The following is a 72,089-nucleotide window of genomic DNA, read 5'->3' on the forward strand; positions in this document are numbered from 1 at the left end:
ACACACACACACACACACAACCTCTACAATATACCTGATTTTGTTTTTCTCATAGTTGCTTCACCCTCAGGCATGCTATGTGATTATTTCTTTTTAAAACAGCTTTATTGAGTTGTAATTAATATTTAAAGGACCACATGGAGTTGATGTGCATAATTCAGTGAGGGGGCACAGTTGCCAATACATGTGATATGTGATTAGCACCAAAATGCAATAGACTGTGATTTGCCTCTGTGTGGATGTGCTCTGTCCATCATTGGGATGTAGGAGCTTTGGTTGTGGAGGCATGGACAGTTTCTGCCACGTGGCCAGAACTCTGCAGGTGCTCTTCCATGGTAAGAAGTAATTTCTTATTAAAAGTGTACAATGCATGAACTACGGATAAACGCTTAGAGTTAGACAGAAATTCCTACTCAGTAATGGCACTAGGGATGCTCTAGGATGACCAGACCATGAAATAAAACATAAATGAATTTCTTGGAAAGTATAAATTCCTCCATTTCTGGTTTTGTTTTTGTTTTTAGGTACTGGGATTTGAGCCCAAGGATACTTTACCACTGTGCCAGTGCAGTCCTTTTATTTTGAGACAGGATCTTGCTAAGTTGCTTAGGGCCTTGATAAATTGGTGAGGCTGGCCTTGAGCTTGCAATCCTTCTGCTTCAGCCTCTGGAGCCCATGAGATTATAGGTATTTTCCATCATGTGTGGATAAATTGTCCCATTCAACCAAATCAGTTGTATCTATATGTGTAAAAAGAAGTCATGTTATTTGTTTTTTTTCTTGGTAGTTATATCTGCCACATGGAACCAGGGACTTATACAAGAATATCAGAATTTCATTTGCTGGAATTTTCAGAGGACCCAGAACTTCAGCCCCTCATCTTTGGCCTTTTCCTTTCCATGTACCTGGTCACTGTGCTGGGGAACCTGCTCATCATCCTGGCCACCATCTCAGACTCCCACCCGCACATGCCCATGTACTTCTTCCTCTCCAACCTGTGCTTTGTGGACATTTGCTTCATCTCCACCTCCATCCCCAAGATGCTGGTGAAAATCCAGACACAGAGCAAGGCCTTACCTATGCATGCTGCATCACCCAGATGTGCTTTTTTTTCATTTTTGTAGAGTTGTACAACTTCCTACTGGCTGTGATGGCCTATGATAGGTATGTGGCCATCTGCCACCCGCTGCACTACACTGTCATGAATTCCAGGCTTTGTGGTTTGCTGGTTCTAGTGTGCTGGATCCTGAGTGTCCTGCATGCCCTGTTACAAAGCTTAATGGTCTTGAGATGGTCTTTCTGCAGAAACATAGAAATCCCCCACTTTTTCTGTGAACTTAACCAGGTGGTTCAACTTGCCTACTCTGACACATTTCTTAATGATTTGGTGAGATATCTTATAACTGTGCTGCCGGAAGGTGGTCCCTTGGCTGGCATCCTGTACTCCTACTCCAAGATCCTGTCCTCCATCCATGCAATCTCATCAGCTAAGGGCAGCCTTCTCCACCTGTGCGTGTCACCTCTCCATGGTCTCCTTATTTCATGGCACAAGCTTTGGTGTGTACCTCAGTTCCGCTGCAGCTCAGAGCTTACCCTCCAGTGCAACAGCCTCTGTGATGTACACAGGAATTATGCATATGGTCACCCCCATGCTGAACCCCTTCATCTATAGTCTGAAGAATAATATGTCAAGGGAGCCCTGTTAAGGCTCTCTGGAGGGAAATTATGAAAGACTCTTGTCCTGGGGTTCAGGAGCACATGCCTAGGACTGCAGGCAGCAAAGCCTCAGAGCCAGAGTTGCAGATCTTTGATCTGATTGTGAATGTGACACCCTTTCATTCAGTTTACCTCCTGGAGCTCTCATGATTCTGGTTTTGACCTCTGTGCAATGTAACCATCTCTCTTTACCCAGCTTCGTGCTTTCTCTGACAGGCAACAGGTTTTGCACTTTGTCCTCTCACCTTTTCTTCCAAACAGGAAACATTAATGTCACAGAGAGCCAAGGTTTCTTACAAATAATTTCTTCCCACCTGACATATCTTGTATTGATTTAGGTTCCTTTCTGTTTCATTGATAAAATCCTCATGTCTTTTACTACATTCATGGAAACAGCAGCACTGGGAAACTGAGAAAATTTTTGAAATTTGTACTTGAGTGAAATCTGAGGCCACAGTTTCTCTGTTTTGCATTATTGTTCCTGTGTGTGTCAGCATTTTAACTACTTTTCTTGAACATTTGTCTTTAGTAATTTAATGTATTTTGTTACAAGTTATTAAGGTTTTAAAAATTCAACAGTAAATGGATAAAGAAAATATGGTATATACATATAATGGAGTTTTACTCAGTCATAAAGAGAAATTAAATCATGGACTTAGCTGGTAAGTGGATGGACCTGGAGAACATGGTTCTAAATGAAACAAGCCAGGCTCAGAGCATCAAGGGTCAAACGTTCTCTCTCCCATGTGGAAGCTAGAGAGAAATGAGGAATAGAAAGGGAATCTGTTGAAACTAGAAGGGAGAACAGTGGTGTCAAGGAAGGAGCTGGAGGTGGAGGGAGGAGGGATGGGGAAAGGGGGGACTGCAGAGTGAGATAGACCCCAGTGTGTCATGTACACACATGGACACACTGCAGCGAGTTCCAGCTTCATGTTTATGTATAAGGTGCCAACTAAAAACATGATAAATAAATGGGTAAAGACCAGTGGGGTACAGGAAGGGGGATAGGGGAGGGAGGAGAGCAGGGAAAGGGGAAGTCCTGGGGACGGAGATGGAGCATATTATATTCTGTGTAGATGTGCATGTCAAAATGAGCACCACTGTAATATATATCACTCTAATGTACTAATAATACATCATTAAAAAGGGGAAAGAATTTTGAATGCAACATATTCAAAGTTTCTTTTTATTAGTTTCTGGACATCGTTAAGAGATCATTGTTCTGCCTACTAAAATGTCTTTTTCAGAATCACATTAGTTGTCACTTAAGAGCCCTTGTATGGGATTATTGTCTGGCAATTGTGGTGCATGACATTAATCTTTGTGACTTGGAGACTGAGGCTGGGCAAGTTAGGGAGATCATGGCTCAAAATAAACAAAGAAACAAATAAAAGGTCCAGTCGTGTAGCCCCCTGGTAGGTCACTTCTGGCTTCACTCCCCACTAATACGAAAGAATATATAATAATAACAGAACAAAGGGATCATTACAGTCTGTAGAGTGAGTGAATACACTTCAATTCAGAATCACATTCAAAGACAATTTGGGAGGAGAAGATGTAAAACTACCTACACCAGACTCCACAGAGCATCTCAGTCCTACTATTCAAAATCAGGTCCATGGACCAGGACCTTCAGAACCAGGACCACTCTGGACCTTGTTAGAATAGAGAGTTTCAGGAGACCTATGACTTCAAAATTTGCACTGGGATTCATATCCCTGGTAATTCTCATACATAGTGAGTTGGTCTTGAGTTGGTTTTGAGCAACTCCTCACTGCTGACACGTGGGGGCAGGGTGATTATTTGTGTTGGGAGCTATCCTGGGTGTTTACTACCACCTTGCAGTCATTGCCAAATAACCCCAGGGGAAACATATATGTAGTTGAAATCTAGAGGCCCATATTTTGAGAAGCAGAAGCATCATGACAGAATTCAAATGAAGGTCCCATGTCTCCTTAATGTAGTCACATTTTTTTCAGCCCAGTTTCTGCAGTGAAGATGGAGTTCACAGTGGTGTCACTGCACAAAATAGACTTCATGGAATAGACTTCACTAAATGTGAGATGCACAATCCTTATCAGATGCTCATCTCAGATTATGGAGCACAGTAAAAACTTAGTGCATCTGTTCTTAATAAATATTTCAAAACGAGGCACTGAATGGGAGCCTTTAACATGTGTTAAAACTATCAATTTCATATTCTTGTCATTGTACATGATGTGGAGTTACCCTGGTTTTGTATTCAAATACAAGGACAGGAAAGCTTTGTTTTATTATTTCTACTGTCCTTCTTATTTCCTTCTCATTCCTTCCCTTCCTTCCTTTTTTTTTAATCCAATGGACTTCTTTCTTCCCCTCTTCAGCACCAGCCACAAGAATAGGATCCTAATTAGAATAAGTTATACTGCATGCATGGATTATATGCCAAAATACATTCTACTGTCACATATATCTAAAAAGAACCAATACAATAAGATTTTAAAGAACTATGAATTTCCTGATAGTTTGGGAAAGGACCATGAAGGCAAGAAGTATAGTGACCAAGGCTTTATACCACAGGAACAGAATGCTTACCCTTGTTAAAGAGGGCACGACCATTTTCTGGTGCTTTTTTTTTCCTGTCACTGGTTCATGCTTTTAAGAAAAATCAGCACCAGTCAAGATGAGCTCATCAGTGTAAGGCTTAGAAAATACCTTGGGTTACAGGAGGATGATGTGCCTGGAGGCTGGGCCTTTGGAAGGCAGTTGATTCCATGGAGAAACAATAAAAACTAGGTTCGCCTGCTTATAAACTGAACTCTTGGGAACAGAGAATCAGCAGGAAGAATTTCCTGTCTTTCCAGGCCAGTGTCCCCCAGGGGAACAAGAGGGAAATGAGCCTAGTGAGCACATATAAAGAGCCGTCGCTCTCTGCTCAGATGTGGTCCCTCAGTGCACAGCCCTGTGCTGGACAGGACATGGAGGTGTCTTTGAGGTCTTCAGTCTGCCCAGCACTCGACTCCTTCCTGTTGTGTTTTCTGGGGACAGAGCTTAAGTCACCATCAAGCCCACCCAGGAAGGAGCTTTCACTTCCACAGGGAGACCTTCCTCCCAGAGCTGGTCTCCAGGTGAGTCTGGGAGCTCAGTGGGCACTGCAGGAGAGCAGCAGAGAGAATGGAGCACAAGACTCTATAGCTGAAGTCAGTGGAGAGCCAGGCTGACCTGGAGCTGGCTGCTGTGGCTGCCTGCTGTCCTGATGGATGATTTATTCACAGGCTGCATTGATTCAAAACACTTAGCTGAGGAGTGAACATTGCACTGGTTAATGCAGGGTTCACTGCTGACCATGAAATGGAGGTCACAGAAGTTGAAGAGATGATGAGGGAGGCGTCCAGAGCTCCCAGAGAAAGAACAGAGGCCCAAGGATCTTTGCAATTAAGGGAGTAGAGGAATAGGCTTTAATTGTGAAGGGACAAGAAATTGGGTTAAGACATTTTTGAAATGTGTGTGTGCATAAGATTAGAAATATTTGATTATGTTTGTGTATCCATATTAAGGATCCATATTAAGGATCTTGCAAGTATCATCTTAAAACAGAAGTTCACAAACTCACTGGTGAAAGTATTATTTCCCCCTTTGATGTTCACATGGAAAGGCATATGTCACAGCTGAGTAAAGGTATACCTAAGAGCCTTACTTTTCAATCATTCAAATATCTGTGAGGCTGAACATGTGTGTGGGTTGGTAGCCAGTTACCTCTGTATTGCAAACTGTCTCCCTGGAGACACTTGGGTAGACACTGCAGGGGCATTTTCCCCATTTTTCAGTGTGTTCTTACAAAGTATTGGAGTGCCCTCACCCCACACTCCCTGTTTGCCTTTTAGTTTGTTTCATGTGTGTATAGAGGTATTTCTGGGGAATGTGTGAAAATTTACGAACTTTGCGTAGTCCAGTCTTTCAGTTGGATTATGTTCCCTCTTTATTTCTGAAAGATCCCAGCCATTGGTATTCTTTACTTGTGAGTTCTTGCTTCAAAGTTCTTGTGCATCTCTGGTGCTGGTGGGTCGTGTTTTATGTGTATTTTCCAACTTGTTTTCACATTTCTGTTGTTGCTTATTGTGACCCTTCGCTTTTTGTGATCAGGTACATTTCTCAGAGAGGTGTTGTCTTCAGCCCTCCCTGGGAAGGCATCGAGCTTCCTTCTCATTTCATTAAAGCTCGTCCTATCTATATCATGTGCATTAGGATACACTTGCCTTTATATAAAACCAATTCAGACTTTCAACATTGTTACCACTGTGCAATGTAGAGGATTTCCTTCATATTTTAATATTTATGAGTTTTTGGCAGTTTATTCCTGAGTTAGGAACCCGGGTTGATATTATTAAATCATTAATATTTCATAATTTTTCTCTTAGATGTCTTAGATTTCCATTCAGTTTTATTTCAATCAGTGTGAGCTCTATGCTGGTATTGAAAAGTCACATGAGTCCCATTAATATGCACAATGAATATACACAAATAAAAATGAGAAAACTAAAAAAAAATTAAATAGTGAAAAGTAGAATGTGTGCTCAGTAGAGGGGAGGAAGTGTGGAGGAGAGTCAGGAGGAGGTTGTTGGTGGGCACCAACACACACTTACATAAGAGCCATAAATCTTGATGTTTACAGGACAATGACTGCAGCTCATCTTATTCAGTATTTTTATAGCCATAATTTTATATTCATAGGAAAAACATAAAATTACTTCAAAACAGTAGATCAGCTTTTAATTATGTCTTCTATTTTTTTTGAGGGGGGAGCGGGTACCGGGGATTGAATTCAGGGCCACTCGCCCACTGAGCCACATCCCAGCTCTATTTTGTATTTTATTTAGAGACAGGATCTCACCGAGTTGCTTAGCGCCTCGGTTTCGCTGAGCCTGACTTTGAACTCCCAAATCCTCCTACCTCAGCCTCTCAAGCTGCTGGGATTACAGGTGTGTGCCATCGTGCCCGGATTAATTTCATATTCTCACAAAGAATGTAAAAGAAGAAATCAGAGGATACCCAACACTGAAAATTGATAAGTATTTAAGGAGTAGGAAATGCTCACTATCCTGATTTGCGCGTTGCCGATTGAATACGTACAATGAATGCTCACACTGAACCCCTCTTAACACGCACAGGTCTTATGTATCAATTTAGAAAACCCAGCTGAGGTTGCAGCTCCATTGTGGAGAGCTTGTCTAGCATACACAAGGCCTTGGACTTGAGAGTCAGCCTTGCCAAAGAAAACAAAAAAAACAAAACCTAATGAATACATTGATGTGGGGATATTAAATAAACCTTTAAGACAAAAAAAAATAAATCCACAAACTCATGCCTTAAGGAGAAAAGCACTATATTCAATGCTGTTATTTTCTTCTGTAAGTTCTCAGTCTATTTTAAAGTTTTTCTTGCTATATTATGTATACACACATGCTCGTATACTTTTATGCAAATGAGTGAGTACAATCCCATGCACATCATAAATGCTCTCTGCATTTAGTGCAGTTTTCTTTTGTAGCTTGTCCCCCCTTGTGTTCTCACTCTATAATTCCTGTGGACTTCCTGCAGATGATTAACTGAATGCATTGTATGCATTTCAAAGGATGCACAATATTTCATAATGGGGCTGTGCTACTCATACTTTCAAATTTGTTCTCATTGATTCAGTATTATTTCAATGTTGCAAAAAAATATGGAGCTATTAAGTTCAAACAAGTGCTTTGCAACCAGAAGCAATCTTCTCCCTCCCCATGCCCCAGGGGACACTGAGCAAGTTTTGCAGACATTTTTGGCTGTCACGCGGGGGTGGAGTCATGATACTGCTCACCATCCCACAATGCACAAGACAGACTCCACCTCAAAGAATCCCTTGTCCCAGAATGTCTACAATGGGGAGATGGAGAGACCTTGAATTACAGAATATCTGACCTTTTGGTGTTTGAAGCTGTCTTCAGATTTCTGTTTGAAAATTCTAACCACAACCAATGGAACAGCTCTTCAGGGGCTTTTCTAAGGCTGGGTGTTGTGGAAGAAAAATATTTCTTGATGTTTTCTTAAACTATTACTGACATTGAGCATATGTTTGTATATTTCATTGCTATTTTGACTTCCCCTTATAGTTATCTGAAGTATTAGTATTAGTATTGTGAGTGATCTTTACAAATTATTGTTTCTCCATTAGCTTCTTGGGGAATACTTTTGACCATAAAAATCATTTAAATTTTTTTAGTGGTAAATATCTGTCTTCTTACATCTGAGTTTCTTGCTTTACTAGGTTCTTGCTCACTGTAGATTGTTAATATAATTTCTAGCTGTTCATCTAAAATCAATTGTGTGTTTTTAAACTCAGGTCTTTACCTGTTTGGTGATTGTTAACATGTGAGGTAGGGGCCAACTTCATTTTCCTCCAGACAGACATTAATGTGATGATTGAACAGAATCCTAAATTGAACAGAATACTAAATCTACTAAATTGAAACGAAACTTTATCATATATGAAATGTTGACATACACTCAGACTCAATTCTTTATTCATTCAACAAGTGATATCAAAGAATTTACCGTCAGAATATTATAGAAACATTACATCTTATTTTCTGATATGCCAAATCTTTTGTCAATTTAATTATTAATTGATGTTGATATCTTGGACTTGTTCCTGCTTTATGTCTTGTTTTGGTTAGTTTTGCTTTTGCATTGTGAGGGATGGAACTGGACCCTTGATCATACTGGCAAGGGCTCTACCACTGAGCCACACTGCCACCTCATTTCTGCTAGCTCTTGAGGCTCCATTCAATTTGTTGAACACAGCTGTTTGAAAGCAGTTCTCTGGAGCCTAGTTGCATTCTCCTTGCATTTTTTGAATTTCCTAACTTCTACTTTCTTATATTTTTCTCTAGTAATTGCAGATAGACTTCATTACTTTTGTGAAAATACAAAGGTGAGCAGAGCAGCTGAAGTCTCTGCTCACCCGTATCTGGTTTTATCAGGTCATAGACTGAGAACAGAGAGATAAATGTGTTATAACACAATGCCCCCAGCCATGGGAAGAGAGCAAAAGGACAGGAGGGTCATGACATGTGAATGGGTTTGTGGAGAACGGCTGGGGAGACCTCTGCTGCTTGGCTGAAGGCCAGAACCAGGGCTAGAGTGCACCTGTGGGCTTTGTTAAAAAAATTTAAAATCCATGCCCCCCAAAAGAAACAACAACAAAAAAGGTGTCACATGAGAAAAATGAGGAAGAGAACAGCTCAGCCACCAGGTCAAAACCAACTGGTCAAGGAGACCTGGAAGAGGCACAGGAAAAACAAGGGGTCCTCTTTCATATAAAACCATGACAAGATTCTGTTGTACTGTTATGGAACCTTTTGTGAATTGTTAATTTATTCCCCTTCATCCTTTTATCTTTGGATCATTTCTATATCACTTTGAAACCATAAAGTTTGACTTTGGATGTGTTTATTTCTGCTCCTTTCTTATTTTGCTGGGCACCCAGGAGACAGACCCTGGGCTGGAATGCTGCTGGAACCAAGGGAGCGGTTTCCTCATGTTGGTCTCTCGGGGACCCTGAGCTGATTACCTCACCCCTCCACCCCATGTCCATTTCATCCTACTACTTTCCTGTCTATTGACATCTTTCCCCATATGTGTGTTTCTTTAAATGCAGGGTGTAATCTAGCAAAATTTAACAGTATTTTCCCTGTGTTTATTTGTCCATAAGAAGCTTAAAAAAATGGATGTTCTTTCTGCCATTTCTACTTTAGGGGAAAGGTGATTTGATCTTGAATTGTATACATGAGGAGCCTAACAGTGTGGTGTGAAGGTCAGAGGCCACAGGGGTGATAGAGTGGTGTGTATGCATGTGTGCCAGCCTTAGGGAAGGGCACTGGGGCTCAGGGTGATGGTCATAGAACGTAGTTCAACTCGACAGTAAAGGGTAGCAAGTAGCATGTCCATTTCAACTCAAAAAGATGTCTAGGGAAGGAATTTAATAATATGCAAGAGGGTACAGTGTGGAGGAAGAGCTCCCTGTGTCATGCAGATTCAGCTCCATCAGGGAGGCCCCCTCCTTCTTCAGCATCTTCTGACACTATCTCTGAGCAGTCTTCCACTTTCTCATTTACCTCTTCACCCTGGCCCCTAGATGCCCTTGGACACCCAAAACACAACTCCTCCCTCAGGCCTTTGCACTGGTAATTCCTTCTGCCAGGTAAAATTGCCTGCTGGCCTGCTGGCTCCTGCCCTATCCCCTGAGGACTCTGTTCAATCATCACGTTCTCTATTGAGCTTCTGGTCACCTACAAAAAGTAGCAGTCCTAGGAGTTGGGGATGTGAGTTAGTGCTAGAGCCCTAGAGCTCCTGCTTAACACAGGCCACCCCCTTGGTAAAACACCAAGCAACACACACTTACTTAAATGCAACACTTAAATACAACGTCTTATCTGCTGTCTCCATTTTATCTGCCTTTGTTTTTATCATATCTGCTTCATCATCAGGCATGTAATGTGATTATTTCTTTTTAAAGCAACTTTATTAAGTTACAATTGATATTCAGAGGGCCATATGTGTTTGATGTGCACACTTCAGTGAGTGGGCACACATGCCTATATATGGTATATATCAAGAGCTCAAAAATGCAATAGACTGTCATTTGCCTATGTGCGTACATTCTTTGCCTATTATTGGGATAAGGAAATTTTGTTGTGGATGCCTGGACAGTGCCTGGAACATGGCCAGCACTCTGCATGTGCTCCTCCATGGTAAGAAGTAATTTCTCATTAAAACTGTAAAATGCATGAACTCCTGGGGAGAGGCTTAGAGTGAGACAGGAATTCATAACAATATTGGCGCTAGGGTTGCCCTAGAATGACCAGATTCATGATACAACAGAAATTAATTTACTTACTAGAAAATACAAATTGTAACATTTCAGCCATATCAGTAGTGATAATATGTGTGATGAGGAGTGACATTATTCTTCTCTTTTTGGTAGTCACATCCACCAGATGGAACCAGGAAACAATACAAGAGTATCAGAATTCCTTCTGCTGGGATTTTCAGAGGACCCAGAGCTGCAGCCCTTCATCTTTGGGCTGTTCCTGTCCATGTACCTGGTCACTGTGCTGGGGAACCTGCTCATCATCCTGGCCACCATCTCAGACTCCCACCTGCACACGCCCATGTACTTTTTCCTCTCCAACCTGTCCTTTGTGGACATCTGCTTCACCTCCACCACCATCCCCAAGATGCTGGTGAACATCCAGACACAGAGCAAGGCCATTACCTATGCAGGCTGCATCATCCAGATGTACTTTTTTTTGGTTTTTGTAGAGTTGGATAACTTCCTCCTGGCTGTGATGGCCTATGACAGGTTTGTAGCCATATGTCACCCCCTGCACTACACTACCATCATGAATTCCAGGCTCTGTGGTTTGCTGGTTCTGGCGTGCTGGATCCTGAGTGTCCTGCATGCCTTGTTGCAAAGCTTAATGGTCTTGAGACTGTCCTTCTGCAGAGACATAGAAATCCCCCACTTTTTCTGTGAACTTAACCAGGTGGTTCAACTTGCCTGTTTTGACAACCTTCTTAATGACATAGTGATGAATTTTGCACTTGTGCTCTTGGCTACTTGTCCCCTCGCTGGCATTCTTTACTCCTACTCCAAGATAGTCTCCTCCATCCATGCAATCTCTTCAGCTCAGGGCAAGTACAAAGCCTTCTCCACCTGTGTGTCTCACCTCTCCGTGGTCTCCTTATTTTACTGCACAGGCCTGGGTGTGTACCTCAGTTCTGCTGTATCCCACAGCTCACGCTCCAGTGCAACAGCCTCAGTGATGTACACGGTGGTCACCCCCATGCTGAACCCCTTCATCTACAGTCTGAGGAATAAAGATGTAAAGAGGGCCCTGTTAAGGCTCTTTGGAGGGAAAGTGTAAAAGATCCATTGTCCTAGGGCTTCAGAAGCACGTGCTCATGACTGCAGGCAGCAAAGCCTAGAGCCAGATGTTGTTGTTCTTTGATGAGATTGTGGATGTGCAACTTTCTCCTTCCATTTGATTCCTGGAGTTCTCATAACTTCATTTCCACCTGTCTATACTTCCAAATGTCTTTATTAAGCTTTGTGTTCTGAAATCCATCAGGTTTTGTTTTTTTTTTTTGTTCTGATTCTCCATAATTATTCCAAATATTGGAGCAGAAGAATTTGTAAATTTCCACTTATGTCACAGACCAAGAAGGATCTTTTAAGAATAAGCAATTCTTCCATGGCATAGTTTATTGAATAATATTTCTTTCATTTTACTGTTAAAATAGTCATGAGTTTTACTGTGCCCAGAGAAGAAAGGTAGAGTTGACTAAGGACGCAATTAATGCAATTTGTCATCGAGGTAAATCAAAGGTCAGTTTTTCTCTTTTGTATCTCTCATTCCTTTGGATATCATGACCTGGATTCCTCTGCTTGATAATGTAGACTTTAGCATAGTAGTGTTTTGAAGAACTGGTCACTGTGGTTTACAAGAGTAATTTATTTAATTTTTCAATTGACACAATATTTCTACATACTTATGAGCTGTATATTTGTGCATTATAATTTTTAGTGCATTACAGTTATATATAACATCAGGGATCATTTTAGCATAATCATACAAATATAAAATATAATTTGCTCAACTTTGGCCCCCAATCTTTCTCGTTTCATCCGCAGTTCTCTTTTATTTATTGATAGGTGTTTTAAAAATTAGCTTAATATAATATGAAATTGACCAAACTATACTATGTGCATGTATGAACCCACTAAAGTGAATCTCATTTTATGTGTATCTATAGTGTATTTTGTTTTGATTCATGTGTACATGAGGGAAGGGTCAACTCTAGATAGTTAGTATATTCATCACTTTAAACAACAATCATTTCTTTATAGTGAATACATTAAAATCCTCTCTTCTAAGAATTTTGAGATATATTATGCATTATTGTTAGCCGTATTTACCCCACTGTGCCATAGAATAAAAAAAACACATCCTTCCACTGCCTGGCTCTGACATTGCTCTCATAGGCAGGGTCCTGCTTCTATGTCAGCTTGGTGTTCATGACACCTACCAAAGTGTTGGGCTAGAAAGGCCCCCAGAGACATAGGCACAGTGTACAAGAATGATAACACTCATTATTGGTGTTATCAATGGTGAGTAGTTGTCTACTCACCATTTGTTCTGGGTGGTTATTTTTATACTCTAGATAGCATCTTTGAAGTGATAACAATATACAAAGGTTAAATAGATAGCGATTCTTAGGTTTCATGCACCAGGAAAGGAGGATTGGACATGCCTATTAAAGGGTGATAGTAGGGATCTTGGGTGATGGAACAATTCTGTATTTTGATGTTATCAGTGTTGATATCATGGGTGTGATAAAGTCCTCTAGTTTTGTGGGGAACTGAACGGTGCATGGATCTCTCTGTGTCATTTCTTGCACATGCATGATCATCTACGATTGATCACAAACGAAATGTAATTAAAACCTATAAATGAGAAAAGTTAACAATACAGGAATAAACTTTTCTCCAGGAGTGGGGAACCCTGACATCTTTCCTTTTTCTCCTTGAGTTTGTCTTTCTTTCCTACTTCCTCCACATATTTTTTCACAATCTCATGCTTTGTAAGGTGTGTCAAACTTAAAAATCACCTTAGTAAATGTTTTTGATAAAAACTATCAATTAGAAATGAGTGTTATCATTCTTGTATGTGGTATCTGTATTGTTGTGGGACTGGGTGGGTGTGCAGGATTCTGTGATGAAGACTTGTTTTCACATAGTGTAAAATTGTTGGAGAAGGAAAAGAACACCAACACCAGACTAAGAATTTTTGGCACCTGATGCTCCACTATCATTGCCTCGCCTGCTTCGGGGGTGAGGGGCAATGCAGTGCAGACAGAAACTGTAGTGGGGCTTCAGAGAAAGGGAACTTCCCCAACTCCTCCCATCCCTGACCACCCACTCGCTCTCCCCATACCTCAGCTCAGATGAGTCTTCTCTGGAAATTATCTACTTTTCCTCTCTATCAAGACTAAATCTTAGCCCCAGTTGAGTTATTTTATGACGCTGGATACTTTTATTTCCATTTGATGGCCATGCAGTGCTTTCATTAAAATTTTATTTTAAAAGTTTTATAGATATATTTTATGTTTTTAGAAGTACATTATAGTTAAACATCATATTGGGGTCCATTTTGATACAATTATACAAGAAAAAAACTATCCTTTGCTCCACTTCAGTCCCCAGCATTTCCCCTTTACCATCCTGAATTCTTCCTTCCATTTCCCCTTCCTCTATTCTACTGGATGGAGATATAAAATGGGGTTTTGACAGCAATCCTTACCATTGGCACATCATCTTCTCTCCTAAGATTTATCAAGTCATTTTCTGATATCAATTTGATGACATTATGATGGACCATAGGAATTCCTAAGGGCAAGTCACTCACACATGCATGGGCACAAGTGTGCGTGTGTACACCCACACACATACATACACAGTACCATTTAAACTGTAGGTCTCTGTATCTGCCAGTCTTGTGATGGATCAATAACATTCAGTTGTTCCTCTCTGGACTGAGAACTTCAGGGAGATGGTCTAACACTCTAACTGTGCTAACTGTGGAAGTAAAGCATCCGCACAGACCAGACATAGAGGCTAGCCAGTGCAATACCACCATGAGTAAGTCAGAATGGAAGAATTGCTAAGGACTGTCACATTCCTCTGCAGATCTAGCTTCAGACAGGCCCTTGAAACACCTGGCTAGGGTCAGTCATTCCTCATTCTTACAGACATTGAGTGGGAAGTGCATTAGCCAGCCATTGGATGGTGCAGAAGGGATGATTGATTTAGGGTTCAAGCAAGCACTACATAGTGGTCCTCAAAACTTGTGCATGCATCAGGACCCTGGAGAGCTTTGAAAGCACAGATTACTGGCACCCTTGCAGAGCACTTGACTCAGGGGGTTTGAAAATATGCGTTTCTATTATGTTCCCAGGTGATGCTGATGTTGCTATACCAGGGAATCTTGTTTGAGAACCAGTAGGACCTAGAGACAATTTTTCTTGATTGTGGTGGTGATCACAGCTTGCTAGAAAAGAGATTATTACCCAAGGTGAACGAGTTCATGAGCTCCCTGTGCTTGGAGGAAGGATGGAATTTATATTACAGCAAGGAAAGAATATTTGGATTAAATTGTAGGTTTCTTCCTCCTTCTGGGCAAACCCAGCAGTCTCATGGAAATGGGAAGCCATGTAGGAATGAGAAACTTTCTCTTTCTGGGATTTGCCAAGGAGCCAGTCAAACAGTTCCTCTGTTGTGTGCCCTCTCTGCCCAGGTACCTGTAACTATGCACTGGGAACTGTTTATCATCCTGGCCACTGGCTGGAACTCCCTGCTCCACAAACCCAGTGGGAGATGATCTGTGCAATTCCAGATGTTGAGCAGCATCCCTAGTCTCACCAACTGGGGGCCAGGTGCACCTTCCTAGATGTGTCAATCTAAATTTCTAAAGATACTTCCAAATGGGTTTTGAAGCAATATCATCTCTGATTGAGGACTACAGGCCTACTCTCATAAGAACTATAAAAATCTCATGGGGTTCCACTTAAAACCCATCCATACTCAGTTTGTAGATTTGGGCAGGTCGTTTAAACCTTGAGTCCCATTTCTGAAAATTTAGAATCAGGTTCCTAATAGTACTGACAATGAGAATGGGCTTTTACAAACATTAAGTAAGAGACCCCCTATGTTTTAGCCAGCTTATTCACCACTGTGACCAAAAGACTGGACAAGAAAAAATTGGGAGGAAAATTTATTTTGGGGATTGTGGGTGACCATCCTTGCACGTGACTGAGTTTGCTCCCCAGCTGTGTGTGAGGCACTCAGTCACTTTTAATGTGGCAGAGCTTTCCCCACCCTTCTTGGTTTCCAGAGCTTGTCCATGTCTCACTACTGCCCCAAAGATCCAATCATCACACCTGACCTTGCCAGACTGACCCCTTGACTTTCATTGGATGGGATTTTCCCCAGAATTCTTTGTTCCCCAATAAAAGCCATCTACCTAGTGTGCTTGCTCTCTCTAGCTGGCCTCTTCAGTAAAATTTCACTATCCCCTGGGGAGCTTGGGACTGAGGGTTCTAGGAGCCTTCCCAAAGCTGGTTTAAAGGTAAAATTGTGTCTGTGTCTTTAACTTAAACTCCCTGAGGATTTTCCCTCATGATAAACTGTTCATACCATCTGTGCTGGCTTCAGACTAAATGTGGCTCCCTTGAATGTGGGGCACGTAGGTTAAATCCTAGGTTGAGTGGAGAAACGTGCTATATAACTTTAGTGGATAGTGACAATTGTTGTAGAGTCAAGGAGGTATCAGTTTGAAGCCAAGGACATTAAAGATTAATATTGGGAAATTCAGCTTCAACAGATAAGGACATGTTATTAACTATTTTGGAGACTGTAATTAATCAAAAGGGAAAACAGGTCAAAAGGACCCAGCTAGCACAATTCTTAAACACGGTTGGTGAGTTTTGTCCATGGTTTTGCAATCAAGATTTACGGGATTTGTACTTGGGAGAGATTAGGAAGAAAAATACATAGAAAGAAAGAAATAATTTCAGAATTTATTTGTTTGTGTTCAGATATTGGACCAACTCAATTACAAGATTTTACCCTTGCAGTTGCCTTAAAACAAACATTTCAACTGCAGCTGGTATGCCAATCCCGTAGGCGGTGTTTTAATTGTGGGAGAAATGCATGAGTGAGACTGCGACACCCTGCAACATAAGGCCAGGGTTCTTCCTGCTTCACATCAGCGCTATTATAGGGCGAAAGGCCACGTGACAGGCTCCATCTGGGTCTTCGCGTCCGCTTAATAGGGAGTCAAAAAACTTCCCATCAGCCCCTCCCCCAGGCCGATAAAACAGGGGAAATGAGAGAGGTTGCAGGGCCTGATGTCATCACAGCTGGCCATGGACAGCCGCCATATTTACTGGTGCAACCAGCCCAGAGAATCCTTCTGTGACCAGCCATGGTGACTGATTTAACACCTGAAAAGGGTCCGCAACAAATTCCTACTGGAGATTTTGGGCCACTTCCTACAGGAAATATAGGGTTGATTTGGGGATGTAGCAATTTAAAACAGGCAATTGAGGTACTACCAGGAATTGTGGATACTTATTTTAGGGTTGAGTAACAGTTACTGTAAAATCAGATTATGCCATCCGGCTTTCTATTGAGAATACAATAGCTAAATTGATTCTTTTGCCCTGTAAATCTGCCAATTGTCTGGATAAAACCTCAGCTCCCAAACCAGCAGACAGTGTACTGGGCTCAATTAGTGCATCAGGAGGGCCCCCTACTGGAACTGAAAATTAATCATACAAAAATTCAAAAGGAGTGACTGACACTGATGCCAACAGATCAGCCCTGTGTCCCCAATTCTGGCCAAGGAACTGGCCTTTACATACAGCACCAGCCAATTTAGAAGGAATCAGACAGATTTCACAGCCTGCTCAAAGTGCCCCATATCTTCACTGGAAAGACCAAGATGGAAATAGTGAAGTTTTTAAGCCATATGTGTTTACTTTACCAGTAAATTTATGGGGAAAGGATGTACTAAGCAAATTGGGGTTATTATTGATAACTCCAAATGCTATAAGGTCATTTGAGGAATTTAATCAAGGGTTTATTCCTAGGAATAGTGAAAGAAATCTACAGAATGAATATCTGTTTAAAACCAGACTCTTTGACAGAGATTAATAAATGCTCCAAATCAAAATTTTTATTAGGGGCCCTGAGTGTCTCCCTGATCCAAGAGACAGCAGAAAAGATCACCTGGATCACAGAAGAGCCTATATGGATTTCTCAGTGGCCTTCATATGTTGGTTGAGGAACAACTTCAAGCTAGGCATACAGAATCAACGCTTAGTCCTTGGAACACCCCCACTTTTGTTATTAAGAAAAAAAATCAGGTTGTTGGAGGTTATTACAGGATTTAAGGGCAATAAATCATGCAATTCAGCCTATGGGATCATTACAGTCTGGACTTCCTTCCCCCACAGCAATTCCTTTGGATTATAGATTAATTTTAATAGACCTGAAAGATTGCTTCTTTTCAATAAAATTACATCCTGAGGATTGTGAAAAATTTGCTTTCAGTGTCCCAGCAATTAATTTTAAAGAGCCAGTTAAGAGATATTGCTGGAAGGTTTTTCCTCAGGGAATGCATGATAGTCCAACTTTATGTCAAAAATTTGTGGTTCAGGCAAAAACACCTGTAAGAAATAATTTTCCTGATGCATATATTATTCATTTCATGTATGACATATTATTAGCTCATGGTAATCCAGAAGTACTTTCAGAATTTTTACCCAATTAGAGACTTTACTTACAGCAATGGGTTTGTGCATTGTGCCTCAAAAGATGCAAAAGATGTCTCCTTTTCAATATTTGGGCCATGTAATTGAAGGACGTACAATTCATCCTTAAAACTTACAGATAAGGAGTTACATACCCTCAATGATTCTCAAAAATTATTAGGAGATATTGGCTAAGACCATCTTTAAAGATAACTACTTCTGATTTAAGTCCTTTATTCCAGATATTACAAGGAGATACTTCTCCAACTTATCATCAGCTAACAATAGAGGCTAGAGCAGCTTAGAGAAAAGTGGAAATTGCAATTAAGAATGCAGAGCTTACTAGAATTAATACTCAAGAGCTGGTATATTTATTAATATTCTCAACTGCTCATGCCCCCACAGGAGCTATATGGCAAATATTGGGAGTTGTTGAGTGAATTCATTTAGCCCACTCTCTGCAGAAGACATTAAATCCTTTTCATGACTCTATTGCTCAATTAGTAATAAAAGGCAGACCAAGACTTTTACAACTAGTTGATCAAAACCTGATATTATAATCATTCCATTTTCTGTTCAACAGGATAATTGGCTTTTTCAAGCTTCTAATTTGTGGCAAATAGCTTTTTATGATTTCCTGGTCAGATAGAAAGCCATTATCCTCATAATAAAATTATTCAATTTGCATTAATAATGCCATTTATTTTTCCAAAGATTGTACGTGCACAACCTATAGATGGTTCACTTATGATTCAAGTTCAGATAAAGCAGGTTTTTATAGTCATATTCATACAGAGGTGATGCAAACCTCATATACTTCTGCCTAAAGAGCAGAGCTACAAGCTCTCATTTGTGCCTTAGATTACTTTACAGATGAGCCTATTAACATTTATTCTGACAGCTTATATGTAGTCAGAGTTACTAAAAATATTGAAATTTCAGTTATTGGGTATACATCATCACAAGAGTTATTTAAATAAATTATTTCATAACTTACAAAGGGCAGTGCAAATGTGAAAGCACCCATGTTTTATAGGCCACATATGGGCTCATACTAATCTTCCAGGACCTCTGACTTCAGGTAATGACATAATTGATAAATTGGTAGCTGTTTGTCATCAAATGTCTCCATGTGATTGTGCAAAAGCCTCACATTCTTTACATCATCAAAATGACTCTAGTTTACATAAAAAAAATTAATATTACCAGAGAACAAGCTCATCAAATTGTAAGTTACTGCCCCAAGTGTGTTATACACACTCCATCTCTGCCATCAGGGGTAAATCCAAATCTATTATGGCAAATGAATGTAACTCACATCCCTCAATTTGGTAAACAGTGTTATGTCCATGGAATAGTAGACACATATTCCAGATTTATTTTTTCTACAGCCCATGCAAATTAAAATGCTCAGCATATCATTTCTCATTGCTTAGCTGCCTTCACAGTATTAGGATGTCCTTTAGAGATTAAAACAGATAATGCACTGGTTTATGTAAGCACCTCTTTTCAACAATTTTTCCAAGAGTATTGGGATTGACCATAAAACAGCTATTCCTTATAACCCCCAAGGTCAAGCCATTGTGGAATGAGCTCATTTATTAAGCTGCAATTGTGGAAATTAAAAGGGGAAAGAAATGATTATGACTCCTCAAAATAACCTCAGTCACACTCTGTTTGTTTTAATTTTTTAAAATTATGATGCAGGAGGTCACATTGCAGCTGAGAGACATATGTCTTCCACAGCAATAGGCCCTTTAGGCCGAGTTTGGGGGAAGGACTTACAGACTGGTCAATGGAAAGGTCCAGATACAGTGATTATGTGGGGCCGAGGTCATGCTTGTATTTTTCCAGAAGGTGCTTTTCATCCTATTTGGGTGCCTGAACATGCAATCACACATGGAGGAAATAGAACCAAGATTCAAACAACTGAAAATTGACCCAGAGAAGCCTTCCCTCAAAAGGAAGATATTTTGAAGAAGGAAGAAGATGGCCCAGAAAGACCCAGCAGAAAAGCTGATCTCGTGGGAAGACCTGAAGAAGCTGACAACACACACTTCATGAATGATTCAGCTCCTAGGAATAAATAAGACTCCAATGATGATGATTGCTGCAGTAATAGCCTTACTGGGCTGTCAGGTAAAAGGGAGTCAAGCAGACACTTATGGGGCCTATTTTCCAGATCCACCTTTAGTACACCCAGTCGTGTGGACTGGAGAATCCATCCCAGTATTTACTAATGATTCATATATGAGGGGAGGATTTACAGACACTCATGTTACTCCCAATCATGTGACTAGATTTAATTATTCTGGCTACGATGCCCAATTACCTTTGTGTTGGTCCCATGGTAAACATGCTGGCTGTCTCAGAGTATCACTTGAGAAAAACACAGCAATTGGGAAACCTAGACTAATTAATCATACTATTAATGGAGACTTAAAACCTTATACTAGATCAGTTATTAAAATGGGACTTTCCCATAACAAACCAGTCATTTTTGCAGAACCTCCACGAAAACCTCCTTGTCCTAATGGTTCTGCAACAGAAATTGGCACCTTTCCTAGATGGATACATTGTGTAAATACCTTTCCAGTACAAAATAAGGTGTCTAAAGATAGTGGGTATATTTTAGATTGGACTCCAAAAAATTGATAAAAGACAATTACAAAAAAGTTCTGTTATGACACCTGCAGGATTTATTAACAATATTTTGACCTACAGTGAGGGTGGTTTTCAGAAGGATGTTTGGTGCTTAATTACTCCCTCAGAATTTTTACATTTTACAGACAAGCCTTTACCAGAATTTGTTGGCAAAAGCTGCAAGGAAGGTTCTTGCTATGGCTTACAAGCCTGTGTTCAATCTCCTTATGTTTTAATTATTGGAAATGTAAAAGTTAAATGGGTATAGATGATAGATATATTGTAACATATAACAAATGTAATCTAACTAATTGTAAAACCAGATATAATAGAGGAAAAGCAGTGCTGATATTTCATCAGCCCTCTTTTGTCTTATTGCCAGCTAATATTTCAGAGCCATGGTACGCTGATGCTGGTTTTCAAGTTTTACAACAAATACATGCCTAGCTAGTGAGACCTAAACGTGCCATTGGAATTATAATAGTGGGAGTTGTTGCCTTGGTTTCCTTTATTGCCTCAACAGTCACAGCTTCAGTGGCTTTATCTCAAAATATTTAACATGCAAATTTTCTTAATAATTTGGCTCAGAATACTTCCAAGGCTCTTCACAATCAAATAAATACTGATGAAAGAATTTAGACTAAGTTAAAAGCCTTAGAGGCAACTGTCATAAATATAGGTAATGAGCTTTTGGCTTTAAAGTTTAAAGAAAGACTTAATTGCCTTGCAAGTTATAAATATGTGTGTTACAGCCGCCAAGTACAATACCTCCCTGTGGGGTTGGGAGAAGGTTAAAAACCGTTTATTGGGTATTTTGCAAAATACTAAGAACAGCTTGGATCTTTTGGAGCTCCATCATCATATTCAAGATAGTCAAATAATAGGGCTGATTTTTTGGATCCTTCTTCCTTAGCTAATCAAATATTAAAAGAATTAAATGGCTTTAACCCCAGAAACATTCTTAAACACTCTGCCTGGCATATTTTTGCATTATTCTCTTTGCTATTAATTCTCTTTTGTGCTGTAATTATAGCATGTGAGTCTTCAAAGCAAAATTCAGGGGCAAGAGAGAGTAAATCATCACCTGCTTTTCAAAGAAAGAAGAGGGACTATGTGGGAGACTATCCTTGCATGTGACTGAGGTTCCTCCCTGGCTGGGTGTGAGGCACTCAGTCACATTTAATGTAGAAGAGCTTTCCCCACCCATCTTGGGTTTGAGATCTTGTCCGTATGGAGGCGTGACTTATCACTGCCCCAAAGACCAATCATCGCACCTGACCTTGCCACACTGTCCCCCTTGACTTTCATTGGATGGGATTTTCCCCAGAATTCTTTGTTCCCCAATAAAAGCCCTCTTCCTAGCATGCTCTCTCTCTATCTCTCACTAGCCTCTTCAGTAAAAACTCACTGCCACTCCCCCTGGGGAGCTTGAGGCTGAGGGTTCGAGAAGCCATCCTGGAGCTGGTTTAAAGGTAAAATGGTGTCTGTATCTTTAATTTAAACTCCCTAAGGATTTTCCCGTGTGACCAAACCATTCACACCATCTGCTCTGACCGAGGATTAAAGGGTCTCACAGTTTTAAAGATCTATATGGATGGCCAACTTCACCCTTTGGGTCCCCAGGTGAGGCAGAACATCATGATGGGTTAGTGTAATGTAGAAAGTGTGATGTAGAAAGTGGCTCTGGGCAGGATGATTGGAAGGAGAGAGAGAGAGAGAGAGAGAGAGAGAGAGAGAGAGAGAGAGAGAGAGAGAGAGCGCTCCACTCAATAAAGATGAAATATATATCCCAAAGGTGCACTTCCAAGGCCCCACCTCCTCCAATCACTCCCACTCTCACCACCTGCAGTCATCTCCCAGATAGTCCCTATCAGGGTATTAATCACTGATTGGATTAGTGCTCTTAGAACCCTATCATTTCACCTCTAAAACCTCTTGCTTTGTCTTATACATGAGCTTTTGGGAATAACTTATATCTGAGTCGTAACACCTTATAAGTCATTAATCTCTACAAGGTGCATAAAAAGATCCAAATATAACTCTCATAATACCAAATACTTTATAAGTGAAGAACTAAATGGCAGCCCTGACTTTATCTTAGTTTTACAAGCAATAACCTCTTAGGTTTTTGTCAAAAGCACCACAAAGCCAAGGAATGTCATACATACAGTCTCATATCACAGGAACGTAGTTCTCCCGTGTTGAAGAGAAAAATCACAATTTTTTGAGGATATCAGGGGCTGTGTCCCTTAAATTGAATCACTGCTTTGGTGGTTTAAAGGCATAGTGAAGATGGTTTCTTTCATTTTACGCTTTGGAGAAAATGTCAACTCAGGGTTGGGAAAAGGTGTTAGGAGATCAGATCTCTGGAAACCAAGAGTTCATTAAGGAGCAATGAAGGCTGGATTCACCTGGTCTCTTGAGGACAGAATCTGCAAAAAAAAAATTTTCTTCTGTGCAGAGTAGTGTCCCCCAGGGACATGATGTGCTCAGGGATTGAATAACAAGAGGGGGACATGAGGGGAATATACGTAAGGGAGAAGCTCTCAGGAGCTATGAATATCTCCTCCACTACTGTACTTTAGCATGTACCATCTTCTGTTGAACAAGACAGGTTTTCATTTTGGAGACCTGTCTGGCTCTGGGACTGATGCTTCACTCCTTCCTGTTGTCCTGCTTTGGAACTGAGTTTCAGTCTCCATCATTAACCATTTTAACCATTCAGGGGAGAATCTGTGTTTCCACACAGAGACCTTCTTTCCAGAAATCTCATCAAGGTGAGTCCAGGAGCTCAGTCAGTGCTGCAGGAAGGGTCCAGAGACCTAAAAAGCTGAAAAAGTTTCCCTGAGAGCAATTCAGCATGGCCCAGAGTGGAGAAAATGCAGGCAAGGCTTGCTTGTTTGTGAGTTTGCTTACTTATGATGCTGAAAAGAGTAATAACAGCTGAACTCAGCAATGCAGGGGTGATCATGGACATTTAAGTGATGGTGACAAAATCCAAATTAAAGGAGGGAATGGTTGGCATAAAATGGTTCCCATACAAGTAGAATGTAAATACAAAGATTTTTCTGAAATTGTGGGTAGTATTAGCTGTGGAGGAATACACACTGAGGAGAGGGTAAGTCTTTTTTTAAGATGGGGTGTACTTAAATATATCTCCATATCCATAAGAAAAGACCAGACCAGTTAATTGCTTGCAAATACTTCCTTACAATAGTTGTTCATGAGGCATATGTTTTGCAATTTCTCCCTTCATGCAAGGTAATCAGATGAAAAAATATTATAAGGTGAAAAAGGCATATCAGTAAGCTTCCCTTGCATTCATTTTCTTACTGCTGAGTGTGGATATACTTGTGGTCTCATTAGCCATTTATTTTATTGTGAATTGTGCAACTTCTTTGAGTATATTGGGGTTGGAGGGTTTTATTTTCATTTTTTTGTTGTATTTCAAATATAAAAATTTGAATTTTTCATCACCTTTGCTGTTTAGATCTTTTATGTATGTATAGGAGTGTTGGGGGCAATTATGAAATTATAAGTATTTTGTGGGATCAAGTCTGTGGTTATATTGTGTTTGCCTCATTGAACAAAGTTCATATGTATGATGTTATTGATTAGCCTTTCATGCATATTTCCAACTTGTCTTCACATATCTGTTATTCTTCATTATGTTTTGGTCTTTTTTGATAGATCTATTTCCTCAAGTCACCTTCATTCTGGACATCATTTGGAAGTCATTATCACTTGATTAGATAACCTCTACCATATATATATATATATATATATATATATATATATATATATATATATATAATTTATATACATGGGGATTGAAAGCAGGGCACTGCACATGATAGGCAAGTGCTACACCACTGAGTACATTCCCATCCCTTCATACATTTTGATATGAGATAAAATTATAAAATTAGATAGTTACAATTTTATTATATTCTCTTACATCTAGGTCTTTGAAAATTAAATTATTAATCCTTCTTGAAATCACTTAAATTGCTGCCATGGTCCTTTTGATTTTGTTGTTTGGAAACCACTCAATTTGGCTTGGTTTTATACCCTTGCCATTCTAACTTTTTATTTTCCTTAAGTTTGTTTCTATATAACGTATGTGTTTTCACACTTTTGTGAAAACATGAAGATGAGCAAAGCAGTTGAATTCTCTGCCTTTGGATTTTAAACTATGGTGGTGAAGACGGAGAATGATGAAACGTGGATGATACAATGCCCTCAGGGATTAATTATAGGAAGGATGTTTTCAGCTAAACAGAGAATTGTCATGGTGTCCTGGCATGGAATTTTATAGAGTCTTATTGACCATGATAAGACTGAAGGCTAGAATATACCCATGGGACTCAAAAGTAAAGTAAAATATCCAAGCTTCAGACCTACAAATAATGAAGAGAAGGTGTCACCTGAGAAAAGAGAAAGAGGCTCTGGCTGCCCATGGTCAGACCACATGAAAACCAGTGGGTCAAACAGATACGGACCAGGCACCGGAGGAGCAAACCTTTCATTGTCTCATATAAAATGTTTCAGTTCACTCTTTCTGCATCTCTTCCCTCCTTTGAATTGTTGATTTCTTCCCTTTGATTCTTTCTCTGTTGGGGTGTTCAATCTGCAAGTGTCTTGACACTGAAAAGATATCATGTCTTTTGTCTTATCTGTAAATTTATTTTTGCTGTTTATTATTTTTAAGGAGTGTCAAGGGCATAGAGCAGCAGTTGGGCTGTACCTGTAATTAAGAAAATTATTATATATTTTTTTCTATTCTCTCAGGAACAACCAGAGTTCATTAGATCTTTTCTTTCTTTTGTATCCCCATGGGTTTGCTTAATTCTTCTCTCTGTGTTCACTTAGAAGATGTTTCATAGTTTAAAACAAGTTTCTTTAAGGCCACCCAGTACTTCTCTTACTTTAAAAAAATGTGTTCTAATTAGTTACACATGACAGTAGTACCCAGTGCTTCTTGACTGATTAATTGACTGTCACTCTGGGGATAAACTCAGGTCTTGCACATGTTAGGCAAGCACTCTGCCACTGAGCTATGCGCCTGGCCATTCGGCTTTTACATTTGAGACAGTTCCATAAAGTTGCCCATGCTGGCCTCAGACTCGCAATCCTCATGCCTCAGCCTCCTGAGTAGCTGGCATCATGGTTATGGGCCACCAAGACAGGCTCATTCATCACCCTCCAACACCATTTCTCATCATTCACCCATTGTTCACTCTGCTCACAACACTGGTTTCCTTGTTAGCCTTGAATAATTGAAACATGCATCTTCCTCGGGGACTTTGCCTTGGCTGTTCCTCCTTCCAGGTGCACATGGTCCGAGATACCTCCTGGCTCCCATCTTGTATTCCTTAAGGTCCCTGTTCAAACGTCACTTTGTCTGCTAGTCTTCCTGAACACCCAGTAAAATAATACCCCATCCACTCTCTCCTTTTTATTTATTTTTTATTGCACTTGAAATATAGTTGAATGTATAGGATCTTGACTATCCCCAAATGCCCATGTGTTAAAGATTTGGTCCTCAGAGAGGTACTTTCAGAGGTGGTGATACCTTCAAGAAGTGGGGCTTAGTGAGATTCCTTAGGTTGATGGGGGTGTGGCCTCCTCCTTGCTTTCTTTTGCTTCCTGGTCATAGAGGAATGCACTTCTTCCACACAGTCTTCCTTCCATGATATTCTGCCTCACCACAGGCCCAAAGCTGCTGGGTCAGCTGGAAATTTCAAAACTGAGAGCCAGAATAAAACTTGATTTTCTCAAGTATTTGTTACAGTGATGGGAAGGTGACTAACATGGTTTTCCTTCTTCACATGGTGTATGGATTTTGGTTTTTTTCACACATTATATCAACAGTGCCTCATTATATTTCTATTTCTCAAATGCATAGAAGAATTTCTCACCAAAAATAAATGAGACTGGAGAACATCATTCTACATGAAATAATCCAGACTCAGAAAGTCAAGGGCAAATGTTCTCTCATATGTAGAAGCAAGACCAAAGTAGGGGGGGGGGGCGAGAGGGTAGTCCCATGAAAACAGAATAGAGATCATTGGAGTAGAGAAGGAGGTGGAGCGGGAGGCAGGTGGGATGGGAAAAGGGAGAAATGGTGGAATGAGATTGACCAAATTTTGCCACATACATGTATGAGTACACCACAGTGAATTACACCTTTGTGTATATCTATAAAGTACTAGTTTAAAAACTATAAATAAATTGAAGGAAGACCAATAGAACAAAGAAAAGGAAACAAGGAGGGAGAAGGGGAGGAAATGGGAAAGTAGTGGGATTGAATTGGAGGAATTGTATTTCATGCATATATGATTAGGTCAGAATTAACCACAATATTATGTATGACTATAATGAACTTATTTAATAAAAAACATTAAACATTTTTTGAATACATGATCTTTGGTAGATGCTGAACATGAGGCAGAAATTTCTAATCAGAGATAACACAATTAATACTATGAAGGGGACAAGTTTCATACACCAATGTAGAAGTTAATTGCTTTACTGTAGAAGATTGTGGATGATTCTACCCAATGGTAGAATGCTTGCCTAACAGTGAGTTTTATGCCCAGCATGTGCACACACACACATACACACACACACTCTCACACACACACACACACACACACACACACAAACACATAAAACAGGCAGCATTGTGATGGGTGAGTAATGCATTCTTGTGTCCTGTTCTTGTTCTCTCTCCTTTTTTTATTTTGGTAGTCATATCAATCACATGGAACCAGAAAATGATACACAAATTTCGGAATTCCTTCTTCTGGGATTTTCAGAGGAAGCAGAAATACAGTTTCTTATCTTTTGGCTGTTCCTCTCCATGTACCTGGTCACTGTGCTGGGGAACCTGCTCATCATCCTGGCCATCATCTCAGACTCCCACCTGCACACGCCCATGTACTTCTTCCTCTCCAACCTGTCCTTTGTGGACATCTGCTTCACCTCCACCACCATCCCCAAGATGCTGGTGAACATCCAGACACAGAGCAAGGCCATTACCTATGCAGGATGCATCACCCAAATGTACTTCTTATTGCTTTGTTCAGGATTGGACATTTTTCTGCTGACTGTGATGGCTTATGACAGATATGTGGCCATCTGTCATCCCCTGCACTACATGATCGTCATGAACCACCGCCTCTGCAGACTGTTGGTTCTGGCATGCTGGATCATGAGTTTCCTGAATTCCTTGTTGCATAGCTTCATGGTATTGAGACTGTCCTTCTGCACAGACTTGGAAATCCCCCACTTTTTTTGTGAACTTAACCAGGTGGTCCACCATGCCTGTTCTGACACCTTTCTTAATGACATGGTGATATATATCACAGCTGTGTTTCTGGCTGTTGGCCCCCTCACCGGCATCCTTTACTCTTACTCTAAGATAGTGTCCTCCATCCGTGCAATCTCATCAGTTCAGGGGAAGTACAAAGCCTTCTCCACCTGTGTGTCTCACCTCTCTGTGGTCTCCTTATTTTATTGCACACTGCTGGGAGTATATCTTAGTTCTGCTATGACCCAAAACTCACACTCCACTGCAACAGCCTCTTTGATGTACACTGTGGTCACCCCCATGCTGAACCCCTTCATCTACAGTCTGAGGAATAAGGACATTAAGAGTGCTCTGAGAAGGCTCCTTGGGAGGACACCTGGAAGAGAACCAATTCATCCACCTCAGTAGACTTGCCTGTGCTTGCAAGGCTCAAAGTTATTGAGTCAGAAACCATAATTCTTTGATCAGATTGTAGAATGAAAACTTGCTCCTTTTATTTACCATGGTTTCCATTTCTTTGACATCAGCTTTCCTACACAATGAACAGAACTAGCTTGACTAGGCTTTCTGTTATTTCTAGTCTCTAATAAAATGTCTGCCTTTGTCATTTCCCACTTTCCCAAACCCATTCCCACCTTTGTGTCAGAAGTATTTGGAAATTCTCACTCATACCATGGGACAACATGGACTTCTTAAGAATAATTTGCTCTTCAATAACAAATATTTTCTTGAGTTTTGCTAACATAATAGTCATGAGGTTTACTATTCCTGAGGAAAAGAATACACATGGAAGCCAAGGCAATTAAAATTGTAATATACAAAAATCTGAAATAGGTTTTCCATATGTGATTCTGTGATTTCTTCTTTTCACCTTTCCTTTCCTTCTCCTTCCTTCCTTCCTCCCTCTCTCCCTCCCTAACTCACTCCCTCTCTTCTTTTCTTTTTTTCTTAAGCTAGGGATGGAACCTAGGTCCTCGTGCAGGCTTGCTCTACTGCTGAGTTGCACCCCAGCTCCTATCATTATTCTCTACACCATGATGTTAACTGCTCCTCCTGGTAATGCACATTTTAACACTCTGGTGTATTTTGTAACTTATCATTGCATTTTATTCTCTCATATGATCATGTTCTCTTATTCAATTCAGTGCACACTGAGTACCAAAGTTATTGCCAAAAATTGATTATCAAGTGTGTGTCTCTAAGGGGAGTCTAAGTGGAAAGATGAATTTGAATAAAGGTTTGAACAGTCAGGGATGACCTTAAATATGACCAACCAAACTTTTTTTTTTAAGAGAGAGAGGAGAGAGACAGAGAGAAAGAGAGAAACAGAGAATCTTTTTTATAGATGGACACAACACAATGCCTTTATTTATTTATGTATTTATGTATTTATTTATTTATTTTTAATGTGGTGCTGAGAATCGAACCCAGGTCCTGCCTGTGCTAGTCAAGCACTCAACCACTGAGCCACAATCCCAGCCAAAACCAAACTTCTAAAACAGGAGATTGTACTGCTATAGAAAATATTTTCTTTTCATATTCTGTTTCTAATCACTGAAGTGTGGAAGGTGATTGTCGCCCATGTGAGAGGGTTTATTCATTGGCTTCAGGAATTGTTGATGGGCTTTATGTCAAAATTTCATTGAAATCTTCCTGTTGCTGCTTGGATATGTCTAGCACTGTCTGTAAACATGACTCTATTGCTCCAAATATATAGTCTCTCCATCTTCTACAGTTTATCATAATCGCCACAGTGGCTGTGAATGACCGTTATGATCATTGGATGAAGCACAGGAGAGCCTGAACTCCAGCCCAGTCACATGATTCAGAGTCAACCGTATTCCTACTTAAAGGTGCATGTCCTCCCACATCTCCTGGTCGGCTGTAACCTCACTGGAGTCAATTTTTGATACATTTGTGTGAAACCAACTTGAACAGCAGAGTAATTATGAATGCTATCATAAAATGTCAGAAAAAAATGTCAAAATTTGAAGTAACAGATTATTGTAATTTCACTCAGTTCTTTTCCCCTTTGATTGTTGTATCATTAGCTATTGGTGGGTATAAAGCCATCCTAAAATCAAATGGTTGAATGTAGTATTGTTATCAAGTGGAAGTGGTTTCATGAGTCTGTACTCAGCTGTGAGCATCTGCAATGTGTTTCCAAGGCTCACTTGTGGTGTGGAGGGCAGAGACAGTGAAGTTCTGTCTGGAAATTACTTATGGTCAGTTTACTCCATTTTTAAATCAAGGTTGACCTTCTAGTTTACAAGAATGAACTACCTTAAGGTAAGGCCACTGTTCCTATATCTATATGTGACCCTTTGCTTCCCTCCCAGGTAAAAAAGACATTTCCACCCTTGTTAAGTGTGACCAGCCTTATGTGCCCTGTATTGTACCCTGAGACACACACCACTTGATTTTCCTTTTAATTAATTTATTAGATAATAATAACTCTCAGCAACCCACACAGATTTAAAGTGCACAATCTGTTGAATTACAAGAGCCCCACAACAATGAAAAGCATGCACTATAGGATTCCATTTGTGTGCAATTCAAGAAAGTGCTCAGTAAGTTTTAACAGCTTGATATATAATTGTTTAAAATTGGCATCCTTGATCCATGCTATGAAGGAAACTGGAGGTCACTGTGTGAAGGGCAATAAGCCAGGGACAGAAAAACAAGTACTGCAGGATCTCACTCACATGTAGACTCTGTGAAAGTTGTTCTCGTAGGAGCACAGAGTAGAATGCTGGTTACCAGAGGCTGGGCTGGGTAAGGGGGCAGGAGGGACCGAAGGAGGTTGGCCCCAGGAACCAAGTTACACTCAGGTAGGAGACAGCAGTTCTGATGTTTTGTCTCAAAGTAGGGTCATAATAAGGTCCTGCATGTTTAAAAAATAAATGGAAGCAAATATCTTTTTTTAAATTAGTCCATTATAACTATACTTAATATTGGGGTTCATTTTGACATAATCATACAAGCATAGAATACAATTTGCTCCAATCCAGTACTTCCCCTTCCCCTGCCCCTTCCCTTTTACCCTTTCCTTTCTTTCTACCAGTCTTGAGTGTTTTCACCACAAAGAAATGATAAATCTTTTTTTTTAAATATTTTTAGTTGTAGATGGACACAATATCTTTATTTAATTTATTTATTTTTATGTGGTCCTGAGGATTGAACCAAGTGATTCACATGTGCTAGGCAACTGCTTCACCATTGAGCCACAACACCAGCCCAAAGAAAGAGAAATCTTGTGGAGGTAAATGTGCTTACCGTGCTCTGGACATTCCCTGATGTATGCAATGTGGTAACATCACATGGTACCTGCTGAGAGCCATTGCCAAGTAGGAATGACACATCAAAATTTCCTTGCCATGTTGCTTAGAGGAAGGACTCATGGAAATGGACTTGCCTTGGACATTCGCTGTGACATTGCATGTATGCTTTAGTAAGGTGACCCTGCTCAAGGACCAGGGTGGATCCGGGTTTAGAGCTGATCAGGTTTTAGGGAGTATCCCGTCCTTGGGTTTAGGGCAGTTCCAGGTTTAAGGTGTACCCTGCCGGGAATAGGGCATATCCTGCTGCTTCAGGCACGCCCGATCCTTGAGTTCCCGTTGAGTTTTCATGGGATTGAGAAAGTATTTGGGATTCTAAGCCTGGTGGAGTACGTGAATTTTGCGGCAGAACGTGTTTGTAGGGGGCCGGTGTGAGTTTGGGAATAAAGAGTTGCTGTTTGAATCTACAAGGCTGTGAGTGGCTCGTGATTCTGTGCCCAGCCAGACTGCGGCAGGTACCATAGTAATATGTGACACTTACATGACTCCATTAAAAATTTAATATCAATAAATTTAACCCCAACTAGTGTTCTTTTTTCTGAAGGTAATCTGGGGAAATAAGCATAAATTCAAAACAATGTTGTGAGGAATAAATTAAATGTGAGGGAATACTTTGTTGAGTCCACAGAAAGTGGTCACAGGTACAGTGTGTAAATAAGATCATGTGTGTCTATGGATTTGTAATATGTTTTTCTTAAATGTTGAGTTGTCCAACCACATGGATCTACATGTACATACAAAATCACATTTGATTCTGTCTTTATTATTGAAACTTCAGAGAATAAGTATGAAAAGAGCCAACTTTGAATGAGCATGAAATGAGAAGAGAGCTCAGGTCATGGTGCCTGAAGAGACCTTTTTCATCTCTTCAAACTCATACTCACATCCTAAGGTAAGAGCTATTACTTGGTCCCTCACTATAAACGTGTGTGTTCATTACCAGCATGAAATTCCTGATACTGTTGGCAAAGTGTGATGAGTCCAGAAGATTCCATCTTATTCACATTTCAAGCAAACACAGCTCACTCCTCTGTTAAAGAGGGACAGAGAAAACTTCTGGAGACACCAGAGACTGTGTCTCCAGTGTGAGTCAGTGTTTTGAGGACACAAAATACCTAACCAGGGAAGGTTTCTTACTTTTAGACGTTGAAGAAAGCTATACCTCACAGAAAGGATATAGTGGGGGGCTGGAAATTTGGGAAGGTGAGGCTCATAGATGGTAGTAATAAGGGGAGGATTCACCTGAATCCACTCTGATCTCTGGGGAATCTATGTGAACTTTTCTTCTCCTGTCTATACCCAAGTATTGCGGGGAAATCAGGTGCTTAGAGGTTGGAGTATAAAGAAGGACATGTGCTTAATGAGCAGATAGAGAAAGCTGTAGGCTGTGATTGCTCCTGCCCTCCTGAGTGCACGCCCTTGGGACTTACTTCATTTTCCAGGATCTTTAAATCTTACTTGAGGACCAAAGCTGGACCCATTCCTGTTCTCTTGTCTGGGGTCAGAGTCTCACTCTGTGCCTTTAGCATCCAGAGAAGAACTGATGCATGTTCATGAAGACCCTCCCACCAGAGATGCCACCCAGGTGAGTCTGAGGACCCAGCAGACTCTACAGGATATTACTGAAGAGAATGAAGGCAGGAGCTTTCACCTGAGGTTCCCTAAGAGGCCAACTAGCCTGGCCTGCAGCCCAGAAATAGTGGTGTCTGTTGCTAGCTTAATTAGTTTATTAATGGATTTATAAGATACTAAGAGAAGAAGTGATCCAGAAACCAGCAACACGGGGTCATTGTTGACCATCAACTTACGGTAACAGAAGCTCATTAGAAGAGGGATGGGAGGTATGAAGTGGTTCAAATCAAAGTAAAATTTAAGTCTGATGATCTTCGAGATGAAGGGGAATGGATAAATTCAGTATTAACTATGGAGGGATATGCACTGGAGGGAGCTCATTAAATATATATATATTTCAGCATGTTTTCATATTCGTGAGAAAGATCCACATTTAAGACTTTCTTGTAAGTAAATTCCTGCAACAGAAACTCTTGATACAGCTATATCACAATATCTTCTTCCACTCTGGGTATCCACATGAAAAATGAATTTTCTTCCTGAATGAAAATGGGTATTATAAAGAGTTTAAATTTGCAATTATTTCATAGCCTGTGAAGATGAAACTAATGGGATGGCCGACAACTTCGCTTTTTCAAATTGTTAAGACCCTTTGCTTGGGCTGGGGCTGGGGCTCAGTGGCAGAGCATTTCCTTGCATGTGTGAGGCACTGTGTTCAATCCTCAGCACCTCATGAAAAAATAAATAAAAATAAAGGCATGCTGTCTGTCTACAAATAAAAAAAAAATAAAAAAGACCCTTTGCTTGGGCTTATAGAATATTTATTCCCATTCTTTAAAAAAATTTCAAAAATTCTTTCAACGGGTTTTCCACTGATTTTTGATATTGTCCCTTGGTTCATTTACATAAGCACAGCACCTAGGTGGAGATGTATCTGTGGGGAGTGTCTGAAAGTCTACAGATTTTAATGTCTTCTAATAGATGAGTGTTTGTTATTGGGTTTAGGAGGAGAGGAGGGAAAAGAGAGGTAATAGGTACTGAAGTGGAGCAAATTATATTCCATATTTTTTAATGTGTGATTATGTCAAGTGACCCCAACCTTATGCATCACTGCAATATAATAATAAAACATTAAAAATGTAGATTAAGAAAAAATATCACTACTTTGATCTTTTAGAAAACATACTTTTATTGTTTATGGTTTTTGCTGGGCACCCAGCAAGGGTCACTGGGTTTGGAGTGCTGCCAGGACCAAGGCAGCCTTTTCCTCCTGGAGAAGGGACACCTGGGCTTGTAAGGTCCTGTTCCCCTGGGTCCATGTCAGCTGGCTCTCTGCCCTCACCTCTTCATGTTCCTCCCACTCCTTTGCCTTCTCTCTCCTTTTCTCTCACTTCCCCATCCTTCTCTATTTCTCTTCCTCCCTCTGTTGACTGCACAGCTTTTCATGCTCCTTTTTAAACACAAGGAAAACGAGCAGCATTCTTAAGTGGGTCTGCTCATTTGTTCATGGAAAGTGTGTCGAATGGACTCTCCAGGTACCCTGTTCACATTCTGTAGGGAACTGATCATCTCAGCTTGTGGTGTCGACACAGCATTGTGAGGGTGTCTGGGGCTGAGAGCCATGGCAGAAATAAGACCAGAGCCCAGGGTGTGTTGTGTGTTCTTATTGTGTGTGTGTGTGTGTGTGTGTGTGTGTGTGTGTGTGTGCATTTATGTGCCTCATGGTGTGTTCAGAGAAGGGGTATCTGAGGTTATATATTGCAGGGTGACTCTTAGCAGCTAGAGGTCAGAACTTAACCCTCAGGTGGTAGCAAGGAGGGAATCCTCTGCAGTTCACAGAATGTCTTTGCAGCACTTTTAAGAGGTACAAGGTGTGGACGAATGATTCCCTGTATCTGTAGCTGCAGAGAGCAATGAGGCCAGCTTATTCCTCAACATTCTCTGACAACTTTCTCATCACTCTCCCTCTGTTTTTTTCTTTTCACCAACAACATTCCTTTAAGCCTTTATTTTCTGAAAAAAAAAACCACATAAATTTCTGGGGACCTTGCACTGGCTATTCCCCCAGTAAAGGTCACACTGCTAAGGATAACTTGTTTCCTGCCCTGTTTTCCTGCATTGCTATTGAAAGTACAGTAACTCTCTACTCCTTCTTTTTCTTCATAGTTCCCATCACCATGTGTCACATTATGTGATTTAAAAAAATTTTGCTTAGTACTTTCCCTCTCATTGGATTATGAGGACTTTTGTACCTTATACGTATTACTGATAAATTACCTGGAATATAGTTGATATTCAATAATGAGTTATTGCTTTATTTTTATTAACATAATTATAGAACTTTATAGTAATAACTTTATGTTTCTGTATGTGTATAAATGGTGCAATAATTGCATAAGGTAATTAGTTTAATTATCTGAAACATTTATCATTTCTCTGTGGTGACACACTCAGAACTGTCCCCTTTAGTTATTTTAAAATATGTAATATATTATGGTTAATTATAATTACCTGACTGTGCAATACAACACCAGAAGTTATTCCTTTTCTAAGCTTGTAACTTTGTCCCCCTAAGAAGTTCCTCTCCATCCCTTTTTACCCACAATGCTCCTCAGCTTCTTGGGACCATCATGCTCTGCTGAGCTTCTATGAGAGCAGCTTTTGAAGAATCTGCAGATGGATGATGTCATGCAGCTTTGGTGTTCCTGTACCTGGCTTATTTCACTTCACATAATATCCCCCAGATTCCCCTATGTTGTCCCCAATGACAGGACTCAATCTTCTGTTAATAACTGAATATTATTCCACTCTGTATCTGTACCCAACACAAATGGCCAATAGCCATATGAAAAATGATTGAAATTGCCAATTATTAGGGAAATCCTAACCAAGATTGCAGTAGAATATCACCTCACTCCAGTTAGAAGGGCTATGATCAAAAAGACCAAAGATATCAAGGGTCAGCGAGAATGTGGAGAAAAAAGGGAATCCTTTCCCCGATTTGGTAGGTATGTAAACGAATGAAAACATTATAGAAAGCAATACAGAGATTCCACAAAAATTAAAATAGAGTTATCACATGATGCAGCAATCCTAGTACTGGGTGTGTAGCCAAAGAAATAAAATGGGTATTTTGAAGATATCTTCCCTTCCATGTTTACTGATGCACAAATCATAACAGCCAGGTACAAAAAAAATCAAAGTGTTCATCAGGAGTGTTTCATTTCTATTTCTCAAATGCATGGAAAACTTTTTTTTTAGAATTACAAAATGCATGACTTCTTAGGGAAATCTTGAGAGTGAAACAGGAATTCATCATCAGAGATGGCACAGTGTTCCTTGTAGTACAAGAACCACTCATATTCTATAGAAGGTGATTTATCTTCTTTTCCTTGATTTTTCTTTGTCCTTTTGTAGATAAGGATGGAACCTAGGTACTTGCACAAAATATTAATTTTGTATTGTTTCACTTCAATGATGTAAGTAATATCTGTCTATAGGAAAATTCGTTATGCTCTTTTTCTCATTTCTGTAGTCACATGCACATGGAACCAGGGAATGATACTCAACTTTTAGAATTTCTTCTTCTGGGACTTGCAGAGGACCCAGAACTGCAGCCTCTCATCTGTGGCATTTTCCTGTCCATGTACCTGGTCACTGTGCTGGGGAACCTGCTCATCATCCTGGCCACCATCTCAGACTCCCACCTGCACACGCCCATGTATTTCTTCCTCTCCAACCTGTCCTTTGTGGACATCTGCTTCACCTCCACCACCATCCCCAAGATGCTGGTGAACATCCAGACACAGAGCAAGGTCATCACCTATTCAGGTTGCATCACCCAGATTCACTTTTTTGTACTCTTTGCAGGATTGGACAATTTTCTGTTGACTGTGATGGCCTATGACCGGTTTGTGGCCATTTGTCACCCCTTGCATTACATGGTCATCATGAACTACAGAATCTGTGGATTGCTAGTTCTGGTGTCCTGGGTTGTTAGTGTCTTATATGCATTGTTGCAAAGCTTAATGATATTGCGGCTATCCTTCTGCACAGACTTGGAAATCCCACATTTTTTCTGTGAACTTAACCAGGTGGTTCAGCGTGCCTGCTCTGACACCTTTCTTAATGAAGTGGTGATATATTTTGCTGCTCTCTTGCTGGGAGGTGGCCCTCTCACTGGCATCCTTTACTCTTACTGCAAGATAGTGTCCTCCATCTGTGTAATCTCATCAGCTCAGGGCAAGTACAAAGCCTTCTCCACCTGTGCATCTCACCTCTCTGTGGTCTCCTTATTTTATGGCACAAGCCTGGGAGTGTACCTCAGTTCTTCTGTGACCCAAAACTCACACTCTACTGCAACAGCCTCAGTGATGTACACTGTGGTCACCCCCATGCTGAACCCCTTCATCTACAGTCTGAGGAACAAGGACATCAAGAGCGCTCTGAGAAGACTCTGTGACACAGGAAGTTAAAAGCGTCAATTCTTCAGAGACTGAATAAGTGCCCCTGATTGCAGGGCTCTGAGACTCCGAGTCAGAATCTGGGATTCTTTTTTAGAAGGAAGCATAACTTGGTCCTTCTATGTTAATGCAGAGTTTCCATTTCTTTGATTTTGGGTTCTGCATTCAATTCCACTCATCATTCACATTGCTACACTTTCTGACCTCTGTGACATCCAATGCCCTTCATTTGTCATTTTCTAACTTTCCAAAATCATACCCATCTTTTGATTAGAAATACTTGAAAATGCTTATTGATCCCACAAGATATATTTTTAGAAAAAAAATCAATCTCAAATGATATATGCCATGCTAAGTAATTTTTTATGTTGGTAAAATAGTCATAGTTTGTATGCTCATGTGAAAGAACTGTACATAACAACTAAGGTTATTTTTATAATTTTATTGAGGATGAAAATCTGAGGAAAAAAAAAACTTCTTTCGTACCATGGATTGGACCTATTGGTGCTTGACAACTGAGCCACATCCCCATCCTTTCTGTTTCTTGTTTGAGACAGGGTCTTGCTTAGAACCTCACTAATTTGCTGAGGCTGGCTTTGAACTTGCAATGCTCCTGCCTCAGCCTCCTGAATTCCTGGTGTTATAAATGTACACCACCATGCTCAGGTGAGAATAGGTTTTCAATTGTGTGTGTTCGTGATTTTCTTCCTATATTACTTCCATAAATCCATCTTTGATGATGTAGCCTTTAACAAACCAAGGTGTTGGCTGGTCATTAGGGTTTATTCTCATCTTTGGATCCTCTTATTATTTCAACATTGTGTCCACACTGCCTAACATAGGATTGGCAAAACAGGTCTCCAGAGGTATCAACTAAAACATTTTTCCAGGCATGTATTTTTATGTGCTAGATAACATTTTTGAAAAGATAGCAATATGTAAAATGGTGAATAGATTGATGGTTCTAAGGATCCAGGTACTGGGCAGGAGGGAGGTGGATGGGGCTCTAACAGGGCAAAACTTGGGATCCTTGACTGATGGGAACTGTTAATTGTAAACATTAAGGAGGTTCAGCCTGATATTTCCACACATGACCACAGTGTGCACTCATCAAATTCAACCTCCCTTTCTCCACCCTCTCCAACCCCTTCCTGACCTCTAGTAATCTCTATTCTGCATTCAGATTACCCTTTTTATCTTCTTCATTTGTGAGAGAACATGAAGTACTTTTCTTCTGGTATCTGTCTTATTAACTTAGCACTATGTGCCCTGGTTCCACCCACGTTTCCCCAAAGGAAAGGATTTCATCCTTACATAGATAAAGGGTGTTCCGTGTTGAATGTATGCCACATTTTTCCCCTTCACTCTTCTGGTCATGGGCACTTAGATTGACTCCGTATCTGAGCCTGTGTGAATGATGTTGTAAGACATGGGCAGGGGGCTTCTCTTTGCTCTGGATTTCATTTCCATATTATCAGTACTAATATGCTGGCTGTGATATTTTGCTCTGTGTTACCATGGTGGAAACTGACTAAAGGGCCCTTGGATCTCTCGCTGTCTTTCTTACTACAGCAAGTTAATCCATAATTGTCTCCAAAGGAAAAGGTCCATTAAGAATTATAAATATAAAAAAGTGAAAGTTGGCAGGACAAGTGTTTATAAACAGTTTAAATGTTGATGTGTTTCTCCTTTTTCTCTCGAACTCATGATTGCTGTTCTCTTTCTCCCATGTAACTGTAAGCTGTCCTTGCTGTCATGGTTATAATTACCATGCTTAAAATTACCCTGTGTACATTCTTCTAAAGAGAGTAGGCAAATGAAGAGAAGACTGTCTTCTTGGTAATGCGCTATGGTTTTATGTCAATCCAGACATAAAATGTACAGAAGATTGTGGAGAAGGAGAAGTTTGCTTTCAAGATAACTGTAAAATGTTGGATATTGAAATAAACATATTTGGAACAATAAGAAATGTTAGTATTTGACATTTCATTGTTCTCGCTCTCTGCTGCATAGACCCTAAGAGACAATACTGAAGAATCTTTGATTTTCACTGTGTTTTTTTTTCTTAATAGAACATCTTCTACTGACACCCTTCTGCACAAACATGGGAACCCCACACTGTTCTGTGATCTACCAGTGTCCCAAGTTCCCCTATTCAGGAAACCTCATCAATAACATAGCAGTGTACTTAGCTTCTAATTATTGTAGAATTTTGACAGTCAGTAACCAGTTCAAAGACTTTGCTGCATGTGGGTCTAAACTATGGGTAATGTCTTTGCATCATGCACTTTCTCTGCGAGTCAGAATTATATTACTATAACACAACACCTGAGATAATCAATAGATAAGGAGAGAACATTTATTTTGGATCTCAGTTTTCAAGATTCCAATCTGTAATGGATTGGCCCCATGGCTCGGCCCTATTGCAATGAGCCCAAGAAGAGGGGTGGCAAGAATGTGGGAGAGGAAAGGGGCTGACCTCATGTCCTGGACGTGGAAAAGATAAAGGAATACATTGGGGCCCTACAATCCCTTTCATTCCCAAATGAACTTAGACCTTACGCATAGCATTTCCTCCACCTTCCAATAACACCAAGCTGGGGACCAAGCTTTAACACATGGCCTTTGGGTGACACTTAAGATTGAGACTGCAGCACTGGCCTTGAGGTCTCCCTCAGTTCTGGAGGCACTTTGTTGTCTAGTTGACCTTGATGTGGCCTTGGTGTCACCCACATGTTGAGCCTCTTTGTCTTCAGTCTGAGGAGCAGGGAGTTGGAGGGGTCAGGTGGATGGTGTCCCAGTGAAGGCCATGGCAGGACTCCCCTGAGCAGCAGTGGGCACAACATCAAGGGCCCGAGAGCCTGGCCTCCTCCATCCAGCCCTTTGACGACTTCAGCTTTCACAGGTTTTAAAGCCACTCTTCCCTGGGGTCTCACTTCAGGACCTCCCTGTCCCCAGGACTGTTCCTGAGGTTCCACATTGGATCAGCCTTTTAACGTTCACCAGGAAATCTCAGTTGTGTGAACAGAACAGGGCACTTTCCCAGTTATCTACAATAAGGGATTGTCTTCAATTTTAACAAAACAAATCTTATACCTTTAACAAGTGACCTCACAAGTGATGCTCGGGGTGCCTTGTTGCCCTGGAAACTCACTTGCAGAGATGTGTTCTGAGGTGATGCAAATGAGACCAACTCTGAAGATTTCCTGCCTTTTTGTTGGATCCTCTTTCCTTCCCATCATCCTCAACTTACTGAAGTTTTCCACTCACTCACTATGAATTCCTACAAATTATGAACCCTATCTCATCTGTGCCTGCAACCGTGATGTCTAATACAGTTCCTGGTAAGGAGTTTGTCCTCTGTGAATTTTAGTTGAATAGAATAAAAATTAGGAGATGGTTGAAGAGAAAGAAGAGAGAGTCTGACCCACAAAACTACGCATGAGCAGATTAACTAAGAGGCATTGAGGCAGAAAAAAATATAAATCCAGACTCATGGAGGTAGACCTTGATAATAACAAAATAGAGGGATTGAAATTAGCTTCCAACGATGTACATGATGTACCTGTACTTCCCAATGTTCCTGGGGCAGTCTTCACAGTAGTCACATGTGGTATATTTATAACTGAGTGCTCTTCAGCCTTCAAGAAGAATGAAATCCTGTAATTTACAAGAGAATAAAGGGGACAGGCCCTTGTGTCCCATGAAAGAAGCCAGACAGAAGCAAACACTGTATGTCCTCCTATGTGGAGGCCAAAGGAGCCTCAATCTACATACAGAATAGTGGCCCTAGAGGCTGGGAAGGAGGCAGGAGGAGGAGGAGGAGGGAGGCTGGATAACAGGTACAGGAACACAGGTGAATAGGAAGACCCAGTCCTGGTGTTGCACAGTGAGTGGGGGTGGGTGGGGGCTGCAGTGCCCAGATCTTGTCATGAGTTTTATGAAGATCTGAAGAGAGGAGCACAGACCTGGAATCATAAGGTAATGATGTGGGGAGGGAAAGTTCCCTTAAGCTGTTTCATTCAGCACACATTGTGTACATGAGCTAAAGACATCACGTTCACCCTATGGATATGTACAATCACTTGTCCATAAATATTACATTAAGATTTTAAAACTCCACGCAGCTTTTGCCACTTTGTTGGGCCATCTGATACACACTGTCTCTGGAGGTTCCTGGTCAGTCCTTCATGAGGCAGCAGGATCTTATGGTCACCAGACAATGAGCTTGAGGTCACAGAGGGCAGGCCATGGTCCCAGGCCTCATGTTAAGATGGCTCTAGAGAAGCTTTACTAAAGTATAAATTAAGCTCAGAGGAAATGAGAGCTTCTGATACAGACTCCTGCTTCTGGGATTCTCCCCAACAAAGAATTGCTCTGTCTCTGGGTGTTGCAGATTTAGGACTACAGCAAACACCAAGGCAAAGTATTCAAAGTCCCCTTGATGATTTTAATATAATTTTCTCTGTGTACTCATGAAATTGAGCACATTTTCATGTTCCTAAGCCATTTGTCTTTATTCTTTTAGATCACTGACTCAGGCACATTAACCATTTTTTCTTACATTTTAAAAATTGTAATTGTTTTGAATTAATGTGTATAAGTTTACTTTGACTTTTTGGATTTTGTTTAGTTTACATTTAATTTATTTTTAGGGTACATCTTATTGTTCATATTTGAGATTTGCAACCTGATATTATAGGGTAAATATAGTGAGGAAAATATCCATAGTATACAAATAAGTTTTTTTCCTAGTTTTAAAACATTTCTTATCAATTCTTTAAATTTATTTTTAAAAATTTGGTCCAATTTGTTATACATGTCAGTAGACTGCATTTTGACATATTATACATAAATGGAGTATGACTTCTCATTCATTGGGTTTACATGATGTAGAGTAGTAACATAGGTATCATAGTAACATATGGTAATAATCTCTGATTTATTCTATTATTTTATAATTTTAGACATGCATAATTTAAAATATTTTATTCAATAATTATTTTCTTAATTTAAAAAATAGGGCATGGCATTAATTCAATTCATGTATATAGTGTATACTGATTTTTGTAAGGATAGTAAATTCTATTTTCTTAAGCAATTTCAGAAAGACATAACTAATATGTAATAATTGCATGTAGATGTGAGTACAATCTAATACTCTAATACTTGTGCACAGTAAGTATTGATAAAATGAAGATAATTTATGCTCCTAAGGACCTCTGCTCTGGAGGCTTTGAACTCCTCTTTCCTAGTTATTCATAAAAAGATATAAAACATTACTATGAACAGTTCCCCTCATGTGCTCAATTGAAGAAAGTGTTCAATAAGGTTTAACTGTTTTATATATAATTGTTATAAAATTGGCATCCTCAATCCTATGGAGAGAACTAGAGGTCACTGTGTGAAGCCAGGCACAGAGAGACAAGTATGGCAGGACTTCACTCACATGTAGAAGGGAAAGAAGTTGCTCTCACAGGAGCGCAGAGCAGAATTCTGTTTCCCAGAGGCTGGAAAGGGTAAGGGAGCAGGAGGGACAGAAGAAGGTTGGCCCCAGGGTCCTAAGTTGTAGTCAGGTAAAAGGAAGGGGTTCTGCTGTTCTATTGCACAGTATGGTCATGATAAGGTCCTGCATTTTCAAAAATGATGGAATCCAATATCCTTTGCAATTAGTGCTTCATAATTATACATAATATTGGGATTCATTTTGCCATAATCATAAAGCATGGAATACAATTGGCTCCAACTTAACCCCAGTACCACTCCTTTCCCTTTGCTCTCCTTGCCCTATTTCATTTTCCTTTTCTCTACCAGTCTGGAGTGTTCACCACAAAGAAATGATAAATCTTGAGGAGGTAAATATGCTTACTTTGATCTGCTCATTACCCAGTGTATACCAGTATGGAAACACCACATGGTGCCCTAAAAATATGTGACACTAAAATGGCACCATTAAAAATTTAATATCAAGAAATTTAACATCCCCCAGTGCCTTTTATTCTGAAGTTAATCTGGGGAAACAAGCGTAACGTTAGAAAAATGTTGTGAGGAATAAATGAAGTGTGTGGAAATACTTTGTGGGTCCATAGAATGTGGTCATGGTACCAGGTGTGAATATGACATGTGTGCCTGTGGATCTATAATTTTCTTAAGAGTTGAGTAATCCGCCCACACATATCTGCAAGTACATACAAAATCACGTTTCATTTTGAAATATGAGAGAAGAGATATGAAAAGAGCCCCCTTTGAATGAGCAAGAAATGAGAGGGGAGCTCAAGTCTTGGCACCTGAAGATTCTTATCTCTTCAAACTCATACTCACATCCTAAGGTAAGAGCCATCATTTGGTCCCTCATTAGAAACAAGTGAGTTTATCAGATGCATGAAATTGTGGGTATTGTTGGCAAAGTGTAATGAATACAGGAGATGTTGTCTTATGGATTTACATTTTATACAAAAAAGAGCTCACTCCTCTGTTAAATAGGGATAGAAAAAATTTCTGTAGACACCAGAGACTGTGTCTCCAACATGAGTCAGTGTTTTGAGGACACAAGGTAACTACCTTGGGCAGGTTTATTAGTTTCACAAGTGGAAGAAAACTATAACTCACAGGAGGGATATGGTGACGGGAGGTTTGGACTTTGGGAAGATGGGGCCTGTAGATTGGTGGTAATATGGGCTGATGCACCTGACTCCACTCTGCTCCCTGAGGAATCCATGGGAACTGTTCCTTTCCTGTCTAGACCAGAGTCCTGCAGGGAAACCAGGTGCTTAGAGGTTGGAGTATAAAGAAGGACTTGTGCCTAGTGAGAAGATAGAGAAAGGTGTAGGCTGTGATTGCTCCTGCTCTCCCTGAGTGCATGCCCTTGGGACTTAATTCCTTATTCAGGATCTTCAAATCTGACCTCAGGACCAAAGCTGGACCCATTTCTGTTCTCTTGTCTGGGGTCAGAGCCTCACTCTGCACCTTCAACATCCAGGGAAGAACTGATGCATGTTTATGAAGACCCTCGAACCAGAGACACGACCCAGGTGAGTCTGAGAACTCAGCAGACACTACAGGAGAGAACGGAAGAGAAGGAATCAAAGCTTTCACCTGAGTTTCCCTGAGAGCACAACTAGCCTGGCCTGCAGCCCAGAGATGGTGGTGTCTGTTGCTGGCTTAATTAGTTTATTAATGGATTTATAAGATACTAAAAATGTCCCAGAAATCAGCAACACAGGTCATTGTTGACCATCAGCTTACAGTAGCATAAGCTCATTTAGAAGATGGATGGGAGGTATGAAGGTTGGAATCACAGTGAATGTAAGTCTGAGTACCTTGCAAGGAAGGGGAATGGAAAATCCAGAGTGAACAGCAGAGAGATGTACACTGGTGGGTATCAAAACATCACAAAATACACAATAAATCTATACAGTTATTATGTATCTAACAAAATATTACTTATCAGAAAATAGAAAAAAATACAATATCAACCAGGAATTGATGTCACATACAAAAAATAATGGAATCAATGAAATGGTCAGTAATAAAGAGATTCAAAGCTCCTTATCCTGATTTGATCATTGCCCAGCACACACATATATTGGATTGTCACCTATAGACTCAGTGAACAGGCACAATCGTGCTGTGGGAATTTTAAGACAGGGAGAGAGACCTGCCGTATCTGCTGCGAATCTAGGGAAAAGTCAATCATCAGGTGAAAGGAACAGCCACGGGGAAGACAGATCTGCTGTTTCCTATTAAAAGTTCCCCACTTTGCTGTAGGTACTTTGGATATCTCCTGTTGTCAATTGTTGATTTTTGACCTTTGGTCATTTTTTCTAATGTGTATGGACTGTCAGACACCTTGACATGAGGAAGAGGAAGAGTGGGAGGGAGGAGGGGAAGGAGGGAAAGTACTAGGGACTGAAGGGGAGCAAAACAGATTCCCTGCATGTGAGATTGTATCAAAATGTCCCCAACAGGGCTGGGGCTGGGGCTCAGGGGTAGTTCGCTTGCCTAGCCTGTGTGAGGCACTGGGTTGGATCCTCAGCACCACACAAAAAATAAGTAAATAGAATACAGGTATTCTGTCCACCTACAAATAAAAATACTTTCAAAAAATAGCCCCAACCTTATGTATCACTGCAATACAATAATAAAAACATTTAAAAACTAGGTTAATAAAAACAATGTCACTACATTGGTCTTTTAGCAAACATACTTTTATTGTTTATGGTTTTAGCTGAGCACCCAGCGAGGGTCACTGGATTTGGAATGCTGCCAGGACCAAGGCAGCCTTTCCCTCCTGGAGAAGAAACACCTGGGCTTGCAAGGTCCTGTTTCCCTGGGTCTATGTCAGCTCACTCTCTGCCCTCACCTCTTCATGTTCTGTCCACCGCTTTGCCTTCTGTGTCCTTTTCTCTCACTCCCCATCCTTCTCTATTTCTCTTTCTCCTTGTGTTGACTGCACAGATTTTCATGCTCCTTTTTAAACACAGGGAAGAAGTGTGTTCCTTCTTTTTTTTGAATGTGTGTGTGTGTGTGTGTGTGTGTGTGTGTGTGTGTGTGTGTGTTATGTGCCTCATGGAAGTCTCAGAGAAGTGGTACCTGAGCTTATATATTGCAGGGTGACTCTTAGCAGCTAGAGGTCAGAACTTAACCCTCAGGTGGTAATAAGGAGGAAATTCTTTCGAATTCACAGAATGTGTTTGCAGGAAATTTAAGGGGATGAGAGGTTTAGGATCTGGATGAAGGGCTCCCTGTACCTTGTAGCCTCAGAGAGCAATGAGGCCAGATCATTCCTCAACATTCTCTGACACCATTTCTCATCACTCTCCTACTTGATCCTTCTCTGGCCAAGGGCTTTCTTTTAAGCCTTGGTTTTCCAAAACAATCATGTTCCTCAGGAATGACTGTCCGCCTGTGAAGACCACACCACTGAGGGTGCCTTATGGTTCTTCCCTGCCTTCCTTGTGGTCTCTGTTTGGATGCCTCTCTTCCTGCTGGTTTTCCCTGCATTGCAGTAAAAGTACAACTACCTCTCTACTCTTTAATTTTCCTCTTTGTACCCATCACCATGGGACATATTTAGTGATTTTCACCATTTTTGCTTATGTTCTTTCCCTCTCTTTGGATAATGCTGACTTTTTTTTTTAAACTCATACAGATTACTGATACAATTCCTGGAATGTAGTTGGTACTTAATATTTAGTTATTGCTTTGTATTTAATAACATGTAATTATACAGCTTTATTAGTATAACTTTATATTTCCAAGCATTTATAAATTGTGTGACTATTGCACAAGGGTAATTAGTTAATCATCTGAAACATTTATCATTTCTCTGTGGTGGAACATTCTGAATCCTCTGCTCTAGCTATTTTAAAATATGTAACACATTATTGTTAATTATAATTCCCTACAATGCAGTACAAACCCAGAAGTCATTCCTCTCCTCTAATTGTATGTTTGCTCGCCTTGAGAAGCTTCTCAAAATCTCTTTGTCACCACCACGCTCCTCAGCTTCTGGTGACCATCTTTCTCTGCTGCACTTCTGACATCAGCTTTTACAGAATCTGCCTATGGATGATGTCATGCAGCTTTAGTGTTTCTGTACCTGGCTTTTTTCAGTTCACATAATGTCCCCCAGTTTCATCCAGGTTGTCCCCAGTGACAGGATTCAATCTTTTATCAACAGCTGAGTATTGTTCCACTGTGTACTAGATACATACAAATGGCCTATAGCCATATGAAAAATGCTCAATTTCCAATTATCAGGGAAATGCTAATCAAGTTGTCATAGAATAATATCTTATTTCAGTTAGAAGGTCTATTGTAAAAATTTCAAAGATAATAAGGGCCAGTGAGTATGTAGAGGAAAATAAACAACTTATCCAGAGTTATTTGGAATACAAATTAATGAAGCCATTATGAAAAACAATTTGGAGGTTCTATAAAAATTAAAATGCAGTTATCACATGATGCAGTAATCACAGTATTGGGAATATAGTCAGAGGAAATGAACTGTGTGTAGTTGGATATATCTGTCCTTCCATGTTTACTGATGCACTATTAACTGTAGCCAAATTACAGGAACCACCAGAGTGCACATCGGGGGTGCTCCTTTTATGCTTCTAAAGGTGCTATTAATGTTCCCTTTAGAATTCTGAAATACATGACTTCCTAGTAAAACCCTGAGAGTGAAAGAAGAATTCATTATCAGAGATGGCACAGCATCCCTTAGGGGAACACAATACATGCACGTTCTATAGAAGTTAATTAATTTCCATTCCATTGTTTTTTTCTTTTTGTTTATTGTGGGGCTAATGATGGAATCTTGGGCCTTGCACATGTTAGACAAGCACTCCTCCACTGAACTACACACCCATTCCTAAAATTAATTTTTTTAGAGCAAAATATGTTTTGTCTCTCTATAATGACGTAATACCTGTCTATGGGAAAATTCTTTATGCTCTTTTTTTCATTTCTGGTAGTCACATGCATATGGAACCAGGGAATGATAGTCAACGTTTAGAATTTCTTATTCTGGGAATTGCAGAGGACCCAGAACTGCAGCCCCTCATCTTTGGATTTTTCCTGTCCATGTACCTGATCACTGTGCTGGGGAACCTGCTCATCATCCTGGCCACCATCTCAGACTCCCACCTGCACACGCCCATGTACTTCTTCCTCTCCAACCTGTCCTTTGTGGACATCTGCTTCACCTCCACCACCATCCCCAAGATGCTGGTGAATATCCAGACACAGAGCAAGGCCATTTCCTATGCAGGATGCATCACCCAGATTCACTTTTTTGTACTCTTTGGTGGGTTGGATGACTTCCTTTTGACTGTGATGGCCTATGACCGGTATGTGGCTATCTGTCACCCACTGCACTACATGGTCATCATGAACCACAGGCTCTGTGGATTGCTAGTTCTGGTGTCCTGGGTTGTGTGTTTTTTACATGCAATTTTGCAAAGCTTAATGATCTTTAGGCTGTCCTACTGCACAGACTTGGAAATCCCACACTTTTTCTGTGAACTTAACCAGGTAATTCAGCGTGCCTGCTCTGACACCTTTCTTAATGACCTGGTGATATATATTGCTTCTTTCTTGCTGGGAGGTGGCCCCATCGCTGGCATCCTTTATTCTTACTGCAAGATCGTGTCCTCCATCCGTGCAATCTCATCAGCTCAGGGCAAGTACAAAGCCTTCTCCACCTGTGCATCTCACCTCTCAGTGGTCTCCTTATTCTATTGTACAAGCCTAGGTGTGTACCTCAGTTCTGCTGTGACCCAAAACTCACACTCCACTGCAACAGCGTCAGTGATGTACACTGTGGTCACCCCCATGCTGAACCCCTTCATCTACAGTCTGAGGAACAAGGACATCAAGAGGTCTCTGAGAAGACTCTGTGAGAAAGATTAAATTTCAATTTTTTTGATACTGAATAAGTGACCCTGATTGCAAGGCTCAGAGCCTCCGAGTCAGAATCTGGGATTCTTTATCAAATGCTGGAAGCAGAACTTGCTCCTTCTCCTTTTTTCCTGCATTTCCATTTCTTTGATTTTGACTTCTGAGTACAATTCCACTGAATCATTATTTTTTTGCACATTATGATCTCTATGATCTTCATTCCTGTTCATTTGTCATTTTTGAACTTTCTCAAAATTTTCACATCTTTGGATGAGAAATTCTTGTGAATTCTCATTTGTTCCATGAGATATAATTTTAGAAATAAGTTAATCTCAAATGACATATGTCATAATATTTATTTATTTTGCTAAAAATAGTCATAATTTATATTCAAATGTGAAAATATTTATCAACTAACTAAGGCTGTTTTCATAATTTTATTGTACAGGCAAATCTGAGAAAAAAATATTTTTAGTACTATGGATTGAAACCAAGGTTGCTTAACCACTGAGCCATATCCATGGACATTTTTGGTTTTTGTTTGAGATAGTAATTTGCTAAGTTATTTAGGGCCTCACTAAATTTTGAGGCTGACTTTCATCTTTGATCCTCCTGACTCAGCCTCCTGAGTCACTGGAATTAGAAGCATGCACTACCATGTCCGACAGAAAATAGATCTTGAATGGTGTGTTCATGATTTATTTCCTGTATGACTTCCAGAATTTCCAATCTTCATAAGGTAGCCTTTAACATACCATGGTGTTAGCTGGTCATTAAGTTTTATTCTCAGCTTTTTGGATCCTGTTTCTTTTTCATCATGGTGTCCACAGTGCCTAACATAGTCATGGGCAAAAGAGGTCCCCAGAGGTACCTACTTCGCTATTTCCCAGGTACATATTTCTATGTGCTAGACAACATTTTTGAAACGCTAGCAATATATTAATGGTGAATAGATTAGTGGTTTGAAGGTCCAGCCTCTGAGCAGGGAGTGGAATAGATGGGGTTGTAACAGGGCAAAACTCAGGGCATGTGACTAATGGGAGCTATTCTGTATTTTATTTTGAATATCATAAATTATTGTAAATGTTAGGTTCAGCATGGCATTTCCATACCTGCCCACAGTGTGCACTGATCAAATCCAGCCTCCTTTATCCACCCTCATGAACCCCTTCCCAATGTCTAGTAATCTCTATCCTATGTTCAGGGTGACATTTTACTTTTTTTTTTTCTAACCTCCTCTTTAGACACCATGAAGTACTTGTCTTTGTTGTCTGCCTTCTTCACTTAGCACAATATGCTCCAGTTCCATCCACATTGCCCCAAATAACAGGATTTCATCCTTACATATGGCTGAATATGGTTAGGTTGTATATATGCCACGTTTCTTTCCTCCTCGCACCAGGGGACGGGCACTTAGGTGACATCATAGCATAGCTATTGTGAATGATGCTACAGTAAACATGGCCATGGAAGATTCTATTTGCTGTGACTTCATTTCTTTGTTATCAGTGTAAACACCTGGCTGTGATATTTGGCTCAGTGTTCCCATGGTGGAAACTCATGAAAGGGGCCTTGGATCTCTCCCTGTCAGTTTTTACTGCTGCCCATTAATCTACAATTCTCTCCAATTAAAAGTTCAATTAAAATTATAAATAAAAAGTGATGGACATCTGAGGAAGCTGTTGAGTTCAGACTGTGGACAACGGAGATCAGAATGTGGGTGACTTTCTCCAGCCTCCCAGCACTGTGGATAGACCTGGAGGATATTGTGCTAAGTGAAGAAGGCAGATACTGAAAGACAAGTACTTCATGGTGTCTCAAGAGGAGGTTTTTTTTTTTTTTTTTAAATTAAAATGTCACCCTGAACATAGGATAGAGATTACTAGACATTGGGAAGAGGTTGGAGAGGGTGGTTAAGGGAGGCTAGATTTGAACAGTGAACACTGTGGGCAGGTGTGGAAATATCATGCTGAACCTAACATTTTTTTTTTGTTCAGCATACATTGTGTGGATGTGCTAAAAATATCACTATAATTTATATTCATCAAAATAAACTGTTCACATTTTGATGTGTTTCCCTTTCCTCTTGAACCCGTGACTGCGGTTCACTTTGTCCCATGTGACTGTCAGCTGTCATTGGTGTCATAGTGCATCCTGGGCTGAAAATTACCCTGTGCACTTTCTTCAATCAAGACCAGGTAAATGAAAGAGAACACCAACTTTTTGATAATGGGCTGTGGCTTTCTGTCAATCCAGACATAAGATGTACAGAAGACTGTGGTGAAGTTTGCTTTCCGATTGGGGTCAAAATGTTGGATATTGAAATAAACGGATTTAGGACAATAAGAAATGTTGGTATCTGACATTTCATTGCCCTCACTCTCTTTTCTATAGATACAAGGGGAGACAATATAGATGGACATGTGATTTACACTGAGGCTTTTACTACTTAAGAACCTCTCCTATTGCCTCCCTTCTGCACACACATGGGAAGTCCATACTCCTCTGAGATCTTGGCAGACTCCTGAGTTCCTCTGTTCAGGCCACCTCATCAATAACATAGCAGGGTATTTAGTTTCTATCATTCTAGGTTTTTGACAGTCAGGAACCAGTTCAAAGCCTTTGCTGCATGTGTGTCTAAACTATTGGTAATGTCCTTGCATTATTCACTGGCTACATGAGTCAGCATTCTGTTACTCTAACACAACAGCTGAGATAATTGATTTATAAGGAGAGAACATTTATTGTGGCTCACAGTTTTCAAGATTCCAATCTGTTTTGGATTGGCCCCATGGCTTGGCCCTATTGCAATGAGCACATGACGAGGGGTGGCAGACATGTGGCAGAGGAAAGGTGCTGACGTCATGGCCTGAAAGTAGAAAAGAAAAAGGATGAGATGAAGGTCCTACAATCCCTTTTGAGGGAAATACCCAAGTGAACTAAGGCTTCTTACTAGACCTTGCTCTTATCATTTCCTCCCCCTTCCAATGCACCAAGCTGGGGACCAAGCTTTAACACAGGGCCTTAGGGTGACACTTAAGATTGAGACTGCAGCACTGGCCTTGAGGTCTTCCTCAGTTCTGCAGGCACATTGTTGTCTAGATGACCTTGAGGTGGCCTTGGTGTCACCCACATGTTGAGCCCCTTTGTCTACAGTCTGAGGAGCAGGGAGTTGGTGGGGTCAGGTGGATGGTGTCCCAGTGAAGGCCATGGCAGGACTCTCCTGAGCAGCAGTGGGCACCACATCAAGGGCCCGAGAGCCTGTCCTCCTCCATCCAGCCCTTTGACGACTTCAGCTTTCACAGGTTTTAAAGCCACTCCTCCCTGGGGTCTCCCTTCAGGACCTCCCTGTCCCCAGGACTGTTCCTGAGGTTCCACATTGGATCAGCCTTTTAACCTTCACCAGGAAATCTCAGTTGTGTGAATATAACAGGGCACTTTCCCAGTTATCTACAATAAGGGATTGTCTTCAATTTTAACAAAACAAATCTTATACCTTTAACAAGTGACCTCACATGTGATGCTTGGGGTGCTTTGTTGCCCTGGAAACTCACTTGCAGAGATGTGTTCTGAGGTGATGCAAATGAGACCAACTCTAAAGATTTCCTGCCCTTTTGTTGGATGCTCTTTCCTTCCCAACATCCTCAGCTTACTGAAGTTTTCCACTCACTCACTATGAATTCCTAGAAATTCTGAACCCTATCTCATCTGTGCCTGCAACCATGATGTCTAGTACAGTTCCTGGTAAAGAGTTTGTCCTCTGTGAATTTTAGTTGTATAGAATGAAAATTAGGAGACGGATGAAGAGAAAGTAGAGAGAGTCTGATCCACAAAACTACACATGGGCAGATTAACTAAGAGGTTTTGAGGCAGAAAAACATAAAAATCCAGACTCATGGAGGTAGATCTTGATAATAACAAAATAGATGGTAATGAAATTAGCTTCCAAAGATGTACCTGCATTTACCAAAGTTCCTGAGGCAGTCTTCACAGTAGTTAAATATGGTATATTAATAACTGAGTGCCCTTCAGCCTTCAAGAAGAATGAAATCCTGTTGTTTACAAGAGAATAAAGGGGACAGGCCATTGTGTTTCATGAAAGAAGCCAGACAGGAGCAAACACTGTATGTCTCCTATGTGGAGGCCAAAGGAGCTTCAATCTACATACAGAATAGTGGCCCTGGAGGCTGGGAAGGAGGAAGGAGGAGGAGGAGGAGGAGGGAGGCTGGATAACAGGTACAGGAACACAGGTGAATAGGAAGACCCAGTCCTAGTGTTCCACAGTGAGTGGGGGTGGGTTGGGGCTGCAATGCCCAGATCTTGTCATGGGATTAATGAAGATCTGAAGTGAGGAGCACAAACCTGGAATCATAAGGTAATGATATGGGAAGAGAAATTTCCCTTAAGCTATTTTGTTCAGCACACATTGTGTACATGTGCTAAAGACATCACGTTCACCCTATGGATATGTACAATCACTTGTCCATAAATATTAAATTAAGATTTTAAAACTCCACGCAGCTTTTGCCACTTTGTTGGGCCATCTGATACACATGGTCTCTGGAGGTTCCTGGTCACTCCTTTACCAGGTAGCAGGACCTTATGGTCACCAGGCAATGAGCTTGAGGTGACCGAGGGCAGGCCATGTTCCCAGGCCTCATGTTAAGATGGCTCTAGAGAAGCTTTACTAAAGTATAAATTAAGCTCAGAGGAAACAAGAGCTTCTGATACAGACTCCTGCTTCTGGGATTCTCCCCAACAAAGAATTGCTCTGTCTCTGGGTGTTGCAGATTTAGGACTACAGCAAACACCAACGTAAAATATTCAAAGTCCCCTTGATGATTTTAATGTGATTTTCTCTGTGGACTCATGAAATTGAGTACATTGTCATGTTCCTTACCCGTTTGTATCTATTCTTTTAGGTAACTGACTCAGGCACATTGACCATTTTTTCTTGCATTTCAAAAATTGTAATTTTTTGGAAATAATTTGTATATGTCTATTTTGACATTTGGGATTTCATTTAAATTTAAATTTAAATTTATTTTAGAGTAAATTCTATTGTTCATATTTGAGGTTTGTTATAGGTTAAATGTAGGTAGTAAATCATTACAATAATGAGACAAATATCCACAGCATAAAAAATTTCCCCTAATTTTTATAAATTTCTTAACAATTATTTACATGTATTGCTCCAATTCATTATACAAGACATTAGACTGCATGTTGACACATTATACATAAATGGAGTATGACTTCACATTCATCGGGTTTCAATGATGTAGAGTAGTAATATAGGTTATATAATCATGTATGCACATAAGGTAATAATGTCTGATTTATTCTATTATCTTATCATTTTTGACATGAATAATTTAAAAGAATTTATTCAATAAATATTCTCTTTATTGTACAAATAGAGGATGGCATATTAATTCAATTCATGTATACAGTGTGTAATGATCATGACAGGGCAGTCAACATTTCTATTTTCTTATACAATTTCAGAAACGTGTAATTTACATGCAATAATTGCATGTAGGAATGGGTAAAGTGTAATACTTTAATACTTGTGTGCATTAAATAATGATAAAATGAAGATAATATTGCTTCCATCTCCTCCTAACAACCACTGCTCTGGAGACTTTTACCTCCTCTTTCCTAGTTATTCATAAAAAGATAGAAAACGTTACTATGACCAGTTCCCCTCATGTGCTCAACTGAAGAAGTGTTAATTAATGGTTAACTGTTTTTAAATATAATTGTTATAAAATTGGCATCCTTGACCTACGGGAGAACCCGAGGTCACTGTGTGCCGCGCAATAAGCCAGGTACAGAGAGACAAGTACGACAGGACCTCACTCACATGTAGAAGGCACAGAAGTTGCTCTCACAGGAGCTCAGAGCAGAATTCTGGTTCCCAGAGGCTGGAAAGGGTAAGGGAACAGAAGGGACAGAAGAAGATTGGCCCCAGGATACTGTGTTGTAGTCAAGTATGTGGAATTGGTTCTGCTGTTCTGTCGCAAAGTATGGTCATGATAAGGTCTTGCATATTTCAAAAATGATGGAATCCAATATCCTTTGCAATTAGTGCTTTATAATTATACATAAATTTGGGATTCATTTTGCCATAATAATAAAGCATGGAATACAATTGGCTCCAACTTAACCTCAGTACCTCTCCTTTCTCTTCCTTCTCCTTCCCCTATTTCACTTTCTTTTTTTTTCTACCAGTCTGGAGTGTGTTCACCACAAAGAAATGATAAATCTTGAGGAGGTAAATATGCTCACCTTGATCTGGTCATTACCCAGTGTATAAAATTATGGAAACATCATATAATGCCCTAAAATATGTGGCATCAAAATGGCACCATTAATTTAATATCAAGAAAGTTAACACCCCCAGTGTCCTTTATTCTGAAATTAATCTAGGGAAACAAGCATGATGTTAGAACAATGTTGTGAGGAATAAATGAAGTTTGTGGAAATACTTTGTGGGTCCACAGAAAGTGGTCTTGGTACCAGGTGTGAATACAACATGTATGCCTGTGGATTTCTAATTTTCTTAGGAGTTGAGTCATCCACCCACACATATCTGCAAGTACATACAGAATCACATTTCATTTTGAAATATGAGAGAAGAGATATGAAAAGAGCCAACTGTGAATGAGCATGAAATGAGAAGGGAGCTCAAGTCTTGGCACCTGAAGATTCTTATCTCTTCAAACTCATACTCAAATCCTAAGGTAAGATCCATCATTTGGTCCCTCTTTAGAAATATGTGAGTTTATCAGGTGCATGACATTGCAGGTATTGTTGGCAAAGCGTGAGGTGTTCTCTTATGGATTCACATTTTATACAAAAAAAGAGCTCACTCCTCTGTTAAAGAGGGATAGAAAAAATTTCTGGAGACACCAGAGACTGTGTACCCATGATGAGTCAGGGTTTTGAGGACATAAGATAACTCACCAGGGCAGGTTTCTTAGTTTCACATGTGGAAGAAAACTATAACTCACAGGAGGGGTATGGTGGTAGGAGGTCTGAACTTTGGTAAGATGGGGCCTGTAGATTGGTGGTATTATGCACCTGACTTTACTCTGCTCTCAGGGGAATCTATGCAAACTCTTCCTTTCCTGATTATAGACCAGAGTCCTGCAGGGAAATCAGGTGCTTAGAGTTTACAGTATAAAGAAGGACATGTGCCTAATAAGCAGACAGAGAAAGCTGAGGGCTGTGATTGCTCCTGCTCTGAGTGCATGCCCGTGGGACATAATTCATTCTTCAAGGTCTTCAAATCTGACTTGAGGACCAAAGCTGGACCCATTTCTGTTCTCTTTTCAGGGGTCAGAGCCTCACTCTGCACCTTCAACATCCAGGGAAGTACTGGTGCATGTTCATGACGACCTTCCCACCAGAGATGCCACCAAGGTGAGTCTGAGAACACAACAAACACTGCAGGAGAGGACTGAAGAGAATAAAAGCCAGAGCTTTTACCTGAGGTTCCCTGAGAGCCCAACTAGCCTTTCCTGCAGCCCAGACATGGTGGTGTCCTTTGCTAGCTTAATTAATTTATTGATGGATTTATAAGATACTAAAAATGTCCCAGAAATCAGCAACACTGGGTCATTGTTGACCATGAACTTATGGTTACAGAATCTCATTTAGAAGATGGATGGGAGGTATGAAGGGTCAAATCAAATTTAATGTATGCCTGAGTACCTTTGCAAGGAAGGGGAAAGGATCAATCCAGAATGAACAGCAGAGGGATGTACACTGGTGGGAGATCCTTTGAAAAAAATTACAATGGAGCATATTTCAGCACATTTTTAATATTTGTGAGAAAGATCCAGTTTTAGGATTTTTTTTTGTAAAAAAAAACTATGCATCAGAAATTCTTAATATAGATATATCACAGAATCTTCTTCCTCTCTTGTTATTATCCACATGAAAAATAAATTTACTTAATTGGTGAAAAATAAGAATGCTAAAGGGTTTTATATTTTAATTATTTCATAGCCTGTCAAGTAAGTGCATTGGAGTGATTTAGACTTCTCTATTTCAGATTTTTAAAACTCTTTGCTTTCAGTTGGAGGGTATTCCTTCCCATTTTTTCTTTCTCTTTTATTTTGGCATTTTATTCTTTCAAACAGAATGTTTTTCACTGATTTTGATGTTGTACTTGTTTCTTTTCCATGAGCACAGCACCAATGTGGAGATGTATCTGTGGAGAGTGTCTGAAAGTCTACAGGCTTTAATATATTCCAACAGATGAGTGTTTGTTATTGGGCTCCTACCAGGGCTCTTCATTCTGAAGGATCTGACTCAACAATGTGATATTTCTTTTCTTGTGAATCCCCACGTTATCGAAAATGCCAGTGAAAGTTCTTCTGCACTGATAAGTCAACTTTTATACATATTTCCAAATTATTTTCATATCCCTCTTATTTCTCTGTGCCTCTTGATTTTCCTCACTTTGACACAGGTGTATCTCCAGAAGGATTGTCACCTTTGGCCAGCTGTTGGAAGGTGCTCCTCTTCATCATTTCACTAAAGATCATGTCCATCATCCACAAGTAAACTTGAATTTATTTTTCTTTAGATAAATCATAACATTATATCTGACTTCCAGTTCTTTTATTTCTAAGAGTCTAGCAATTTATTTTACATTTTATTCCTAGTACCCTGATCTGATCACTATAAAATATTTTCATGTATCAAAACATCACAATATACCCAATAAACTTATACAGTTATTAGGTGTCTAATAAAATAACACTTAAAGAAAATAAAAAAAACAAGATCAACCAGGAATTGATGTCACATACGAAAAAAAATGGAATCAATGAACTGGTGATTGATAAAGGAAAGGAGATTGAAAGCTCCTTATCCTGATTTGATCACTGCACAGCACTCACATATATTGGATTATCACCTATAGACTCAGTGAACAGGCACAATGATGCTATGAGAATTTTAAAACAGGGAGAAAGAGCCCTGCCATATGTGCTGAGAATCTAGGGAAAAGTCAATAGGTCAGGTGAAAGGAACAGCCACTGGGAAGACAGATCTGCTGGTTCCTATTAAAAGTTCCCCACTTTGCTGTAGGTACTTTGGATATCTCCTGTTGTCAATTGTTGATCTTTGACCTTGGGTCATTTTTTCAAATGTGTATGAACTGTAGACACCTTGATATGAGGAAGAGGAAGAGTGGGAGGGAGGAGGGGAAGGAGGGATAGTACTGGGGACTGAAGGGGAGCAAAACAGATTCCCTGCATGTGAGATTGTGTCAGAATGACACCAACAGGGCTTGGGCTGGGGCTCAGGGGCAGAGCGCTTGCCTAGCCTGTGTGAGGCCACAGTATTGGATCCTCAGCACCACAAAAAATAAGTAAATAGAATACAGGTATTGTGTCTACCTACAGATAAAAATACTTTCAAAAAATAGCCCCAAACTTAATTATCACAGCAAAGCAATAATAAAACATTTAAAAACTAGGTTAATAAAAAGAGTCACAACTTTGGTCTTTTAGAAAACATACTTTTATTGTTATGTTTTGTGCTGGGCACACAGCGAGGGTCACAGGGTTTGGAATGCTGCCAGGACAAAGGAAGTCTTTTCCTCCTGGAGAAGAGACACCTGGGCTTGCAAGGTCCTGTTCCCCTGGGTCCAAATAGCTCACTCTCTCTCTGCCCTCACCTCTTCATGTTCCATCCCTTTGCCTTCTCTCTCCTTCTCTCTCTCTCCCCATTCTTCTCTATTTCTCTTCCTCCCTCTGTTGACTGCACAGATTTTCATGCTCCTTTTTAAACACAGGGAAAAGGAGCATCATTCTTAAGTGGGTCTGCTCATTTGTTCATCGAAAGTGTGTCGAGTGGGCTCTGCAGGTGCCCTGTCCACATTCTGTAGTGAAAAGGTCATTTCAGCTGTGGTGTCGACACTCAGAGCCTTGTCAGGGTGATTAGTGCTGAGAGCCATGGCAGAAATAAGACAAGTTATTCTAGTTAGAAGGTCTATTATAAAATATTCAAAGATAATAAGGGCCAGTGAGTATGTAGAGGAAAAAAAACTCCTTATCCAGAGTTCTTTGGAATGTAAATTAATGAAACCATTCTGAATGTAGGTTCTATAAAAATTAAAATTCAGTTATCGCATGATGCAGCAATCACAATATTGGGAATATAGTCAGAAGAAATGAAATGGGTGTAGTAGGAGATATCTGTCCTTCCGTGTTTCCTGATGCACTATTCACTGTATCCAAGTTACAGGAACAACCAGAGTGCACATCAGCAGTGCTCTTTTTATACTTCTCAAATGCACTATTAATTTTCCCTTTAGAATTTTGAAATACATGACTTCCGAGTGAAACCCTGGGAGTGAAAGAGGAATTCATCAACAGAGATGGCACAGCATCCTTTAGGGGGACATGACAGACACATGCACGTTCTATACAAGTTAATTACTTTCCATTCCATTGTTTTTTTTTTCTTTTTGTGGGGAAAATGACGGAATCCTGGGCCTTGATCATGTTAGATAAGCACTCCTCCACTGAGCTACATACCATATGTAAAATTTAGTTTCTTTTCAGTAAAATATTTATTGTCTCACCTCAATGATGTAATACCTGTCTATGGGAAAATTAGCTATGCCCTTTTTCTCATTTCTGTAGTCACATGCATATGGACCCAGGGAATGATACTCAACATCTAGAATTCCTTCTTCTGGGACTGGAAGAGGACCCAGACCTGCAGCCCCTAATCTTTGGATTCTTCCTCTCCATGTACCTGGTCACTGTGCTGGGGAACCTACTCATCATCATGGCCACCATCTCAGACTCCCACCTGCACACGCCCATGTACTTCTTCCTCTCCAACCTGTCCTTTGTGGACATCTGCTTCACCTCCACCACCATCCCCAAGATGCTGGTGAACATCCAGACACAGAGCAAGGCCATTTCCTATGCAGGCTGCATCACCCAGATTCACTTTTTTCTACTCTTTGTTGGGTTGGATGACTTTCTTTTGGCTGTGATGGCCTATGATCGATATGTGGCCATCTGTCTTCCCCTGCACTACATGGTCATCATGAACCGCAGACTTTGTGGATTGCTAGTTCTGGCGTCCTGGTTTGTGAGTTTTTTACATGCATTTTTACAAAGCTTAATGATGTTGCGGCTGTCCTTCTGCACAGACTTGGAAATCCCACACTTTTTCTGTGAACTTAATCAGACAATTCAATGTGCCTGCTCTGACACCTTCCTTAATGACCTGGTGATATATATTATGGCTGTCTTCCTGGGAGGAGGCCCCCTCACAGGCATCCTTTACTCTTACTGCAAGATAGTGTCTTCCATCCGTGCAATATCTTCAGCTCAGGGCAAGTACAAAGCCTTCTCTACCTGTGCATCTCACCTGTCTGTGGTCTCCTTATTTTATGGCACAAGCCTAGGTGTGTACCTCAGTTCTGCTGTGACCCAAAATTCACACTCTACTGCAACTGCTTCTGTGATGTACACTGTGGTCACCCCCATGCTGAACCCCTTCATCTACAGTCTGAGGAACAAGGACATCAAGAGTGCTCTGAGGAGACTCTGTGAGAGAGATTAAAGTGTCAGTTATACTAAAACTGAATAAGTGCCTGTGATTGCAGGGCTCAGTGCCGCAGAGCCTCAGAGCTCAGAACTGATTTTCTGTATCAGAACCTGGAAACAGAACTTGCTCCTTCTCCTTTACTCCTGCGTTTCCATTTCTTTGATTTCCAGTTCCTCATACAATTCCACTGAGTCATTATTTATATTGCGCATTGTGATCTCTATGAAATTCGATCCTTTTCATTTGTCATTTGTGAACTTACCCCAAATCATTCCCATCTTTGGATGAGACATACTTGAAAATCCTCATTAGTTAAATAAGATATAATTTTAGAAATAATTTTTATCTCAAATGACATACACCATGTTACTTAATTGTATATTTTGCTAAAAAGAGTACTAGTTTGTATTCACATGTCAAAATAATATTTATCAATTGAGGCTATTTTCATGACTGTGTGTGGAAGGAAGGATGAGAAAAAAATATTTGGAGTACTATGGATTGGACCAAAGGTTGCTTAACCACTGAGCTATATCCATGGACATTTTTGGGTTTTGTTTGATATAGTGTCTTGCTAAGTACTTAGGTCCTCATTAAATTGCTGAGGCTGACCTTCATCTTTCATCCTCCTGCCTCAGCCTCCTGAGTCACTGGGATTGCAAGCATGCACCACCCTGCCCAACAGAGAATAGATCTTCAATTGTGTGTTCATGATTTATTTCCTGGAAGACTTCCAGAATTTCCAGTCTTCATAAGGTAGCCTTTAACATACCATGGTGTTAGCTGGTCATTAGGTCTTATTCTCTACTTTTTGAACCCTGTTTCTTTTTCAGCATGGTGTCCACAGTTCTAACATAGTCATGGGCAAACAGGTCCCCAGAGGTAACTATTTCACCATTTTCCCAGGCACACATTTCTATGTGCTAGACAACACTTTTGAAATGCTAGCAATATATAAGTGGTCAATAGATTAATGGTTTGAAGGTCCAGGCTCTGAGAAGGGAGGGGAGTAGATGGGTTATAACAGGACAAATCTCGGGACCCTTGACTGATGCGAGCTATTCTGTATTTTTTTTATGATCATGAATTATTGTAAATGTGAGGTTCAGCATGACATTTCCACACCTGCCCATAGTGTGCACTGATCAAATCAGGCCTCCCTTTATCCACCCTCTCCAACCCCTTCCCAACATCTATAAATCCCTATCCTTTGTTCAGGGTGACATTTTACTTTTTTTTCAAACCTCTTCTTGAGCCACCATGAAGTACTTGTCTTTTGGTATCTGCCTTCTTCACTTAGCACAATATCCTCCAGGTCCATTCACAGTGCCCCAAATAACATGATTTCATCCTTACATGTGGCTGAGTATGTTCAAGTTGTGTATATGCCACGTTTCTTTCCTCCTCTCATCAGGTGATGGGCACTTAGGTGACTTCACAGAGTAGCTATTGTGAATGAAGCTATAATAAATATGGCCATGGACAATTCTCTTTGCTGTGATTTCATTTCCTTGTTATCAGTGTAAATACCTGGCTGTGATATTTTGCTCATGTTACCATGGTGTAAGCTCACAAAAGGGGCCTTGGATCTTTTCCTGTCAGTATTTACTACTGCCTATTAATCTACAATTTTCTCCAATGAAAAGTTCAATTAAAATTATAAATTTAAAAAAGTGATGTACATCTGAGGAAGCCGTTTATAAACTGTTCACATTTTGATGTGTTTCCCTTTCCTCTTGAACCTGTGATTGCTGTTCACTTTCTCCCATGTGACTGTAAGCTGTCATTGCTGTCATGGTGCATCCTGTGCTTAAAATTACCCTGTGTATAATCTTCAAACAAGAGCAGGAAAATGAAAGAGAACACTGACTTGTTGATAATGTGCTTTGGCTTCCTGTTAATCCAGACATAAAATGTACAGAAGACTGTGGTGAAGTTTGCTTTTTGATTGGGGTAAAAGTGTTGGATATTGAACTATACACATTTGGGACAATAAGAAATGTTGGCATCTGATGTTTCATTGTTCTTACTCTCTGCTGTGTAGAGAAGAGGGAAGACGGTACAGATGGAAGTGTGATTTACACTGTGGCTTTTACTATTTAAGAACCTCTCCTACTGACTCACTACTGCGCACACATGGGAAGCCCACACTGTTCTGAGATCTTGCCAGAGTCCTGAGTTCCTCAGTTCAGGCAACCACATTAATAACATAGCAGGGTACTTAGTTTCTATCATTCTAGGTTTTTATCTCTTCAAACTCATTCTCACATCTGAAATCAAGAACCATTATTTGGTTCCTCATTATAGAAATATAAGTTCATTACCAGCATGAAATTTCTGGTATCATCAGCAAAGTGTGATGAGAGCAGGAGGTGCTGTCTTATGTTTTCACATTTCACAAACAAACAAACAAACAAACAAAAACAGCTCACTCCTCTGATTAAAGATGGAATGGAAAACTTCTGAGATGCCAGAGTCTGTGTCCCCAATGTGAGTCAGTGTTTGGAGGACACAAGATACCTAACCAGGGTAGATTTCTTAGTTTTAGACATGGGAAGAAAAGTGGAACACAAAGGGTGGATGTGGTGATGGATGGTGGGACATTGGGATGTGAGGCTCTTCGAATGGTGGTAAAAAGGGACAGATTAATAGCACTCCACTCTGATCTCAGGGGAATCTATGAAAACTCTCACTTTACTTATTATAGACCAGAGTCCTCCAGGGAAATCTGGTGCTTAGAGGTTGGCATAAAAAGAAGGACATGTGCCTAATGAGCAGATACAGAATTCTATAGGCTGTGATTGCTCCTGTCTCCCTGAGTGCACACCCTGGGGCACATTGATTCTTCAGGATCTTGAAATCTGACTTGAGGAACAAAGCTGGATCCATTTCTGTTCTCTTGTCTGGGGTCAGAGCCTCATTCTGCACCTTCAACATCCAGGGAAGAACTGAAGCCTGTGCATGAAGACCCTCCCATCCGAGATGCCGCCCAGGTGAGCCTGAGGACCCAGCAGACACTGCAGGAGAGGACTGAAGATAAGGAAGGCAGGAGCTTTCACCCGAGGTTTCCTGAGAGCCCAACTAGCCTGGCCTGCAGCCCAGAGATGGTGGTGTCCTTTGCTAGCTTAAGTAACTTATTAATGGATTTATAAGATACTAAAAAGGAGAAGTGACCAAGAAATCAGCAACACGGGGTCACTCTAGACCATTAACTTATGGTGACAGAATCTCAATTAGAAGAGGGATTGGAGGCACTAAGTGATTCAAATAAAGTAAAATGTAAGTCTGCTTACCTTTGCAATAAAGGGGAATGGATAAATCCAGTATGAAGTGTGGAGAGACATGCACTGGAGGGAGCTCATTTAAAAAAAAAATTATAATGCAACATGTTTCAACCTATTTTCATATTGGTGAGAAAGATCTAGATTTAGGAGTTTCTATAAATAAATTTCTGCAGGAGAAAATCATGATATAGATATTTCATTGAACCCTCTTCCTCTCTGGGTATCCACATGGAAAATGAACTAACTTAATAAGCGAAGATGAATATGCCAAAGAGTTTTACATTGCAAGTATTTCACAACCTGTAAGATGAAGTCAACAGGATGGCTGTCGACATATTTCAATTTGTTAAGACCCTTTGCTTAGGGTTTGAGTCTATTCCCTCTCATTCTAATTTTTTTATTTTTTATTTTACTTATTTTGCATGCTGTCTCTAGTTTCATTTACATAAGCACAGCACATAAGTGGAGCTGTATCTGCAGGGAGTCTCTGAAAGTCTAGAGATTCTAATGTTTTCCAATAGGCCAGTGTTTGTTATTTGGCTCCTGGCAGAGTTTTTCATTCTGAAAGATGTGACTCAATACAAATTTCTTGACTTGTGAATCCTTGCTTTAAACAAAAATGCTGGTGAAAGTTCTTCTGCACTCCTTGCATTCAGATATTTCTTGACTTGTGAATCCTTGCTTTAAAAGAAAATTATGCACTCCTTGCACTAATAAGTCAACTTTTCAACATATTTCCGACTTATTTTCATGTCTCTCTTAGGTCTCTGTGCCTCTTGATTTTCCATGATTCATTGTAGGCATTGCTCCTCATCATTTTACTGGAGATTACATCCACCATCCACAAGTATATTGGAGTTTGTTTCTCTATAGATAAGGAAGATTCAATCATAACTTTTTACTCTACTTTCTTATCTTTTATTTCCAAGGCTTTAGCAATTTATTTTTACATTTTCTTGCTAGTACCCTTTTTGATCATTATGCAACATTTTCATGTATCAAAACATCAAAATATGCCCCATAATCATATAATTATTATGTCTAACATGCACAAAAAATTTTTAAAAGCCCCAAAACCAAGAACAATCATGAAATGACACACACAAAACAAGCAAAGTAAAAAGATAAGGAAGTAGAGTAAGGACTTAAGGAGATTTAAAGGCTAATTACCCTGATGTGATCAACACACAACACATACAAATATGGAATGATCACATATATACTCAGTGAACCGGCACAATGATTCTGTAATAATTTTACAATTGTGAGAAAAGGCTGCCTTATCTGCAACATAACTAGGGACAAGCCAATAGGTCAGGTGAAAGGGGCAGAACTAGGGAAGACAGATCTGCTATTTCATATTCAATGTTCCCCACTTTGCTGTATATATCTTGCATATATCCTCTTGTGAGTTGCTGATATTTGACATTTGGTCATTTTCTTTCTTTTGAAGTGTATGGTCTGTTGGGTGCCTTGACACAAGGAAGAGGAACAGTGGAAGGGAGGAGAGGAGGGAAAAGGGAGGTACTGGGGACAAAAGTGGAGCAAAGTATATTCCCTGCATGAGAGTGTGTGTCAAAATGATCCCGACAGGGCTGGGGCTAGGGCTCAGGGACAGAGCACTTGCCTAGCATGTGTGGGCACTGGGTTCAATTCTCAGAAAAAATAAGTAAATAAAATACAGGTATTGTGACCATCTACAACTAAAAATATTTAATGACCCCAACACTATGCATCACTGTAATGCAATAATGAAAACATTTAAAATCTAGATTGAGAAAATGATGTCAATACTTTGGTGTTTTGGGCAAATGTATTTTGCTGCTTAAGGTTTTTGCTGGGCACTCAGTGAGGGTCACTGGGATTGGAATACTGCCAGGACCAAGGCAGCCATTTCCTCCTGGAGAAGAGAAACCTGGACTTTCAAGGTCCTGTTCCACTTTGTCCACATCAGCTCACTCGGTCTCTGCCCTCACCTCTTCAGGTTCTGTCCACCACTTTGCCTTCTCTCTCCTTTTCTATCACTCCCCCTATTATATTCTATTTCTCTTTCTCCCTCTGTTAACTGCACAGCTTTTCATGTTCCTTTTTAAATAGAGAGAAGAAGAGAAGCATTCTTTTTTTTTATTTCTTTCATACATGACAATAGTGGAATGCATTACATTCATAATTACCAATTCACAGCACAATTTTTCATAACTCTGTATATAAAGTATGTTCATGACAAATTATGCCATTATACATGAGCTCTCTTATTGATATTTTTTTGCATTACACTTCTTAATACACCTTTATACCACAATTTGTCATACCTGTGTTTGCATATTAGGTGGGTTCACTCATTTGTTCATGGAAAGAGTGTCAAGTGGACTCTCCAGGTACCCTGTCCACATTCTTCAGAGAAAAGACAAACTCAGCTTGTTTTGTGGAAGCTCACAAGCTTGTCAGGGTGACTGGGGCAGAGAGGCCATGGCAGAAATCAAGCTATGAGAGTGTGTGAGTGTGTGTGTTTGCCTCATGGAGGTCTCAGAAAAGGCGACCTGATGTTATATATTCCATGGTGATTCTTAGCAGCTAGAGGACAGAACTTAACCCTCAGGTGGTAGCAAGGAGGGAATCCTTTTGCAATCCACAGAATGTGTTTGCAGCAAATCTAAGGGCAAGAGGTTCAAGCAGTGAGGCCAGCTCACACTTTAATATTCTCTGACACCATCTCTCATCACTCTCGGCCTTTTTCCTTCTCCTTGCCAACAGCTTTCTTTTATGCCTCATTGTGTTGAAACAAGCATGTTCCTCAGGACCTGTGCACTGACTGTCCCCCAATGAAGACCACTCCACTGAGGATGACTTGTGGCTCCTGCCCTGCCTTCCTTGTGGTCTCTCTTTGGATGCCCCTCTTTCTGCTAGTTTTCCCTGCATTGCTGTAAAACTACAACTACCTCTGCTCTTTCTTTTTCCTCTTAGAACCCATCACCATGAGACATATTAAGTGATTTTACCCATTTTTGCTTATGTGCTTTCCCTCTCTTTGGATAATGTGGACTTCTGTGTTTTAACTCATACAGATTACTCATCCAATGCATGGAACATACTTGGTAATCAGTAATTAGTTATTGCTTTATTTTTAATTGACATATAATTATACACATTCACAAAAATATCTTTATATCTACATACATGTATAAATTGTATATTAATTGAACAGGTATGATTGGCTTAATTTTCTGAATCATTTATCATTTCTCTGTGACAAACATTCAAAGTCCTCCCCTCTATCTATTTTAAAATAGGGAACATGTTATTTTTCACTATAATTACTCTACTGTGCAATACATCACCAGAAGCTATTCCTCTTGTCTTACTGTAATTGTTTCCCCTTGAGGAGCTTCTCCTCATCCCTTTGGGCCCAGAATGCACCTCAGCTTCTGGCGACCATCATGCTATGCTGACATTCTGTGAGATCAAATTTCTCAGAATCCACACAGGAATGATATCATGCAGCTGTAGTGATCCTGTACCTGGCTGATTTGACTTCATAAATGTCCCCAGGTTCATCTCTGTTGTCTCCAATGATAAGATTCATCGTTTCATTAATAGCTGTTATTATTCCACTGTGTATCTGTACCACTTACAAATGGCCAATAGCTGTATTAAATGTGCTCTAAATTGCTAATTATCTGGGAAACGCTAATCAAAACTATGGTAGACTGTGGACTAACTGCAGTTGGAAGGGCTACTATCAAAAAGACAAGGATATCAAGGGCCTATGATTACGGGGGAGAAAAAGAATCCTGACCTAGTGTTGGTAGGAATGCAAGTTATTGAAGCCATTATGGAAAACATTATGGAGAATCCACAAAATTAAAATACTGTTATCACTTGATGTAGCACTCCTATTCCTGGGTATGTGGCCAAAGAAAATGAAATGGGTATTTTGAAGAAATCTGCCCTTCCACATTGACTGATGCACAATTCACTGTAGCCAAAACACAGAAACAACCAAAGTGCTCAGGAGGGGTGCTCCATTTACACTTCTCAAAGGCCTGAATAGCTTTCTTATTAGAATTCTGAAATGCATGACTTCCTAGTCAAACCTTCAGAATGAAACAGGAATTCCTCTTCAGAGGTGACACAAGATCCCTGAGGGGACAAGAGCCACAAATGTTCTATAGAAGTTACCTTTTCCCCCATTCTCATGGCATTTCTCTATTTTTGTGAGGTATGTGGATTGTAAACAGGGCCTTGCATATGTTAGGCAACCACTCCAACATGACCTACACACACATCACTAAAATTATTTATAGCAAAAATATGTATTGTTTCATTTCAATGATGTAAGTAATACCTGTCTGTAAAAAATTGTTATACTCTTTTTCTCATTTCTGGTAGTCACATGCATTTGGAACCAGGGAATGATACTCAACATCTAGAATTCCTTCTTCTGGGACTTGCAGAGGATCCAGAACTCCTGCCCCTCCTCTTTGGCATTTTCCTGTCCATGTACCTGGTCACTGTGCTGGGGAACCTGCTCATCATCCTGGCCACCATCTCAGACTCCCACCTGCACACACCCATGTACTTCTTCCTCTCCAACCTGTCCTTTGTGGATACCTGCTTCACCTCCAACACTATCCCAAAGATGCTGGTGAACATCCAGACACAGAGCAAGGCCATTACCTATGCAGGCTGCATCACCCAGATTCACTTTTTTGTACTCTTTGCTGGGTTGGATGATTTCCTTTTGACTGTGATGGCCTACGACCGGTATGTGGCCATCTGTCACCCCCTGCACTACATGGTCATCATGAACCGCAGGCTGTGTGGATTGCTAGTTCTGGTGTCCTGGGTTGTGAGTGTCCTACATGCATTGTTACATAGCTTAATGATATTGCGGCTGTCCTTCTGCACAGACTTGGAAATAATCCCCCACTTTTTCTGTGAACTTAACCAGGTGGTTCAGCGTGCCTGCTCTGACACCTTTCTCAATGAGGTGGTGATATATATTGCTTCTTTTTTGCTGGCTCTTGGCCCCCTCATTGGCATCCTTTACTCTTACTTCAAAATAGTGTCCTCCATCTGTGCAATCTCATCAGCTCAGGGCAAGTACAAAGCCTTCTCCACCTGTGTGTCTCACCTCTCTGTGGTCTCCTTATTTTATGGCACAACCCTAGGTGTGTATCTCAGCTCTGCTGTGACCCAAAACACACACTCTACTGCAACAGCCTCAGTGATGTACACTGTGGTCACCCCCATGCTGAACCCCTTCATCTACAGTCTGAGAAACAAGGACATCAAGAGCGCTCTGAGAAAAATTTGTAACACAGGAAGATAAAAGTGTTAATTGTGCTGAGACTGAATAAGTGCCCATGATTCCAGGGATCAGAGCCTCAGTAGAAGAATCCACAATTATTCACTGGAATGTGGAAGCAGGACTGGATCCTTCTATGTTAACACAGAGTTTCCATTTCTTTGATATCAACTTTGACATACAATCCCACTACACCTTTCACTTTATTGCACACTGTGATCAGTATGAAATTCAACCCTTTCCCCTGTCATTTCCAACTTGCCCCAAATTATTCCCACTTTGGATGAGAAATAATTGAAAATTCTCATTTATCGCAAAAGATATATTTTTAGAAATAATCTCAAATGACTTATGTCATGCTAAGGAATTGTTCATTTTGCTTAAAATATGCAAAATTACTATTCACATGTGAAAACTGAATATAACAAAGTTAATTTTAATAATTTTATTGTGGAAGTAAATCTGAGAAAATAAAATTTGATACTGTGGATTGAACCCAAGGCTGTTTAACCACTGAGCCATAGGCACAGCTCTTTCTGTTTTTTGTTTGAGACAGCGTATTGCTATGTTGCTTAGGGCCTTACTACATTGCTGAGGATGGTTTGATATGTGATCCCCCTGCCTCAGACTCCTGAGTCACTGGGATTGCAAGTGTGCACCATGCATGGATGAGAATAGATACTCAATTCTCTCTTTTTGATTTTTTTCTATATTATTTCCAAACTTCCATTTTTGACAAGGTAACCTTTAACTTCCCAAGTTATTAGCTGGTCATTAGGTTTTATTCTCACTTTTGAATTGTGTTTCTATTTCAGCATGGTGTCCACAGTGCCTAACATAGTCGTGGGCACAACAGGTCATGTCCCCAGAGGTATCTACTCCACCATTTTTATGTACAAAGACTGTGGTGAAGTCTGCTTTTCAGGTTGATGTAAAAATGTGGAATATTGAAATAAACAGATTTGGGACCATAAGAAATGTGACAATTCATTGATCTTGATCTCTGCTACATAGAGATGAGAGAAGACAGTAATGATGAATATTTCATTTAAAATAAGGCTTTTACTTAAGGAAACCTCTTCTACTGCCCCCTTCTCCACAAACATTGGATCCCCACACTGTTCTGGACTTGCCAGAATCCTGAATTCCCCTATTCAGACAACCTCATCAATAACATAGCAGTGTCCTTAGCTTCTATCATTCTAGAATTTTGACAGTCAGGAACCAGTTCAAAGGTTTTTCTGCAAGTGGTCTAAACTATTGTTAATGTCCTTGCATTATGCACTTTCTATGCGAGTCAGCATTCTGTTACTCTAACACAACAGCTGAGATAATTGATTTATAAGGAGAGAACATTTATTTTGGCTCACAGTTTTCAAGATTCCAATCTGTTTTGGATTAGCCCCATGGCTTGGCCCTATTGGAATGAGCACATGACCAGGGGTGGCAAGAATGTGGCAAAAGAAAGCCCCTGACCTCATGGCCTGTAAGTTGAAGAAATGGAGGAACAGATGGGGGTCCTACAAGCCTTTTCAAGGGCAATTCCCAAATGAAATAAGATTTCCCACTAGACCTTCCTCTTAGTATTTCTACCATTTTCCAATAGCTCCAAGCTGGGGACCAATCTTTAACAAAGGGCCTTTGGGTGACACTTAAGATTGAGACTGCAGCACTGGCCTTGAGGTCTTCCTCAGTTCTGTAGTCACTTTGTTGTCTAGTTGACCTTGATGTGGCCTTGGTGTCACCCACATGTTGAGCCTCTTTGTCTTCAGTCTGAGGAGCAGGGAGTTGGTGGGGTCAGGTGGATGGTGCCCCAGTGAAGGCCATGGCAGGACTCCCCTGGGCAGCAGTGGGAACGACATCAAGGGCCCGAGAGCCTGGCCTCCTCCATCCAGCCCTTTGACGACTTCAGCTTTCACAGGTTTTAAAGCCACTCCTCCCTGAGGTCTCCCTTCAGGACCTCCCTGTCCCCAGGACTCTTTCTAAGTTTCCACATTGGATCAGCCTTTTAACTTTCACCAGGAAATCTCAGTTGTGTGAATATAATGGGGCACTTTCCCAGTTATCTACAATAAGGGATTGTCTTCAATTTTAACAAAACAAATCTTACACCTTTAACACGTGACCTCACAAGTGATGCCTTGTTGCCCTGGAAACTCACTTGCAGAGATGTGTTCTGAGGTGATGTAAATGAGACTAATTCTGAAGATTTCCTGCCTTTTTGTTGGATCCTCTTTCTTTCCCATCATCCTCTACTTACTGAAATTTTCCACTCATTCTCTATGAATTCCTAGAAATCTGAACCCTATGTCATCTGTGCCTGCAACTATGATGTATCACACAGTTCCTGGTAAGGAGTTTTGTCCTGTGTGAATTTTAGTTAAATAGAATGAAAATTAAGAGATGATTGAAGAGAAAGAAGGGAGAGTCTGAGCCAAAAAACAATACATGGGCAGATGATCTAAGAGGCTTTGAGGCAGAAAAATAATCCAGACTCATGGAGGTAGATCTTGATAATAAAGCAAGAGAGGGAGTGAACTCAGCAACCAAAGACTATCTGCACTCCCCAACTTCTTCACAGTAGTCAAGGTATGGAAGCAGCTGAGCTTCCTGTCTGTGGATGCATAGAAAAGGAAATGAGGTATATCCATAACTGAGCTCTTCAGTCTTTAAGAAGAATAAAATACTGTCATTTACAACACATTGAAGGGGACAGGCCATTGTGGCCCATGAAAGAAGCCAGACAGAAGCAAACACTGTATGTACTCCTATGGGGAGGTCAAAGGAGCCTCAATCTATATATGGAATAGTGACACTGGAGGCTGGGAAGGAGGCAGGAGGAGGAGGAGCAGGGGAGGCTGGATAACAGGTACAGGAACACAGGTGAATAGGAAGACCCAGTCCTGGTGTTTCACAATGAGTGCGTTGGGTGGGGGCTGCAGTGCCCAGATCTTGACATGTGTTTTATGATGATCTGAAGTGAGGAGCACAAACCTGGAATCATAAGGTAATGATATGGGGAGGAAAATTTTCCTTAAGCAGTTTCATTCAGCACACACCATAGTA

The 72,089-nt window shown here is 40.3% G+C and overlaps 4 protein-coding genes and 1 pseudogene across 5 annotated transcripts; all 5 read left to right on the plus strand.

The window, feature by feature from the left end:
* Window positions 1–4,718: 4,718 nt before the first annotated feature.
* Window positions 4,719–11,861, plus strand: LOC308644064 (olfactory receptor 7A17-like; annotated as a pseudogene). The gene is made up of 2 exons (XR_014024400.1): window positions 4,719–4,823; window positions 10,718–11,861. The product of XR_014024400.1 is annotated as an olfactory receptor 7A17-like (transcript).
* A 15,656-nt stretch (window positions 11,862–27,517) lies between these two features.
* Window positions 27,518–48,854, plus strand: LOC308643248 (olfactory receptor 7A17-like; the record flags this gene model as incomplete). Its single annotated transcript, XM_081283157.1, has 2 exons — window positions 27,518–27,572; window positions 47,983–48,854. The coding sequence occupies 2 exons, from the start codon at window positions 27,518–27,520 to the stop codon at window positions 48,852–48,854; spliced, it is 927 nt and encodes a 308-aa protein (XP_081139283.1).
* Window positions 27,542–37,451, plus strand: LOC308645051 (olfactory receptor 7A10-like; the record flags this gene model as incomplete). Its single annotated transcript, XM_081286934.1, has 2 exons — window positions 27,542–27,572; window positions 36,577–37,451. Exon 2 carries the CDS (start codon window positions 36,621–36,623, stop codon window positions 37,449–37,451), a length of 831 nt encoding a protein of 276 aa, XP_081143060.1. The 5' UTR covers window positions 27,542–27,572; window positions 36,577–36,620.
* Window positions 48,855–59,519: 10,665 nt separating the features above from the next.
* LOC308643249 (olfactory receptor 7A5-like) lies at window positions 59,520–60,446 on the plus strand (the record flags this gene model as incomplete). Its single annotated transcript, XM_081283158.1, has 1 exon — window positions 59,520–60,446. The coding sequence occupies one exon, from the start codon at window positions 59,520–59,522 to the stop codon at window positions 60,444–60,446; it is 927 nt and encodes a 308-aa protein (XP_081139284.1).
* Window positions 60,447–68,213: 7,767 nt separating this feature from the next.
* LOC308643250 (olfactory receptor 7A10-like) lies at window positions 68,214–69,047 on the plus strand (the record flags this gene model as incomplete). Its single annotated transcript, XM_081283159.1, has 1 exon — window positions 68,214–69,047. The coding sequence occupies one exon, from the start codon at window positions 68,214–68,216 to the stop codon at window positions 69,045–69,047; it is 834 nt and encodes a 277-aa protein (XP_081139285.1).
* Window positions 69,048–72,089: the final 3,042 nt, after the last annotated feature.

Source organism: Spermophilus citellus (genome assembly GCF_964194105.1).
Source record: "Spermophilus citellus genome assembly, chromosome: 3".
In the NCBI taxonomy this organism is placed as follows: domain Eukaryota; kingdom Metazoa; phylum Chordata; class Mammalia; order Rodentia; family Sciuridae; genus Spermophilus; species Spermophilus citellus.